Here is a 72,089-nt window from a genome sequence, read left to right on the forward strand (position 1 = left end):
ATTTTCTCACGTTTCCAGACACTGGAAATTCTGCGGAGTTGGGAGAGAATAAACACCAGTTTGGTTGGACCCTCTGTAAGGCCAGCAGCTGCCATTTTTCATTTGTCCTGGGGCTAAATGACATTTCAACAATCTATTCAAGCATAGTTATCCAAAAATAACACTTTATTAGGTTCATCTAAACACAGAGGAGCAGAAAGAGCAAGAGACTTCCAACACTGACCTCAACCCACGCTTGTGTCCACCACAGTGTCTGTGGCTTCAACTCTGTGTCCAGGTAAAGCTGGGAAGGCCCTAGTAATTTCTAAAAGGGGCATGTTTTTTTGGCATATGGACCCTCAGAGTTATTCTTTACTTTTGCAAAGAAATACGAGCTCTACCGCTTTTCTGGGAACAATTGACTCCCTTGGTCAGAATTTCTTTCACCCACTTTAGAAAGGAGACACAAGGGAAAAACTCACTTTCCTCTTGACTCTGTTTCAAGTAAAAGCAAAACCGGAACCCAAGGCTGGATGGATTGGAGCTCACCTCCCCTCAGGTGAAGGCACGTCGTGGAGCGTGGAGGGACCTTGGTGAACTGGACAGCAGTACCCTTCTAAACAGGAAGCGGTTGCTCACCTCCCACTGCTGTTATTCTGGCGTGAATCCTTTCTGACCCCATCTGGGTATTTTCCTACATTTGTAAGGACCTACAGGAAATACAGAGGATTGTGTACATGCGTTTTTGACTTGTTTCCACATTACACACAGTGTAATGCACTTTGGTTTGCATTGTTTTCTGTCTGGCCAGGTCCCGGGAATGCCAGGCACGTGATGGACATGAATGGCTGATCATTCCTGTCATTTGTCACTTTCCCAGCTCTGCCGTGTCTCTGAGAGGCCCGTGTCATAGGTGTCCTGTCCCATGTCCCAGGGTATGGGTGGGGATGGGCGACTCTGCAGAAGAGGAAGGTGGAGTTAGGGGGCTGGGAGGAGGAAAAGTGTGAAGCTGCCCCTGCACACGAATAGCCCCTCCCAGGCTCCTAGAAACTGGAAAAGGCAGAAAAACGGATTCTCGCCTGGAGACTCCAGCAGGACCTGGTCCGAGCTGTATCTTGATTTTAGGCCCATGAGACCGAGGTCTGACTCCTTTTCTCCGGAACCGTAAAATAACAATTGTGTGTTGTTTTAAGGAGGATGGTGTGTCAGAGGGTAGACCTGTTTGGGGTCACTAGGCTACTGTTGCCTTCTTGAGGGCAATTTTGGGAGGAAGGGTGAGCCCTGGAAAGAAAAAGGGACAATGAAAGTTACCACCAAACGCCCGCAAAGTCCTTGCTAGGCTCAGGGCAGTATTTTGGGTGTCTTTACTTGGCCCATTGTGGTTGCTCAATGCAAAGGGAAGAATGAAAGAAATCCCTTAAATGCTGCCGAGCTCTTTTCTCTGGAGATGTGTACAAATGGAGCTGCATGTTGCTGGTTCTGCTCTTGGATCCAAACACATGGGGATGTTTAAAATTGTTTCCACGTCCCAATAAAATAATGGCTGCTCAACATTGACTTTGTGGAGGGCTCTGCCCCAGGTGCCTCAGATATTTTATCTCATTCAATCCCCCAGGAGTCTTTGGTTTAATCATTTTATAGATGAGGGCACTGAGGCCGAGAGCGGGAACCTAAGTTCCCCGGGTCACAGAGCACTTTAGTGGTGAAGTCAGGATTTTTACCCAAGTTTCCCAAAGCCAGAACCCGAGACCTTCATCAGGCTCTCTTAAAGCTGACTGTCACACACAATGAGTTCCAAACGCCACCGCTTCCCTTTCCAGCCCAAATACAAGGATCAGAGAGTAGAAGGTTAAAGGCAGGGTCCGTGGTTTTCTGCATCATAAAGGATCCCAGTCTTAAGTATGCCATTAACAATTACGCTTGTGACATTTAAACATTTTAAGATCTTCCTCTGATTCCTAAAATGTGGTAAGAGATTAGTGTCTGGATTACTTGAAAGAGAACAACTGAACTGGACATTTCATCCACGGGGAACTTTCGGGGTGACCTTTAGGGTCACTCGTGAAAGTTTACAGCTCCCTCTCTGGGGCCTGTAGGAAACAAACGCCCTGAGTGTGCACGCCCTGGGCTCCTGGGAGCAATGTGCTAGAGACCCATGCATATTTATGTCAAGTAGCATATTAGAGTAAATGTCAGTTTTTGGTTTTTTTACCTGTTAACATGCAGAAAAGTAAATGACCCATAAAGGAAAAGAAATGATTTTCTCTATCACGAAAGCTTTTAAATTTGCAAACATTTTGATACCTAATAGAGCAGATCATAAAGTAAGTTTGGTGCATTTTCTTGACAAAGGTTTTACAAGGTTTTATAAGGGATTTGGTTGTTGTACAGTGTTCAATATTTTATTCCATTGCATTTTGAAACCTGCTTATTGGGTGATTCCTACTACATGGCACTGACATATCCATAAATATTTGGTGTGTGGGGGAGTAAAGACTGGACACTGATAGATTTCTGAACCCGTAATAACTATCATTGGGGTGTTGGGGATTATTACTTTAAAGAAGCCTGGAAGTTTTAGGGATTGAAGCTTTAACTCAAAGCTGAAGGCACAGTGCTTACTTACAGGACATTTATCTATTTTTCAGGTCTGCCCTGTACTAGTTTAAAATGATGCTAGCTGCAGACACAGATACACTCTCTTTTTTTTGAGGAAGATTAGCCCTGAGCTAACATCTGCTGCCAATCCTCCTCTTCTTACTGAGGAAGACTGGCCTTGAGCTAACATCTGTGCCCATCTTCCTCTACTTTTTATGTGGGACGCCTGCCACAGCGTGGCTTGACAAGCAGTGTGTAGGTCTGAGCCCAGGATCTGAGCCAGCAAACCCCAGGCCGCCATAGTGGAATGCATGAACTTAACCGTTGCACTGCCAGGCCAGCCCCCACAGATACACTCTTGCATCTCAGTGGCTTAACCCAGACAGAGTCCAGTTAGCTCTGAGGTTGTGGGGTATTCTGCTCCACACAGTCACTCAGGGACCCAGGTCCCTTTCATGGTAGGGCTCTGTCATCCCTAGGGCCTGAGGGTCCTCAGCTGGTTCTGTGCATCCTGCCAGCTGATGGGGAGAGAGGGGAGGAGGAGGATTGTGGGTGGAGGTTGTGGGCCAAGTCTGGAAGTAGCTCACATGGCTCTGCCACTCCCATTGGACAGAACCTAGTCATGTGACTTTGCCAAACTGCAAAGGATGCTGGGACATGCAGTACAGCTGTGTGCCCAGGGGGAAATGGAATCAAGTTTTTGAAACCATCCATCAGTTTATTACAGTTTGCAACTGTACATTTTTCTAGTAACTCCTGTTGTGATTCGATATCCCCAACACAGAACCCAGAAAACGATGTTGCCAGTTTCCCCGGCCCCGTGGAATGGGGGTGTGAACTGCGCTCTCCTCCACAGACACACCTGTGTGAGGTGTTGTCAAGGAAGCAGACAGAGGATACGGCTTCCAGCTGGTGGATGCCAACGATGGAAGCAGCAGCATGTTTCCGGGGTCATGGGTGGTGACGGCTTCCCCATGGTGACAGAGTCGTTGGGCTTCCCTTAGCAAGCCCGTCTTCTGGAGCAGTCCTGGGCGCTCTTCCTGGAAGCTCTTGCTGGAGTCTCTCTCCCTTGAGTCCAGCCATTCTTTGAGCCTCTCATATCCCTTAATAAACCCTTATTGCTTCCACAAGAGTCAATCTAGTTTCTGGCAACTACAAATGTTGTTTCTTAACCCATTTTGTTTTTGAGGAAAAAAAGGAAGAAAAGAATATACTTTCGAAGTTGAAACATGAAGGCTTTGGCCAGCAGAAATTATACTTAAACATTTTTTATTAGTTTATTTACTAATATTTAATGGTTGTGGGATTTCATCCAACATTTTGATATCTGCCTTTTCTTGAAAGCTAAAAGATTTGGATTTAAGAAAATGTAAAAGGACCTTATAAAGAATGCATATTCAGTAACCAATTTATTTCCCTGGAAAACACGCATCATATGCCCCAGTGTTCCCAGCCCTGGGCGAGGTGCGGAGATGCAGAGGGGGAGGTGGGAAGACGTTTTTTTTCTTTGCCTGAAATGGCCATCTACTGGGGATTTCATCTACTCAAGTTTTCATCGGACAGTAATACCAGTTCTGGAGGCTGACTGTGTGTGTGTGTGTGAGGGAGATTATTGCTGAGCTAACATCTGTGCCAATCTTCCTCTATTTTATGTGGGACACTGCCACAGCATGGCTTGACAAACGGTGCCAAGTCTGTGCCAGGGATCTGAACTTGTGAACCCCATTTTAAAATGAAAATGCAAACTTTGGGAAGAAAACTTGGATTAGAAAAAAATGATACGAGTCACTGCATTTTAAAAAACTGAAGTTAGGCATTCTCAACTTTACGGATTCAAATAATTCACTAAGGCTTGAATCTTGTCATGTTCAATAATATATTATAATATATAGGGGCTGGCTCCGTGGCTGAGTGGTTAAGTTCGCGCGCTCCGCTGCGGTGGCGCAGGGTTTGGATCCTGGGCGTGGACATGGCACCACTCGTCAGGCCACATTGAGGCGGCATCCCACATCCCACAACTAGAAGGACCTGCAACTAAGATATACAACTATGTACGGGCCGGGGGGGGGTTGTTTGGGGAGATAAAGCAGGAAAAAAAAAAAAGGTTGGCAACATTTGTTAGCTCAGATGCCAATCTTTAAAAAAGATTAAAAAATAATATATAGCCCATCTTACCCATCTTCTGCTCAGAGACAACCATTTTCAACCCTTTTAAACTATTTGTTCTTAGAATACCTTCTACCTCTTAATATATTTTGATTATATCCCTATATCTTGATCTTGATTTTTTCTTTTATAGATTTTGTCCTCCCCTCATAGCCTCTAATTCCTTCAAGTGGCTTTTTCTTATTCGCTTGCTTGTTTTGGTGTCTGTCATCTGGCTGGAAGGCTCCCTCAGGTGTATGATCCTTGTTTACGCCCATCAGGAGTAAGGGAAGTGACACTGAGCATGTGGTGGAGAATGTCCACTGCAGGCTGGGCTGGAGTCCTCTGGCTGGGCTATTTCCACAAACAACCCCTGATGCCACTACCTTTGCGCCTTTCCCCACGGGCTCGTCAGACTCCCCGACTCCTGGGAGGTGGATCTTAGGAGGTTCTGCCTAGAAGGCGGGGTCTGGCCATCATCTTTCTGGAGCCCAGATGGTGGGGACAGCTGTGTCTCATCCGGCTCCAGGACGCCCCTGGTGGAGTCGAGGGTATCACATCTTGGAGTGTACCTCAGCCCCCTCCATTTTCGTCGTTATGGGAAAGAAATCAGGGGTTCTGCCGGCATCGGGGGTGCTGCATGGAGCTCAAGAGGGGTTGATCTCCTCAGGCAAGGGTCTTGTTGTTAACCCTTGTCTGCCCAGCTGCTTCCAGAGGTGTCTGGTGCCAGGGTTCCCTGAACCTTGGAGGGGTTCTTCGGAATAAATTGGATTGCTCCTCAGCGTTTCCCGGTTGCAATATGATTTCGCTTAGCTTCCAAACTGTTTTATTTCTGTGGTCTCCTCTCTCTTTCTCTTTGTCTTTGTTGATTTATGTGTTAAAGATAAAATCGATTCTCAGTGATTGTAGCAGTGACTTGGGAAAGAGCGCAAATAACTCAGCGAGTCAACCTCCCACCTTTATCAAATCCTGATTCACCGATTTGGTGAAATATCTTGTCTGAACAAATGAAGCTGGCGTAAACGGCATACGAGAGCAGTGTGCATTTCAAACTTTTCATCCGTATCAATTCAACTCAAAGTCATTTTCAGACTCAGAATAATTGTCAATCTTGACTGTTATGATATCTCATTCTCAACTTTGTGTCTTTTCATCAGAAAAAAAGGAACAAAGACATAAGTATTAGTTCCATAGGTTCTTTGTTTAATTTAATTTTTTTATTTGTTGGTCAGACTTAATGCAAGCCAAGATTTCGAAGACAAAAAAAGCAAAGAGCAAGCATAAAAGTAAAGATATGTTTTTTCTTCTACCTTGACTTGCTACATGCACGTTTCCTGTGCCTCCCTTTTGCCAAAAATAAAGACTCGTCTCAGTCAAGGAACACACACAGCACAGGTCCTGCAGGCTAGGGAAACTGAGGCAAAAGACCACTCATAATGTGCATTTTCCATCTAAAAGGTATATTCATTCAATGGACCTTTTTGGCCAAATAACGATGGTTAATCCCTAGATCTAAGCACGCTAGCACCACGTGCTGATTAACTATCCAGAGACAAATAAGTAACATTTACTTTTTTCTGGACAGAATCAATCTAACAGAAATAGCCTTGGCCAGTGAATAAATGGGTCCTTTATTTCAAAGATTCAACTGATTGCTGTGTATCTCAATCCCCTTTGCACTCTTCCCTTAACAAATATGTTAAGCACACTCCCAGTGATCCACCTCATAGAAAATGATACTTCTGCAAAATGACGGATTTTTGATATGTTTTACACCAAATGAGTTCATAATTTATTGGAAAAATCGAAAAGAAATATCAGAGGAAAGATTTCATTTCCTTCCTTCCTTCCCTTCTTGTTTTCAGTGGTTGTGAGAAAGAGAAGAGAAGAGAAAGAGAGACACAAAACCAAGAGGGAAAATTACACTTTAAACAGGATGAATTCACCCTGGTGGATTACAAACCAGCGTCTTCTTGCAACTTGCATTCGCTGTTTGCATCTTTTAAAGTCGTACATTGTTTCGCTCCATCGACTTTCTGCTTTCTCTAAAGCTGTAATCTTACTTTGATTTTCCCAAAAGTTGCCCTTTGTACTTTCTTGGAAACTCAGATTTTATCTTAATTTTACAGTGACTGCTATCGTGTTCCCTAAAAAAAGAAAGAAAAAAAAGGGAGTTGGGAGAGAGACCAGAAGACCATGCAGATGAAATCTCACACAGAGATTAATTGCCAACACTCCGGAGGATTCCAGTAAAGTGTGGGGTGAGCAATCCACAGAACGTAAAGGAAACTCAAGTTAGTGGTGTTTGCAATATGCAAACACCTGGGTGTTTGTAAATATCCTCACTCTGGGATGGTGAATTGGAAACAACCATCTGAATGTTTGGCTAAATTTTTCATTTTTTAGGCGAAGTTTTAAGACTGCTATATAGGAACTCTTAGCTTTGTTCCTCATTCTTCTGGTGTTTAATAGCAGCAAGGCATGATACAATAAATTCAACGATATTTTCAAAATTGCACATTACCAGACAACAAAATCCACAGTGTGTCATGAGTCAATATACAAGTGGTGTCATTATATGCAGCTAGCACAAGTACACAAAAACATTGTCGTGTGTTAAAAGTATTCATTCCGAGAATGTGAACAGTTGAAATACACCACAGTTTCTGTAATCCTACATTGGCATTTCACTATTAAAAAAAATTTGGCCTGCCAGGTGAAAAAATGGAATCATATGGGCCCCCATCAACCTTTTTTCTTTTGAGGAAGATTAGCCCTGAGCTAACATCTGCTGCCAGTCCTCCTCTTTTTGCTGAGGAAGACTGGCCCTGAGCTAACATCTGTGCCCGTCTTCCTCTACTTTATATGTGGGACGCCTACCACAGCAAGGCTTGCTAAGCGGTGCCACGTCCACACCCAGGATTTGAACCAGTGAACCTCGGGCCACCGAAGTGGAATGAGCAAACTTAACTGCTATGCCACTGGGCTGGCCCCACCCCCCATCAACCTTTGATGGACTGATTTGATAAGATGGCTGCCGACAGTGTGATGGGATGATGGTGAGGGGAGTTCCGTGCTGAAAAGTGGGGTGAAACTGGTCGTGTTCAGTGTTTGTTCATGCATATATAATGCTGTATTTGTAATCACAAACCGGCACAGGAGAGGCCACAAACAGAAGCCTGGAGCAGCCAGCAGCCTCATCTTCTCTTGAGCAGCACCTTTCTTCTCCAGCGGGGAGGAAGGACAGCCTCCCTCTCCACCAGTTAGAGATGACGATGGCAAAGGAGAGTGCCTCTCTGCGCAGGTGCGTGAGCAGCACAGAGCACGGATAGCCAGTTGGCGGGGAGCAGAGTGGTCACGGCCTCTACCCAATGCTGCAGCCCTAATCTGAGGACACAGCCCCCTGAGGCCCAGGTGAAGACAGAGCTGCAGAGAGACGATGCCAGAGACACCCTCCAGGCACCTGCTCACAGACACAGCTCACAGCAACCCTCAGCCTTGGCAGTCAGTGCTATCCCAGCCTCACATTTATTCCATGGAACACTGTAATATCTGTCACTTCAAGAATTAATACATTTAGTGAGATCCATTTTAATTAGAGAGAGGGCTGTGCCTCCCATCTTGATGCTATTTCAAAACACCTGTAAATAAAACTTGGGTCACAGTAGATCTCACAGATGGTTCAAAATTGGACTGTTGAGTGGTGACATCACTTTTATGTGTTTTAAAATTACATTATTTCCTAGTAAAGAATAAATTAGCCAGAGTATATAACAGCTTCTAAATATGAAACAGTATGGGATGTAGTCATTGAAAAGTGAAAACATTTTTTTCTAAAATTCTATGAATCTTGAATCCTGAGTAACAGTGTTTCTCTAAACAAAATGTCACAAGTCAGGGATCTGTTTTCTAAAGCGGAATATTAGTTTTAGGGTCAAATATTTTCTAATGAAATGTGGGTTACATCCTCTGAGGCTTAAATAAATGTTTTCCTTTGACAGTCATATATTTGGAAGATGTTTCCACTTCCCTTCAAGGATGCTAAATGTCCTGTCCCAGAATGGCACGTGGGAACCCCCGCCAACATGACACACACCCCGATGTTACGGCTCGTCGCCCGTTTCCCGGATGAGTTAGAAAGGAAGGATGGATGCTGGCATCTCATTTATTCTCAAGAGACACACAAAAAAACTTACAAACTTGTATATTTCCCAGAGCTTCCAATTTACCTGCTTGTATATACAAAATAAATTTATAGATTTTACTCAAACGTTATTTCTTTATGTTACATTGCCACCAAGCACACAGAACGCAAGCTAATATTTTTGCTGAAATAAGCAATGTGGATTCTCCCTGCAGCTTTCTGTGACTTCATCACACATTTCAGTTATTTCTCCACACTCTACCCTCCATCCCCAATAGAGTATTTTTAATTCTTTTGCCACATTCCAAGTGCTGTCAGCAATTCTGTACCGCTGGAAAACAGTACCCAGAAATTAGCATGACCAAAACCTGTAATCAAAGAAAAAAATACTTACTTTGTCTTCTAACTTTTCCTTTTGACAGAAACAAGCACCTTGCCACATTTTAACTAATATTAATTATGAATAATGGGTTATTTGCAAGAAAGCAATACAAAAGTAGGTTCCGGCCTTTTATCTAGGTTAGAGTGAATCCACGGCCGATGTGACGTAGACCAGTTTTTAGAAGTCTCTTATTTGTCGGTGCTCCTGGTGACAAGTGGCTTATTAGACCAAGTAGTATAAAAGGTAATGAAATAGACTGTCTCTTTATGAAATATTAGTACCTATTAGATCTGATGACTCTAAGTGTAAATGTGAAAGCTCTTTTGTGAATAAGCTCACAGAGTATTGTAGATGGTGTGCTCATGCTCTCATGCCAAGGAGCATCACGAACTCCTAATTAGGGGATCCCCTGAGGAGGATTAAAGCCAAATTTAGGATAGTTGTGCCATTAAGGGAAATAAAAGGAGAATAAAATTGGAGAAGAGCGCCCAGGAGGCTTCCACAGTATTCATAACGCTTTAACCAAATTCTGCCCCATGCACCCGGCGTTGGCTATATTGTTCTTTATTCTTGTAACATTGTTATGTGAGGATTCTACCTGGATCAAGAAAACAATGGGAGGCAAGTACTCTGCTTTCCAAAGTGAAGTACTGACCATCATGTATAAATTAAATCTTTTTTTCTTTTTGTTTTTTGAGGAAGATTAGCCCTGAGCTAACATCTGTTGCCAATCCTCCTCTTTTTGCTGAGGAAGACTGGCCCTGAGCTCACATCTGTGCCCATCTTCCTTTATACTTTACATGTGTGATGCCTGCCACCTATGGCTTGGCAAGCGGTGTATAGGTCCGCACCCAGGATCTGAACCGGCAAATCCCGGGCCGCTGAAGTGGAACATGCGAACTCAACCCCCAGGCAGAACCCTAAAGTAAGTCTTGAGGCTATGAGAAGGTTAAAGTTGAGTTCTGAAAGTTGGGCATAAGAGAAGGCAGTGCTTTGGAGAGTTTTCTGTGTTCTGCAGGACAAGAAGTTGGCTCTGAGGGCCAATATGACCTTCTCACAGCTCTGCTCAACTTTGCTAACTTGGAAATGTCTTGAGTGAAATTTCAGGTGGAGAGTTGGGGAATGATGGAAACGTTGCTGGATTTTGATGAGAGTAAGAAGTAAGAAGAAAGTAAGAAGACCACCTGGGGATTCAGATATGTAAGATGGTGGGGGTGGTGGCTTCTAGGATGTGAGGATTATAGGAGGAGCTACGCAAACATAAATTCACTGAGATTTTGCGAATATCTCCGGGAAGTCGCTGGACATCCCAGAGACTGTGGAGAAGGAAAAACAACTTTTTTTAATGTCAAAGGGCTGCATGAACACAGGCACCATTTGCATTGTGCATGTACTATGATTTTATTTGTACACGTAAAAATTTACCTACTAGACTGTGCATTCCACGTGAGCAGGGTGATTCTATATTTGCACTGTTGCATTGCTAGCTCCTTGCACACTGCCTGGATGGAGGGAGAGAGCAGGAAAGTGATGTTACTAAAGTCCAGGCTCACCCAGTGGAGCTGGAACCACCCAACGCCTGTGAAGGGGAGAAGGAGCTTGGGGAAGAGTCAGCCACTGCTGAAAACCTGACCTCAGGAAGAGAGCAAAGGGGAGAAATAGCTGGATGCCTTCTTCCTCCCATCTTCCAGTCCACCACCAGTCCATCAGTGCCTCCCACTGGCTAAACTGAGTCTTTATTGAAATGTAATTCACATACTATGAAATTCACCCCTTTAAAGTATACAACCTGATTCAATGGCTGTTAATATATTCACAGAGATGTGCAATCATCACCAAAACCTAATTTTAGAACATTTTCATCACCCCCCAATGAGGAACTGTACCCATTAGAGTCCTGGCCTCCACTCAACTCTGGGCAACCACCCATCTACTTTCTATTCCTATGGAATTGGCTATTCTGGATATTTCATATAAATGGAAACACACAGCACGTGGTCTTTTATGCTTGGTTTCTTTCACTTAACTTAATGTTTGCAAGGTCGGTCCATGTTGTAGCACGGAGCTACTGGACTTCATCCCTTTTAATGGCTGAATAATATTTCATGGTATGAGCAGTCCACATTTTGTTTATCCATTCATTAGTTCATGGACATTTGTTTTGTTTCCATTCAAATGCTAATTTCTAATTTTATATTTCTCTACAATCCATTTTAACAATATAGAAGGAAATGGAATGTCCCAGGTATAGCATTTTCAATAAAACATCTTAAAATACATTTTGAAATCATACAAATGTTAACATTGGAGGAGATTTTAAATGTTTTCCAGGACAGATTTATTGTGTTTTCAAATATATCACATTTTATACATGGGGATAACTTAAACATGGAAATAAAATTATTAGTTATGGGGGGAAAATTGTTTGAAACATGTCATTTAGCTTAAACCAAATATCTGAATTTGAATAAACTGAATTTCTGGAAGCAGAAGGTAAAAAGTCCTAGAATAAATTGCCAATTTAGCCCCTAAATATGCTAATTATAAGAAAATAATAATTCCCTGATTGTTTGTCTAATGGATCTTCTAACTTGAGAATGGAATCCTTGCAGAGCCAAAGAGACAGAACTTTTAGTAAAAATAATATTATAAGCTATTTGAATAATCCCAAATTTGGATTTATACTGTTTAAATTGGTGATTTTTTGTATTTTAGGTTAACCATCGTTGGCTAAGAAAGTCTTTTGTTTTTTTTCTTCTTCCTTAAGGGTCAGAGTCAAGGCCCAAGTCTTCGAACATGGCATCTCTTGTCCTGAAAATGAAAGTTGCTTTGGGTATTCACTGTCCATTCATGCTGTTTTCTTGGCCCTGTAGCCCGACGTTCATTACTGGCCAGAAATGTTTGGGGATTCCTTTTATGAAGCACCAGCTGCAACAGGCGCCGTCAACTCACCATCGGGGGTCGCCTGGGTGTCATTCTGAGTGACCCTCTCCACCTCCGTCTCTAAACGTTTCCTTAAGTGTGGGACTGTCCGGGAACGCCTGTTACTCTGAATAATCAAATCCTATTAGAAATCTCAGGTACACCATTATCTTTTCAAATTCCCAGAATGCCCTGTTTTAAATGCTATCAACAACTCCTGAAATAGCTTCTGAGGCTTATTTTTCAGCCAGCGTGTGGACTTTTCTTCCATTGTTCATCCTGCTGGACATACAAGTGCCTCACAGCCCAGGGAGATGCTAACCTTAGTCATTCCCGAAATCTCTTCTGCTCACCCTTTGTAAAAAGGTGAGCGACTCACAGCCCGTGGAAATTCTAATCACAAGCCCCAAGCTGCCAAGACAATAGGGACGGGAGACACAGCTATTGTTGCTTCACTTCTTGTTGCTGGATCACTTTCCCGAACTATCCGCATGGCTACCACCAGGCCATATGCTTCAACTCGAAAACAAGGCCATCTAGGGAAACAGCTAAGTGCCGCTCAACCCAATTATGGAGAAGGCTTTCTTCAAACTGCGAGAGAAGAAGAGGAAGTGAAAGCAGGAGGAATGATGCATCACAGGACAAAGGAGCAGCTGCAAGCATTCTGGGCTCGGGCTTCCACGGGACTCTCCTGTCAACTCTGCTTTCTTAAATGACCAGGAAAGCTGCTTTAGGGGGAAAAAAGTGTTTTCTTCAAATAAGCCTGTGCTCCTATATGATTCATAATACCTTTTATTTTGATTATTAATGCAAAATTTCATTTGTTTTCCTTATCATTCATCATTGCTCTCTAAACGCAGATAAATGATTTTTAAAAATAAGAGGTAATATCTAGAGTAACATAATGCCGTTTCAATGAGCATGAAATCATTCTTGTTCATAAAAACATTTGTAACCAGGTAACTGAATTGCTCATCTGTCACCTGTAGGCGATGCAGTCCTATTTATGTCTTTTGTCCCAGCTCATTATTTATAACACTCTTCTTTCCGTCTCAGAAATGTCCCAGTGTGAGTAATAAATTATTTCACCATCCTAATTATAAGCTTCTTTCAGGGCCTTTGCATTCTTGCTGTTTTAATGTATCATTTGATCTAAGATGCTTTTCAGAATCCTGTCATCTGGGGAGAATGGGAGGTGGGCCCCCTGACCCTGTGCACGCGGCTTTAAGCTTGGTGAGTGGGAGGAAGCAGGGTGAGGCCGGGGCGTTGGGCCACATTCTTCAGGTGTGGGTTACACATGGGGTTAAATGCTGGGGTGCTTCAGGCTGACCAGGCCAGCAGCCTTACAGTTCTGGAAAGGTGCGACATATAGTTACATAAAAGGGGCAGGCTTCACCAATAGATCTTTCCTTATTTTTTAAAAGAAAATAAACAACAATGCAACATAAGTGAATATTTTTGTTCTTTGAAACTCAGCCATGCCATTTTCTCCAGCTGCAGAGTAATTGATACCTTTGAGGATTCAGTGTTGTCTGCTACCTGCCTTGCCCAGGGAGAAGGAGAGCGGCTGGGCATTACAGGTGAAGCCCATTTAGGATCAGTCAAGCTTCTCCCTGAAAGCCCAGTGCCCTCCAACTTGACCGTCCTCCCTTCAGGGAGCCCAAGAGAACCTTGGATTCGCTGACCTGGCTCTGCATGTCCCGAGGGTCTGGAGGGGCCCTGCGGTGGCACCATCCCCCGGGCAGTTTGCATCAGATTCACTTCCCTTCAGGCCTCGGAGGACCATGCATTGAGGTTCTGCTCACAAGTGCTGGCAGCTGCAACAGGGCTGACTTCTGGCGGTGCAACTGCTGAGTAACGTTGATGGGGAAGTGAGGGAAGAGATTCTGAAGGTAGACCAGCCTATCTGCTTCAATTTTGTCCCCTCTCATCTATTCCATAGTGATCCCAGAAAGTGTCAATGAAATCCTGAGGCTCCCAGTGTAAGAGCCTCTCACAGCAGCCCTGGTAACACCCTCGCTCCGCCTTTCCATCCTCATGCCCGCCCTCTGCCTCTGGTCCACTGAGTCTCCACCCTGGCCTTTCTTCTTTTCCTTAAATGTCCCAGGCTCTTACCTAACTCAGAGCCCCCCACAGGCTGTTCCCTCTGCTTGGAGCACCCTTCAAGCCCCTCCTTCACCCCCACTTCCTTCGCTGGCTAAACCCTGATTCATCTCAGCTTCAGAGTCCCTTCCTCAGTGACTGGGAATCAGGCAGGGAAAGGGTTATTGAGAATCTGATCAATAGCTGGCATGGTCTGTCAAATATTTTCCAGATAAGGAGAAACTAAGTGCTCTGTTTTTCAGAAGTTGATGTCCCCATTTGTGCAGATGTTGCCATCTTGCAGTGGAACCTGCACGGTTGCAGCAAGACCCCTGCAGGTTGCCCCAGCTCCAAGCGTCCAAAAGTTACCGTGGCCCTGTTACATAATGGCACGTGCCTTGAACTTGTGTGATGTCACGTTACATTGAACTCATTACATGATGGCCTGTCTACCTGCCTCACGTGAGCCCTAATTGAGCACAACTGTCACACAGTTGTAACATATCGTCTGCACTCTCATGTGTGGGGTCGCTGCCAACACTGGGCTCGGAGAGATGCTGCTTTGGGAGCTATCCCGTGTTCTCCATCGATGTGCCGGCAATAAACCTTTTCTTCACCTACTTTGGCCTTGGTTATGCTTTTCGGCTCCACACTCACCAAGAGGAGAACCCCTTGGGTTCAGTTACAATGCCTTTTCCAACCATTCAAACCCTTAAAAGTGATCCAGATGAATAAACAGCGCAGAGGATTTTTAGAGCAATGAAAATTCTCTGTGTGATACCATAAAGATGGATAGATGTCATTCTACACTTGTCCAAACCCATAGAAGGCACAACACGAGAGTGGACCTAATGTAAACTATGGGCTTTGCATGACAATGACGTGTCCACGTAGGTTCATCAATCGTAACAAATGTCCAGTCTGGCAGAAGGTGCTGTTAGTGGGGGACGCGCACGTGAGAGGACAGGAGATGTACGAGAACTCTCTGTACCTTTACTCAATTTTGCTGTGAACCTAAAACTGCTCTATAATATAAAGTCTATTTAAAAATTAAAAATAAAAAAAACAAACAAAAAACTGATCCAGTCTACTGTTCTCTCCTGGCACCAGAAATGACCTTTCCAGCACTTCTTTTACTCTGTATGTGTCTATTTACGCGTTTATTGGTTTAAGCTCTTCCTCTGTCGGATATGAGGGCTGGGATTACTCTGTCTTCTTCTCTTTTTCTTTACTTTTCACTTTTTTGGAGGGGTGTCATTTGTCATCACTCACCCAATGCTGAGCCCAGAGTAGGCACCCATCAAGGTAGGTTCCGGAGTGGCCACGAATTTCACCTTCCCTTATCCACATGGCTTTGCAGATGACTTTTCCCTTGCCCCTGTCAAAAGGGGGTCTATTTCCTCACATGGACTTGGCCTTGGGGATTGCTCTGGTCGGTGATAAATTAGTAAATATTGCCTAAACAGAGGATTGAAAAATACTTTCCCTCTGAAGCTTTTCCTCTCTTGCTCTGGAAACCCTGGGACTGCCACCCGTGAACAAGCCTGGGCTGGCTGGTGGATGCGGAACAGCCATGGTGTCCATCACCTCTGCTGAGAGCCAGCACCATCTGCCAGATGCACAGTGCAGCCACCAGACCCTGGTGACTGTCAACACCCAGTCAGCCCATCTCAGCTGAGGCCAGACCACATCTCCAATCTAGAGAGTCGTGAGTAAACAAATAGTCCTATTCAAAGCTTGTTTGCTTGCAGATAGTTTGTGATGCAGGAAAAGCTAACTGGCAAAGCCAATAAATCTTTGTGGAATGAATGAATGGATGAGTCTCAGAACTTAGAAAAAACTAGGCATCTGTAGATGTATATTTATTCATTTTTACACACACAAAGCCATGCAGATATTATACAGATTTACTCCCTTCTGGGGCACATTGAGGAAGTATAATTCTTCCTGTCTGCATTAGTTCAAGTCCTCCAGAGAAACACGTTCAATAGGAGATACATAGATATACATGTGGCGATTTATCATGAGGAATTGGCTCCCATGACGGTGGAGGCCCAGAAGCCCCGTGATCTGCCGCCTGCACGCGGGAGGCCCGGGAGAGCCATGGTGTAGTTCAAGTCCTGGTCCAAAGGCCTGAGACGCAGGGAGCCGACGGTGTCAACCCCAGCCCAGGGCAGGAGAAGACCGATGTCCCAGCTCAACCAGGCAGGCAGAGAGGGGACCAGCTCTCCCTTCTCCACCTTTGGTTCTGCTGAGGCCCTCAACAAATGGGATGACACCCACTCACGTTGGAGGGAGGGGCCAGTCTAGTTTATAAATCCACCAATTCGAATGCTCACCTCATCCAGAAACATCCTCAGGGACACACCCAGAAACAGCGTTTAATCCGGGCGCCCCAGAGCCCAGCCATGCTGACCCATAAATTCACCATCACAATGGGAACACTCACTCTGCCAGTGGTTTTCTATAGCTGCTGCCTTGCTAAAATTACCGGTACAGATATTTCCAACCGGAATCTGAAATACTGTCAACTGAAGGATCTGGAATTCGGAGGCGAAGAGACTGAGGCCAAGAAACGACTGGGGATGTCCTGATGTCAGGGCTCAGATGCAGAACCTGGAGTACAGTCAGGAGGCGCCAAGGGTTGGGGACCGTGTGACTTCCCCAAGGGCTGTGGGAGGCAAAGTTGGTCCAACTCACTCATGGAGACGCCTTTGCAGTGGAGTTAGTCTGACGGCCTTGAAGAACCCAAAGGGCAGGTGTGGTGCAGAGGGCAGTGGCTGGCCGGCAGCGGTGGTGGCGTTGTGCTTGTTCAGGCTCCTACCGTGAAGCTTGTGGAAGGTTCAGGTGCAGGATGAGGTGTCAGGAGATGGAATTGTGCATCCTCGGTGCCCACGGGACTGCGGGCAAAGCCACTCATTCCATTCCCCTCTTTCCTTGGCAACTTCTACAAAAGCCAACATGTTGAAGAGGTGTAGGTGCATCAGTATCATTAGAAGAGGAAAAACTTGTGAGAAAAAGAAGACAGATATTTACTCAAACAGAGAGGATTTCGTCAGTTTTTTGTGTGTCTTTAGTGTTACCAAGTCATTTAAGCTTTCGTTAACTTCTTGCATCCGCCTCCATCTCTTTCTTCTTTAGGAGTTTTACGTTTTATCTCCATTTTTCAGGAGAAAATATTCTGGTAACTCATGTCCTGGAAGAAGACAATTACACGAGCCTACAATATAAAATCATAAATTGTCCATACGCTTAATTTCCACTAGCAGGCTTCTTAGATTTGGATTTCGTCAATTAAAAAACATACCTTTTTTTTCCTGCTCATTAGGTTTCTAGTAGACAAAGTTTATGTTTTGTATTTTTTTTACGTGATGGTCAGTCCAATGCAGTCATGGGAGAAACACAGGAGAGGCTCAGGAAAGCCGAGGTTGTTAGACTCACAGGTTCAGAGCCGGGAGGCACAGCACGCCACACGGGGCCACTGGAAAGACAGCAGGGTGGCCAGGAAGCAGAACACAGGAGTGAGGAAGATTTAGGCCGTGACCTTCACTGGGCTTTCCCGGGGAAGGGCGAGGCAGACAGAGGAAACCCTTCAGGACTGGCAAATCTGAATAATTTGGATGGGCTTTGTGTCGTAAGAGTGGTCCCTGCCTGCCTGGCGCCTGGCGCTGGCATGAATTAGGCAGAGGGATGGCGCCTCCATGATACAGGGACCAGAGGGAGGAGGCCTGGCTCTGGATGGGTTAGTTTGCAGGTCGAAGGCATGCTCCTGCCTGGGCCCTTTAACAATTATCTCTAAGAACTGGCTAGCCCTGGAGAGGCAGTCTCTCCTCAGCCAGAAAGGTTTTCTAAGATGTCAATATATCATAATATACAGAAAATTAAAAATATTTACAGGACGGTTTACATTTCTTATTTAAAATTTTTATAATCAAAACAAAAGAGAAGACGGACAAAGCAAAGTCAAACTTGATAAATAACAGTACATAATCAGGTTTCTCTAAAACTATTATTAATTTAAATGAAAGAATGAAGGAAGGAAGAAATAAATATACTATACAAAAGCTCACAATTCCATGATATAATTGCAGCCAACTGCTCACCCAATACATCTCCTGCGCAAACAGAGAGAGATTTAGATATTTCTGTAAGACAATTTCTTTTTGGAGGGGGCAGGAAAGGTGCTTTGCATTCTCAGCTGTTAAGGATTGTACTGATGTCCCCTGAGCCCAGCCAGCCTGGCCCACATCTCTTCTACTCAGCATGAGGTCGTCTTAAATTGACCATCCGCAGGAGTCAGAAGGCACTCACTCTGGAAATGCCCACGCATTGTCCAGACTCGAAGCGGCTGGAGAGTCCATGGGCTAATGGATTATTGATCTCAATTGAGGAGATACATTTAGTGGGTACAGGTTTGGTCCGTGGAGGATTTTAAAGTGCCTTGTAAATCTGTGTTGGAGAGAAACACCACAGAGAACTGCAGGCTGAATAATGCTCCCTTGGGGCGGGGCTGAGCTCAGGCACAAAAGGTACAAACAGGCGGTTCCAGAGGCAAGTCTGTTAAAACGTGACCATCCCGTCAATTCCATCAGTAGTGAGCCAGAGAAACGGCCGACTCCTTTGTAACACTTTCCATGTTATATTTGGGCTGAAATTTCATGCTTTCGTATCTTGAAAATGTTATTTGAAATGGAATTTACTTACAAATAAAAGGCACTGTTGTTGGAAAAAAATAAACTCACATAATGCTATATGTTTAGGTTTATATGTATTTGAGAAAAGTCAAAAATATCAGTTGTTTTAGGCTCTTGGTGGTAGGATATTGGTGACTTTAAATTTTATTTGTTTTAGAAATGATCTGCATGTTGCGATTATTCTAAGGAAATATTTCACGTAATTTGATGTATCTATAAGAAAACGGGAACGAAGATTTTAAAAGACAAAATGTTATTAGTTTGGAAATGAGACTGCAGGCTGGTCTCGCATGGACATACTCTCCTATCTGCCTGCTTGTTATTGCAATTCTGTCTGATGGAAAAATGACGCTCTTCACTGCTGTGGTTATTTCATGTTAATTTATATTCACCCCGACTCAGACTCATACTCACTCTATGGAGACTGGCATAGACTTACATTTTTTTTCCCTTAAAATCACTGAAGGCATGAATCATTGGTAAGTGTCTTCATGATTTAGGGCATGTTTGTGGCAGAAATGCCTGAATGAGTATGATGGTCACATACTTATGAACCTAATCAGATTCAGCCATCAGTCTGCTCAGGATGCATTCGCATGGACTTGATTAACATTCATGTGGAATGAATGACCAGCCACGTCTGTTTACAGTACACTTGTCTGACACACAGATGTTGTATTTACAATATTACTTCTGCCACAATACATGAATTTTGCCCAGTTCTATTTTTTAGTATATAGTTGTTAAGTTGCCAAATTCACAATTGTGGCTATTTTTCCAATTTGAAATGAATGCCCAAAACTTTCTTAATGACCGTGAAATATGACTCGTCATTAAATGATCAGATTTCTTAAGACAGAGGAAAGTCAAAAGAGAAGACAATGAAATAACCATTTTTACGGTGAAGCAATTTCCTCCTCAGCCACTTTTGAAGGGTCTCAGATTTCCTAGGTCACCTTGAAAGAGTCCTATATCTGGACTTCAGACTCAAACTTTACCAAAAATAACCCTATTATTCAACTTGTAAAAAGCTACCTCTGTTTTTTTCTAACGAATTGATGTGCCTTTAGGATGGCCACGTCCAATAGAGTCCGAGAGCTCAGCCCTTCCGGCTGGATAAAATGAGGAAGATCAGCTTCTGAGAAAATAGGGGCAAATCCAAAAAAAATCTACAAAGCAGTTCTTCTTAACTGCAACGTGCTTTCTCCTTGAGAGCGAAGTCAATTTTGACTTAATTTACGTTTATTAAAAAAAGATATTTTTCTTCATCTTCCACTCTCCCACCTTAATTGCCAGAAAATTAGTGCTGAAAAGTCCTCAAACCTATTGACCTCCTGTGGCGTCACTGTTTAGTGCCTCTTCAGCAGCCACTCTCTCCCTTCTTCCTGCTGCCCATGCTCCCAGCCCCAGGAGATGATCAAGTCTAGTCTAAGCCGGTCATGACAACCTGGTACTCCTCTGTCTCTGATTGGTCTAGACGTAAGCGTGTGATCCATTTATGGCCAATGAGACAGGAGGGGAAGTATGCTTGGAGCACTGGGAAATATTTTTCTCCTTGGTAAATATAAAAATAATCACACAAGGTAAAGACCTTTTTGCCACATTCCTTTCTGCTTTGTGTGCTGTTTTGGTGGACGTGACAGCTGGATCTGAGGCAGCCATGTTGGGATCATGAGGAACTAAGTCTTGGGAAACAGGCAACGTGCCAAGGAATGCAGAATGAAAAAAAAAGAGAAAAGACTTCCAATTCCTTCCAAGTTACCCCTGGAAGTGCCCACTGTGGTAGGCAGAATAATTGCCACCAAGATGTACATGTCCTAATCTGCGGAGTCTGTGAATATGCTACATTACACGGCAAATTAAGGTTGTTGATTAGGCAGCCTTAAGGAAGATGGTCCTGGACTAACCAGGTGGAGCCAGTGTCACCACAGGGCCCTTAAATGCAGAAGAAGGAGGCAGAGAAGTCAGTCACAGTAATGCAGTGTGAGAAAGACTAGACTGGCCATTGCTGGCTTTGAAGATGGAGGCAGTGCCCATGAGCCAAGGAATTCAGGTAGCCTCTAGGAGCTGGAAAATGCAAGGAATTGGGTTCTCCTCTACCGCGTCCAGAAAGGAACGCAGCCCTACAGACATCTGGTTTCAGCCCCGTGAGACCCATTTCCAACTTCTGCCCCCGAACTGTAAGATAATAAATTTGGATTGCTGTAAGCCACTATGCATGTAGTAATTTCTTACAGCAGGAACAGAAAAGTAACATACCCACCTACAGACATTCAATTTGAGGACAAATGTCTATGTTTGAAGCCACTGCAGCTCAGCGTTCTGTTTATTACAGCTGAACACTGCCAGCAGGTACCTCCATGATCTTCCATTTGAGTTAATATTATCTTTAAGATCATTACCTTTGTTTCCAAGAGATCATTACTGGATCCCTGGATAATGCTGTGTTCTTCCAGTCGGGAAATGATGGACCTTTCTCATACACATTGTACTCTCACCAAAACCCCAGGTCCCTCTCCAAATGTGATTTAATCCCTGTGGGATACAAGGATCCATGAAAGAAAGATGAAAACCACTGATTTATGGTAAAAAACAGAGCAAGAATGTTAAGTCACATAGAGGTCACTTTTTTATAGTAGGTTTTGAAGAATTAATTCACGTGGGAAAAATTTATTACACAAAATTTTGTATCAAATTGATACTGTCCTAGCGACAAAAAAAATCTCAACAGAATTCCAAATTTGCTTTTTGAAACTGACAGTGCTATCAGGATGTTTTCAGGTATATTATGGTGCTTAGTTATTCCAAACTTTTAAAACTTAATGGATAAATTTAGCTCCTGTGGTCTGTATATTGAATTATATTAATATACATGTACATACATTATTTATCATATAGGTTACAATTAATGTCTCATTGGTCATTGAATCTTTACAAGAACTATTTCTCTCACCCATGAGAATTAGTCACCATGACAAGCTTTGTAAGTGGCTTTGCCAATTCCTTTGGTTAGTTTATACCCATTAATACCCTGACACCATACTGCTGTGTGTCACTCACTTAAACAGTTTTCCGGTAAATGTGGTATGTTCTCCAGGCCCACGGGCATCTATGAATGGAAGGGTTCTACGTATGCAGAATATGAAGCCATCCACCAATAAACACCTAATTAAACATAAATCCTTAGTAACACATTGGGATTCTAGGAGTGTGTCTTCTTACGACGTCTGGTGTGGTGACCACCCACACGGCAGCATTCCTTGAGCCTTGTTAATGGAGGCTCGTCCACAAGACAATTCCTCATCTTCAAGCTCCCTTCAAAGAATGCTTATTTCTCAGGAGCTTCCTGCCACGGCGGGTTCCAGTAGACTCCCTCCAATTTAGGACTCTACCCATAACTATCCTGTCTTGTGCCATAAAACCTCTCAGCAACTTGTCACCATCGAGGTGGAGTGGCTGCAGAGCAGTGACAGTTGAGAAGAGCCGTGGCTGGGGCTAACCCATTGGCAGAGGTGAGCACTGTGTGGAGGTGGACCCAGGTTTCCCGAGGGACCCAGATGTCCAGCCTCAGAGAGAGGTGCCTTCCCGGGAAGGCTGCCTCCCTGCCAGCTGCTGTGTGCCTATCTCACTGCCGTCCCCTTTCTAGGAGAGGTTTTGCCTGAGGCGTGTCCTCCCGGTGGAGAGTTGGGTGTTGTGCCAACTTCAGAGACTCTCCCTCTTCTTTCCTCTGCGGCTCCCTTCAGCCCTGCTCTGCTGATCCGAGTGCATCTGCGGCACTCGACACCCGTCTGAGGAGCTCACTCTCTGCCATGTGGTCACTCAAGGCCTCTCAGGAGAAGGTGAAGACAGGAAGCTGCCAGTTATAGGAAGTTCCTCTGACAAAAAGAAAGTCTGTTCTTGTCCATCTTCTTTCAATATTTCTCCATGTTGACATCCATCTACCTTAAGTATATGTGACAAGTAGGCACTTTAGTTAATTTCCAGCATCATCTAATGATTCAAAATGTCTTGTTTAAGATTGACCAAGCTGAAAAGATAGAGAAATTGGGATTAGGGGGTGGAGTGGGGGCTCAGCAATGCTGTTTTTGTTTGTTTTAAAATCTTCTTTAAAGTAGAACCCTTAGGGAGTTAGTGGCCAACAACCAGACGGGCTCACACTTCCATCTCCAGGAGATGTCCACACTGTTCCCATTCTCGGGGAAGCACGTGAACCTGTGGCCGTAATTCCCTGCAGCCTGTCCTGAGCTTTATGAAATCTGCTCCTCCTTGGCTCCACGTGCGAGAGCGAGGGACCTGTGGGCTGACTGCGTGACTCAGAAACAGAGCTGGCCTCTCCCAGCGCAGGGGTGCAGCCCCATGCTCACGTCCCAGCTTCCCTTGGGGAACAAAGCCCAGCAAACGCACACAGCAGTCTTTCTGCCTAAATTCAAATTAATGGCATGTTTTAGCATCCTTCCGCCTCTGTGAAAGCAGAGCGTCACTTTCCTGTTTGGAGCATCAGAGACAAAGGTGATTTTGAGCTCCTGGAGTGTGAGATTTTGAGTTTCTGTTAACACTGGTCTCCTCCCAAGCTGCATTCCTGTGCTCCTGCGAAGGCGCTTAGATTGATCCCTGGGAGGAAGGCAGGCGGGTCCTTAGAGTGACCATGTTGTGCAAACTGGTGGCACTGTTGTCAGCACCAGTGGAGAGTGTGAGGTTACGGCAGCCACCTTTGCTCTGCCCCATCAGATGGGCTGCCTTTGCACACGAGTGCGGAGGCTGCCATGCATGCAGCTGCCGTTTCGGGAGCATAAACCTGCCCAGGGTGGGAGTGCACCAAATGCAGTAGACAGGATGAGCTGACCAAGGGTCTTTAGGGCTCTAATTAAGAATGTTCTCAAGGTGGAGAAATTGCAAAAGCTGAATGCTGGAAACTAGGGAGCCGGAGGTTTCTTTACTTTTCCTTTATTTGCATTTGTTCAAGGGATTTTGTTCTCTCAGATAAAGCAGAGGCAGAGAAAATGGCTGTCAGGGAGATGCAAAAATAGAAGCTCAAAATAAAGCGATGGGGAAACGATCGATTTCTGCAGCATGGTGGCCAGGAATATCAAAGAGAAAGCCACGAAGGATGGGTGGGATGGTCTCTCCCATCTGACCCCGATCAGAAGGACAGTATCCGGGGGGTACTCAGTAGTCAATAAGGACAGGTGAAAAGCTGAGAGGTGCAGTGTTGGAACAGGTACGATGGTCTGTGCAATTCAAAGTGAGGAAAATGATTTCAGTGGCACTCCTAAGTGAGCTGAATCGATCATTGAGGTTTTACCACATTGGAAAATTATGTGGCACCGTTAACTAACGTTAAAGAGACCCCAGAAGCTCTACTCTTAGTTATCTACCCAAGGGAAATGAGCGCACGGGTCCATCAAAACATGGGCACAAAAATGTGTATAGCAGCTTTATTCATAATACTTAAAGACCAGTGATCATCTAAATGATCATTAACAGTTGAATGGATAAAAAAGATTGCGGTATATTTAGACAATAGAATACTATACTGGAATTAAAAAGAAACAGGAAAAATAATGGACTATTGATACACACGCAGCAACTCAAATCTCACAGAAATAATGGTGAGCCGAACAAGCCAGACTGAGGACCAGAATCTGAAGTCTCCTGTTTATAAGGGGCTTAAGAACAGGTCTAGTTAAGGAATGCTGATGAAGGTGAGAAGAGTGGCTTTCTTGGTGGGAGATCTGGAGTGTTTAAAGGGCAAGAGGGAGCCTCCTGGGATGGGGGGTGTGTGCGCGTGTGTGTAGGCATATATACATATGTATACGTGTATGTACCTACATACATATTCATGTATGTGTAGCTGTGCATATATACTTTTCATTCATATGTACACTTGAGATTTCACCATATTTATGTTATACATGTATATCCCAATAATATTTTTTAAATAGTGAGTTTTCTTTTAAATTAAAAAAAGAATTAATAATAATGATAACACACAACAGTACAGAATTATTGAACGTTTATTATGCCAGCCATTCTATATTCATTTGGTCATTATCTCCTTACAACAAACCTATAACGTAGTCATTTTTTTTTTTTTTAAAGATTGGCACCTGGGCTAACAACTGTTGCCAATCTTTTTTTTTTCCTTTTTTTTTTCTGCTTTATCTCCCCAAACCCCTCCTGTACATAGCTGTATATCTTAGTTGCAGGTCCTTCTAGTTTTGGGATGTGGGATGCCGCCTCAATGTGGCCTGATGAGCGGTGCCATGTCCGCGCCCAGGATCCGAACCCTGGGCCCCCGCAGCGGAGTGCGCAAACTTAACCACTCGGCCACGGAGCCGGCCCCTAATGTAGTCATTTTTAATCCTCATTTTATAATGAGGAAACCATGGCTCATTAAAGCTAATAAATAATTTACCCGAGGCCAGTCCACAGCTGACTGAGCAGCAACATCCACGCTTGAACCTGGACTTCCCGGTGAAAAGTCTGCGAAGGAAGGAGACGGAAAGCCGAGGGCTGGACAAGGAAGGCTGCGACCTGGAGGAGAGGAGGCTAAAAGGAATGGGCAGAGTCAGTCAACTGCAGCCCTGACTTTGCAAGCTCTCCCAGGGGCCTTAAGAATCCTGATGTAAGGTGAACACCCAGTCTGCCTGGGACAGTCTGGGGTTTAGCACCAAAAGTCCTGCGGAAAATGACCCCTCAGGATGTGAAAAATCCCAGATTTCAGTGATGAGTGAAAAAGGTTTGGGGGAAAGTACGAGACCTACATGGCACCCCCAAAGTAGAGGCCGAATCCTATTTTTAGTGTCAAGGGTCACAGTGGCGCTCCCTGACCTTTCCCCGGACCACTGCAGATGATGGCAAGCAGGATTCGGGGTTCCCTCTAGAGCATTCCCTGATGCAATCTGAGTGTGTGGAATTGTCGGCGCTAATGGTCGGCGCTGATCTGCCTGTGCATTAACTGCTGTGCTTTGTATAGAGACAGCACTAATTCACTTTTAGCATTGCAAATACTTTAGCAGAGTTCAGATAATAAAATCATAATGATTATGATAGCAACACCAGGCTGACCCAGACATGACTGAAAAATAATGTTAGAAAACTGTGTTATTTTAATGACAGGGACTCTTACAAATGGATTAGAGGTAAGTCCCCCAAACAGTGTCCTGTATGTTATGCAGAAAAATATTGGGGATTGGTCATGTTAGAGAAGGAGATTTGAATCCATATATGAAAATTGAATCTCACAAGGCCTAGATGAGACAGGCAAGTATTGTAAATCAATCAAGTTTTCTTTTCCCCGAAAGACACCAATGCTCAGTTGAAGACAGTGGCTACTGAATTAGCTTGAAGTACCACACAGAGGAATACACATCCTTATATGTTGACTGTCCATGATTACTCTAGAAACTGACAGAGTTCTAAATCTTAATTCAGAGGTTGAAACTAAAATGTCCTGTGGGGAAATGAAGGGGAAGATTTTGAGAAGAGAATATGGACCTCTTCCCTGTGGGGCTGACTGTCCCATCTCAGCGAGGATCAGCCTTTCTGCTGCATATCAAGGGACGTGGCCAACCACAAGAGCAAAGAAGGTCCCCATAGTTCTTAGGTACTTTGCTTTGAAAAATGGAGTTTCAAATTGTCTTTTGATTCCATGAAGATTTTACTGAAACTGTAGAAGATATAAAACCAAAGAGTATCTGTAACCTTTTAAATACAAACTAGAATTTGCTCATCTATCAACATGTTCGGCAGACCGTGCATATGTAAATTTTGGCAATTCCCTTCCTCTATAAACCTGCAAAGTAAATGAAAAGATCTTACTGCTAAAGATCCAGTACACACCTGTACACAACACTGCTAAAAGGAGTGCGCTTACCTGGAGTAGTAAAGAGGCACTCTGAAGGAAAGTGTCGTATTGGTCCATCTCTCAGTTTCTTTAAAACTGACTGAAACACTTAATGAGATTTTTGACTTTATAGAAGTGGAAGGAAATTGCCTTCCTAGCCATTCACCTACAAGATGGATATTACTTTCGTCAGCTGTAGAAAAGATGTTAAAATGTTGGGTTGTCACTAAGTCATAATTTCAAAGGGTGAGAGAAAACAAATGTCTTTCTCTAATTTGGAAATCCACAGAGGATGAGAACAGAGAAAAAGGTTATACTAAAACAGAAATCTTCCACTCCTCGGCATACACATCCAAGAGCAGTTAAAATGTGTGTCCAGACAAAAACTCATTCAAGACGTTCATAGTAGCGTTATGCCTAACAGCCAAGTGGAAACCATCTAAATGTCTATCAACTGGTGAATGGATAAGTGGGTGCTACACTCATACAATGGAATACTTACTATTTAGCAACAAAAAGGAAAAATCTATTGACATACTCAAGAACCTGGAGGAATCTCACCTGAATTACGTTAAGTGAAAAATGTTAATCTCAAAAGGATATGTACTGTATATTTCATTTAAATAACATTCGTGACATAACAGAGATGAGGACGAAGAAAATATTCTAAAATCAGATTGTGACAATGGCTGTAAAACTGTAAACGCTTCTAATTTTAAATTTACCAAAGATCACTGAATTAAATACTTAAAACAGGTGAATTTTATGGCATGTTAATTATACTTCAATAAAGTTTCTAAAAAAAACCCAGAAATCTATACGTTGTTTCTCTGAAACTGATGGTATTTGAAGAGGCCATAGAAGCCAGAAAAAGGTGAACTGACCAGCCTGAGTGGTTCAGTGTTCTGTGCAGGCTGCAACAAAAACTCATGCAGTGAAAGAACGACTCCTTTGGGGTGAAGAATGTTTCATAGCCACGCCCACAAAAAAAGTCCCCAGGAAGGGACAGCCAAGTTAAACAAGACTACCTGAATTTTCTTCACTAAGTCTCTAACTTATTTGGAATCCAGCCTCAGTTTCCCAAGTTCAGATTACCTCTGTGCTTCACAACGACTTCCCTGAGAAAGAGAGGGCGGACTTACAGTGCGTCCCCTGTGCTTGGCAGGGTTTATACACGCGGGACGCTGTAGGCAGGGACAGCCGGTGTGAGGGATTTCGCAGACACCAAGAACCTGACTGACAGACACTATCCGCACAAGCCTGCAGACAGGACGTGGTGGGGACTGTCGGAGAGCCGGAAACAAATTCCTCAAGGCCAAAATCATGCTGTTCCAGAAGTAAAATCTTAAGTTCCACGCACACACGTGTGTTGATACTGCATTAGCTCGAGGACATCACATTGGACGAACACCAGGAGTCGGTGGACGGGAGACTTGATCGGAGCGGTGCTGCTAGTCAAAGCGAACTTCCTGCTGGGCTGTACGCAGGGCCACCTCCACGTGAAAGGAGAGGATGTGCGACGGGCAGCAGACAGAGCAGAGAGCTGCTATCGGAAAAGGAAGCAGAAAGAGTAAAAGTATCCTATTGTTCCATGGGACAGAAAGAAACGTGCCTTTGCTATTTTTTTTTCCAAATATAAGTAGTATCTTTTTAATTAGTCCTATTGAATGTATATTCTCCTTTTAAAAAGTCTTACATTTAGATATCTTAAGAAACAATAACATAGTCTATGAAATTTAAATATCCAATGAAGAGTTTAAAAATGGTTAAAATAAATTGTGTCAGAGCAAAGAAAGAAACACTACAAAATATTATATTTTCTCACGTGTTATTTGCTTAATTAGTCCTAATATTAATTACTACTAATTGCCACTTTTTTGTTTTCTTTTTAGGAGGATTAGCCCTGAGCTAACATCCACCACCAATTCCCCTCTTTTTGCTGAGGAAGACTGGCCCTGAGCTAACATCCGTGCCCATCCTCCTCTACTTTATATGTGGGACCCCTACCACAGCATGGCTTGATAAGTGGTGTGTAAGTTTGCACCCAGGATCTGAACCGGCAAACCCTGGGCCACAGAATCAAAACATGAGAACTTAACCGCTGTGCCACTGGGCCAGCCCCTATCATTTTTATTTTTAACATACAACTTACAGATACCTATTTTATATTTAAGTTAAATTAATAACAAATGCGTGCATAATTATTTATTATGCTATGGTATTATATGTAGTATTGTAATGTAGTGTATTATATGTTATGTATTTTATTATAGCATTCTTGTATTAATTATTAATAATGATATTACACTGTTACATGTTTTGCAAATACCTTCACTCAGTTTACTGGTTTGCTTTGTAACTTTCGGTAGCTTCTGATGAACTTAGATTTTAAATTAGAGTGTAGTTCAATTTAGTCATCTTCTCATCATGCTTAGTGCTTATGGGGCTTTAATGTGTTTGTGACTTTCACATTTTAGCCCTTTACCCTTATGGGATGGATTTCTCTGTATCGTGTGAGGTAGGAATGCAACTATGTGTGAGTAATCCAAATTAAATTAACCGATTTTTCCTAGTATTCTTTTTGTCAGATGGGAAACAGATTAGAGATTGGAATTGTTCCCATGAGGGCAAAAACTTCAAGAAAACGTGTTTTATGCACCCACTCCTATACACACAACTCTATACTTTTTTTTTTTTTTTGAGGAAGACTAGCCCTGAGCTAACATCCGTGCCCATCTTCCTCTACTTTATATGTGGGACGCCTACCACAGCATGGCTTGACAAGCGGTGCCATGTCCGCACCTGGGATCCGAACCAGCGAACCCCGGGCCGCCAAAGTGGAACGTGTGAACTTAACCGCTGCGCCACTGGGCTGGCTCCATACACTTTTTAATCACAGATGATATTTGGTAAATATTGTACACATGACTTCCTACTATGTAAGTGCCATGGGGCCTTCAGAGTTTGTATAAGCAGATCCATTTTATGTGTTTGAAACGGGGTAAAAGATAATACCACAGATATTTATCCCCACCACCCCATGCAGCCGCAACTTACACACGTGTTTACACCAATCCTGGGTCCACAGAGTGGCACCAGCATCATCAGCCGTCCTTTCAGCAGTGGTCCCCAAACGCCACAGCCGTGAAGACCAGAAGAAAGTGTGGCTGCCTTGCTGGGTTTGACGACTGCGGCCAGGGTCCTCACACCGATAAATGAGGCACCTGGTGTGGGTACTGTCACGATGGAGCTTTGCAATAGCGCCAGAAAGAGTGCCTTCTATCCGTGAAGTTTTGCCAGCAAACATGTTTATTTGATGGAGGAAGAGCAGAAACAGGCAGAGGCTGCTAAAACCACAGGTTCACTGATGCAAAGCTTGTGGAATTACCTTTTTTCTTCATCTGACAGCTTGCTAATCAGCAGTCGATGATGGCTACAGCTGATACATTGTTCGTGAAATCTTGCTCTAAAATGAAATTGAAAGAAAATATTTCTGAACGTGACCATACTACATATGGTTCCCTGGAAATAACATCAGCCTCGCTCCCTGACGGGCCATGAGTGCCTTGTCCCATCTTAGTGTGTTTTAAAACAGCTCAGAAATGTCGCAGACATGTGGGAGCTGATTTCACACACTAACTGCTTTCCGGCATTCTCAAATACGTGGAATCTTTTAAAGGAAGCTTTTATTTAACTTTCAATTCTTTTTAATTATAAGCGTATGTAGGTTGTTTGTAGAAATCTTGAAAATATAGAAAAGTGTAAAATTGAAATAAAAAAAGAAAATCTCAACAATGAAGATAGCCACTGTTAAAATTTTGCTCTACTTACTTCTAGTTTTTGTGTCATAAATCAGCCCATATCAATGTGCATGCACTTTAAAAATTAACTCATATCTTATTTTAGTACTTTAAAAATGTCCTTATATTCTACTTTACAAACTCAAAATATTCTGAGCATATCCCTATGCCACTAAGCACACTATTTCAGAATTAAATCATTTGCATCAAAGTGGATATTGCCATTTTCATCTTACTGGATTTTTAAACAATTGTTTTTTAGTTACCCCTAATTGGTAACTGTAACAGTGATCCTGGAATTGTGACGCTCAGGATTCCATTCAAGTCTCATGGGACCTCAGAAATGCTTGAAAGCTCTGAAGTCACAGTTTCACACTTCTCTTCAATATGTGCCCAGCAAGAGGTAATTCACGTTTGCTCATAGAGCTTAACAATAGCCACAATAATAAGAGCAAGCATTTAATCCTGTCCTTGATGGGTGCTGGGCATTCTTCTACGTGCTTCATAGGAGTCAGCTCATCTCACCATCATCCCTAATAAAATCAAATGTCATCATGATCTCCATTCTGTGTGTCATCCAAGAAACAGATTAAATAATTTAAAGTCACAGAGGAAGCAGCAAAGGGAAGTAACAGACTAAAAGTAGAAAGCCAGGCAGTTAGGCTCTGAAAGAAACCCTTTTTAACAACCCTATTCATATCACCTCCATTGATAGAATGTGTGGCCTCTGGACCACAGGAAATCATAACTTGGGACGCATGCACAAGCCGCTTATAATTACCCATGGCAGACACATGCCATATTTGTGGGATATAATTGGGAGCAGGGCATTGACTTCTCCATCAAAATTCCTTAATGAATATTTTGAATTATTATCTAAAAAGTTGTAAAGAATAGTACCAACATAATACTTTTTCTTCTTCTGCTAGAGGTTGCCATCTCCTTGATGCATAGACTCTGATTAGTGAATTCCTTCTATTCGCCAGGCACTTTGCCAGGTGCCGAGTAAACACAGCAGTGAATAAAAGACCTGGCTCCTGCCCTCCGAGGGTGTATTTGGACCTGTACATGCATGTGTGTGTCTAATCAACTTAAGTTTATAAAAGAAAGAAAATGAATTCAATGGGATATTAAAAAGAGGGCCTCAAAGTAGATGATTTAGAATAGGGACTTGAGAGGAAGTTTCTATCTGTCAGCATTAGCACAGTTCACCACAATGCTTACTGGGAATGGGCTCCTTCAAGGCCCCAACATTGGGGAACACTGCCAAGCCTGCCACCTGGACCACGATTCCCCTCACTTCCTATGGGTCTGTGCAACCTCACCTTGAGCCTGGACCATCGATGAGGAAGCGAGGCTTCTTGGGGTCACTAAGGATCACGGGTCTGCACACAGTTTTGAGGCTCAGCAAATATATTTGGGAGGAGTCAATATCCAAAGACACCTTCCCAGCCTCCAGGATTAAAGTTTTGGGCTGTTTGAAGGCAGAATTTATCTTCTTTGCCATACGATGGCCAAAACAGCTGGAGAAACAATTGGGGTGAGGCCTTTCCAACTGTGTTAATGGAACACAAGTTGTCAGGATAAGATAGAAGACAAGACCAGATCAGGAAGGCCTGGAGCTTAATTGATTTGTCTTCTAGAAAAGAAAAGCAGTGGGCAGAGTGACTCACCCCCAGATATTGGGGGAACAGTCATTAAAAGCTTATTAGACTAGTAAATCCAGGCAACAGACCCAGAACAAGCTAAGAGAGAGGGTAAGCTGGTCCCCCACCAGCTCTGTCCAGATCCATTTCATTTTACTGTGCTGAAAATAATTAACGAAATACAACAGCTCAAAGTCCAAGAATTTCTGTGCTTGAAACCAGAGGTTGCTGTGTAGGGAAGGGAAACTTAAGTTCCTAGATTCTAGATTCTAGGACCTAAAGCTGAATAGAGAATTCTCCAAACCCGAGATCTATTCCCAATGAGCTGTTAGGATCTCAACTATCTGGGAATATGTGGCAGAGATGGGGAGTACCCTACATATACCACTGCGCTTCCTTCTATTTCCCAGCTTCACCCGCAGCTAACTTGGGGCTTGTGACTTGTTCTGGGAGGGCAGGTGACATACTTCACTTCTGGGAAGAGATACTGAAAAGTCGGTGTGCTTTCTCCCTCTCTCTCTCTTTTCCTTGCCGCAAGGCACTTGGAGGCCACTTGCTCCCGTAACGCAGGTACAGGAGAGAAGACAGGTGCCAGAACCAAGTCCATGTGCATGGGGAGCAAATCTTTAACATCTCAAGCTGCTGGGAATTCAGAGTGTGTGTGCTGGTTGGTGAGAAGCAGCCTGACTGTTCCAGAAAGCCTCTTCCCAGTGCCTTTTCCCAACTCAACTGCAGCAAATGCAGGAACGCCTATTTTTCAATCAACAGGATCCAGGAATAGAATTTCTGTGCTTCAGCCAGAGGCTACTGCAGAATGACAGAAATGTTAGTTACCAGACTCTAAAACCGTCTTTGTGTGTTCACAGAGGCGCGATTCCCAAATCTGACGGAGGGTTGGAGCTGTCTGGGCTCGTACTGATGAGTTATGTTCCCAAGGGCTAAGCAGATTCCATAAATCATAAGAAATTTTTACTGACTGTGCTGTGAACAGAGCTTGAGCCAAAAGTCTGACATTTCACACATCTTAAATTAAGAATAATGGGTCCTTCTTTGATCATTTACCCAATAGGTAGAATAAAATATCAGAGCTGAAAGGGCTTTTAAAAGTGATCGTAATGAATCTCTTCAGTTTAATCCAAACATTTATGAAGTTCTGCGGGCTGTGATGGACACTGAGGATTCAGGGATAAACCGAGTCCCCTTCCCCAAGGAGTTTATATTTTAGGTGAAAAGTGGTGTTTCAGGCTCCACTTTGGGAGAGGGACGGGGGTGGAGTTTGGGAAGAGTTTCAGCTAAAGATAAACAGTGAATTTCTACAAGGAAGGGTTGGGTTGTTAATATACAAGATATACTGTGCTGGAGAGGTTAGAACACTTGGACCTGGCCTCCTGAAATCACATGGGGGGTCAGAGATATTAACCAAGTATAGGAGGGAGAGTACAAGGAGACCGACAGGAGAGAGCTGGAGCCTTCACACAGACAGAGAAGTCCTGATGGAAGAACGTAGCTAAGACTTCAGGCAACTTATCAACAGCTGTTTAGTGATGAGGATCACAGCCTGGAAACGTGTGCGCCATCGTCAGGATTCATAAGCTAATTTCAGGATGAAGAGCACTGAGTTGTTCCCTGGGGGAAGCAAGATTGAAATCTGATCTTGTACGTTCCTCTGGCTTTGTTTTTATGCTTCAGTCTTATCTTTTCATCCTATGCAAGTAGCAAGATTGTAAATAAGAACATCTCTGATCATATACAGATGGCTCATTTCTCAAACATTGCACTTGAGTTTTGGAATGGAATGTCATAAGTTTCAAATCTTGGAACAGTTACAACGAGAGAAAATCATTGTAAGACAGATTATGTCCATATGGTTAAATATTAAATCTACCTTAAGATGGAGTTTTATGGGTTTTCAAATATGGTAAAGAATATAAACCCTTGGTTGATGTCTTTAATATATAAAGAACCCTAATAAATGAAAAAGGGAAAAACGAAGAATATGGATAGGAAATTTACCAAAGAAGAAATAGAATTGAAAAATAAATTCAACCTTTCCAATAACAAAACACATCGAATATTTCATTTGTACTCATAATATTTTAATTATATGTAAAATTGCATGCACAAAAAGATAATAGCCCAAAGTTGGGAAGAAGATTGTATTTAATACAAACTATATATTGCTACAAACTGTTGGCGAGATTGTCTATTAGTACAAACTTTTTGTAGAACATGTTTGCAATTTGCATTAAAAGCCTTAAATATGTATAACCTTTCATCCAGCTGTCTTATTTTGTGATGTTAACCTTAAAGTTTTAATCATATATTGAATATATTTCAGTTCAAATATAACTCATTTATATGTTGCTTAAAATAATGAAAATTGGGAACAAACTAAATGTCTAAAAATTATGGTTGGGTTAAATCCGTACAGTGTTTACACACTGGAAGTCATGAGGACAAGCCAGCCTACAGAATGTTCTCTTTGGCCCACTCAGTGATTTAAATAAAAGCTCAGTGATTTGCCAATATTTATAAACAAGCTTTTAAAATAAACTCTGGAATGTTGACTTGCCTTGAAAGAACAGAACATCTGTCAACGCTACTTTCTAACATGAAAAGTTGGCCATAGCTAAACATTAAATGCCCTTTTAGACTTTGTAAGCATTTCCACATTTGTTCCAGTACCCGCCACTCCTGATTAATCTGCACTTAGTTACTTCAATCATTTCCCTTACCTGTCTGGATCCTGTGAGTATTTGAGTTTATGGATCTTGGATTATATAACACATACTTCATCCATACATGTAATATTAGTCAGACTGAAAAATGATACCATTGAAATAGTTGCTAATAGAGAAAGATACACATGATATAAATATGTGTCAAGAACGTTACAAGTCATCATTTACATCATGATTATTTTCTTGGCTCCAAAATGCATTTTCGCAAACGACTAATGGCTAGAAAGATTTACACCAAAATCTTAACAGTGGTAGCCTCGGTATTGGACTAGCTGGCAGTTTTTATCTCCTTCCTTCTGCTTACCTGTATTTTCCAAATTTTCCACCATGCTCGTCTCTGCCCTCATCACCTCCCACCCCTCAGCTCTCACCTGCATCCCGTCATTGCTGCATGCCAGCCTCACCCTTCAGACATGCTCCTCTCAGAGCCTGGGCTCCTCCCTGGAGCGCTCTGCCCTAGATCTATTTCTGACTGGTCGTCTGCCTTGTTCCTGTCTTGGCCCCAAGGACATCACAAGCTGACTCCATAGAAGCCACAGTGAGACCTGGGGCTTGGGGACCTGTGCCTGGTCCTGATCCACCGATGACTTAGGAATTCACCCTGTGTGCTTCTATCATTTGATTTTAACTTGAATATAGTAAAAACTCAATAAAAGTCTGTAAGACTCAGAAACCTGAAATGTCTAACAAGATTATTCATTAAGAAGTAATTTTTTTAATAGAACATGTTGGGGGAGAGAAAGAGTGAGGATGAGAGAGAGAAAAAAATTATTGTTCTCATTATCCTTGATGTATCCATTGCTGTCACGTATTTTTGATTGTTAAAAATCTTTCTGCAGGGACTTCCCCCAGCCCTGCTGAGAAGATAGCACACGTGTCCCAGGTGTGTAAATGATTGCATCCTCTGCCTCTCTAGAAAGTCTCTGGCCTGGCATCTCGTTTCTAATTACAGGCACTGAGATTGGTCCTCCCTGGTTTTGGAAAACGCACCTTCGGTGGGTTCCCAACATGGGGCTTCCAGCCCTGAAAGAAACAAAACAATTTAATTCTCAAGTTTCCCCTTGTTTAGCTTATATTCTGATGAGCCCGTGGGCTGAAAAAATGGAGAGTATTTTTACCAACCCCACCCCAATCCGTATATGACTCTGAAAATGCAGTTACATTTAGGACAGTGAGAAAAAAAATACTAAAATAAAGGAACTTTACTCCTCTGTAGGGAAAACAGTTTAAAATACTGCAGCATCATTGTTTAACTGTAAGATTCCACTTTAATTCAAAACAATACCTCCTGCCCTGAAAATATATATATAAAATACTTATGCTAGAAAAGAAACAACTGGCACTTTTCTGCAAGGGCCCACTGGACGTGAAGACGTTATTTTGCAAGCTCTTTCTCCACCTTGGCTTTAGAAGCAGAGGCATCCTGGCTGGCACGCGTCTGAGGGAACGTGGCAGCTGCCTGCATGCTAATTCCTGCTCAGTTGCAAACAGGCTTGCCTTTGTTTTCTGCCTCACCAGCTGTCAGCAAAGACAGAAGAGAAGTAATTCCAGGAGGAATTCAAAGAGGGAAGATACTACTGTTTTATTCGAGGTTTGTGGAGCCTCTAGCCCAGAGGAGAGCAGAAGTTGGCCATGTGAGGGTGGCATTCCTTGGCCCAACGAAGACACCTTACTTTTGTCATTAGAAAAAGATAAAGAGGTCTAGGTTTATTCAGTGTGAGCTCTTTAGGCCAAGAGGCCAAAAATAGTGATTTTATGATTTTATCCCATGAGTCTCACTTATTCGAAATAAAGTTACCCACCCCGCCCCACACACATATCTTCTCTTGAAAAATCAAAATATTGAGATGCTGAGTCCACATTTCCATGTGGAAACATCTGCTGGAGCTGAGGAGTCTTACAGAAAAAGCATCTCATGGCCCTTGTTAAAGATGGTGAGGTAGACGTTATTGAGGACCGTCACGGCAGGTTAGGGACCACTGCGATGAGGTCCTGCGGTGGGGGAGCGACTGGGCTCCACTCGCAATGCAGCATGGGCAAGTGGGAGTTCACAGCCAAGGAGCAGGGGTCAGTGGATGGAAAATTACTAAGAGGAAACACCAGGGGTAGGGGCATGACACAAACAGATGTGAAATGGATGGAGGGCAGGGCAGGGCAGGGCAGTAAGTGGGAGCATGGATCTTGGGACCAGACATCCCTGGGTTCTAGTCCTGGGTTTACCCTCTCTCTTTTGCAGTTTTGGGTACCTATCTATTTCTGACCCTTGATTTCCTAATCTGTAAAATGGGTATGAGAATAAAGATGTTTAATTTTAAGGCTGTAATTAGTATAAGAGCTCAATGGAGGCTAGATATTTTTGGAAGTGATCTTATAACGTTAATGTAATGTGTTTTGTCCTAAGTGAAATGGGGACTGTTTAGGAAGCCAGAAAAAGTAGCCACCCTCTTTTTATCTTCATCTCAGAGAAAAGTTGGTCATTCAATAGCCAACCAACTTAGTTCACTTAAAGAAAATTGAATCTGGGACCGGCCCGGTGGCCGAGTGGTTAAGTTCGTGTGCTCTGCTTCAGTGGCTCAGGGTTCGCAGGTTCAGATCCTGGGCACAGACATGGCACCCCTCATCAAGCGTGCTGCGGGGGCGTCCCACATACAAAATAGAGGAAGACTGGTACAGACGTTGGCTCAGGGACAATCTTCCTCACCAAAAAAATAAAGAGAGAAGGAAAATTGAATCTGAAACTCTGAATCATTCTATGAAATTTTCAGAAAATCTATTGAGAATGCTAGGTAAACTCAAGGAAGTGTCTGGCTTTGCTGTTTTGTTTTTTGATTCCCTAACTCTGCATCACCTGCTGTAAGTGTGGCAGCTGTGTTGTCAAGGAGAAAGTGCCATTCTTTTAAGCCTCCCTATCTGCAGGCCTTGTTCTGTAATGACTGTCATCACAGAGGAGGCCTCCTCCTGCAGTGGATGAGGACGAGCGTCTGGGGACAGGGTCTGATCCTCTTAATCTAGCCATGAGTCAGTTCTACTCTTGGAGGTTTTAGTTCTATAAGTCAACTTAAAAAGCAAATTCCCCTGCTAGTTTGTCCAAAAAACAAGTCTATTCACAGACAGCTAAAAGAACTGCAATTCAGGATGTGCATGCTATGGAAACCAAAGGCAAATCCCACAAAGAAGGGGAGCTGCTTTTATAGAGAAAAAGGGGGAGGGGGGGTTCTAAAGGAAAGCCCATTGGGGGAAAGTAGCAGTTCAGGGCAGCAACGGCTTCTCATTGGCTGAGCTGCGGTGTTTCTCACTGGCTGAGCTGCGGTGTTTCTCATTGGCTGAGCTGCGGTGTTTCTCATTGGCTGAGCTGCGGGGTTTCTCATTGGCTGAGCTGCGGGGTTTCTCATTGGCTGAGCTGCAGGGTTTCTCATTGGCTGAGCTGTGGTGTTTCTCATTGGCTGGGCTGTTGCTGGGTGGGGAGAGAAATCATCCTTCAGTAGTGAAGTAGTTTTACTTTCTGTCCAAGATGCAAACTGGTCTCTTCCATTTGGTGTGATTGAGGATATGTGCTAGGGTGTGAGAACTCCCCCTACAGGCCTTCCTGATTCCAATTTAGTTAAGGTTTCTTTTATCAATTTCCACATATCCACTGGTTGTAGAAACAGGTTTGTGTGGAGTTTCCAAAAATTTGCATCACAAAGAGCATCAATTCTTACAGAAATCCTCATAGAACCCACCACTAAGCCCACCTATGAATGGCAAAGAGCATGAGAAGAGGGCAGCCCACCAGGCAGGTGTGGTGCACATCCCTGGGGAGGTCCAGGCAGGGCATCCAGGGCACCAAGCAGGGACCAGCAGAGAGTGGTCAGTCTTCTTTCTGGGTGAGACAGGAACAGTAGAAGGAGCTGGCCTTGGTCGTGGACAACAGGACAGACCAAGATCCAGAAGCAAACAGCTGACCAGCTCTGCAGTGGAACCCCAAACACAGGGAAGACAATCCACAAAGGAGCAGCTTCCTTACGAGGAGCACAGAGAGCCTGAATCCTTCCTTCATTCCCAAGCTGCTGGGTCACCAGACATTTACTTTGACCAGCACCCTTCCCAGAATGTTGGAACAAAACTTCAGGTAAATGGTGAAAGGATTCAAGGGAAAAAAATTCTGCCCACCATGTTTATGGTGTAATATACACTGGGCAGGTCTTTCCTTATTCAAAGATGAATCAACTAGGAAAAAAATTTTTCTTAAATGGGATCATGAAAAAGTTTCAGTAACATAATAAAATGGAAAAATTACAGCCTTGAGACTCAAAAGGAGATATTTTAATAAAGATTTATTAAAGGAAAAAATGTTTCCTTTGGTCTAAAATATCTTAGCCCTGACTTTGTGCCCACAAACAGGGCTGGTCCAGTGGGCAGAAGTGAGAGAGTTATAATTCTTTTCACTGAGACAGCTGAGTAGATTAGATGAGATTATAGTAAATATAGTCCTTGGCCCTTGTCTACTTTAGGAACTGGAGGAACAAAGGAGAGGAGCCTGGGAAAAAGTTAAAAAGCTGAAAACAGCAAATTGAGTGACAGTCCTTAATTCCTCTGGTTTCCCCCATATAAAGCAAAGGGTTGCCATAGATGGGATCATTCACTCTCTAGCCCACAAGCTCCCCTTCACTTTCCCAACTCTGCTCAGCTGGCCTCTCTTTCACCAGCAAATGTTCTGCCTTGAAGTTTTCGTAAATTCTAGAAACCGATTCTTCTAAATGCTCGGGGTGCTGTATGCCATGGAGCTAGGAGAAGGGAGGGGGAGGGAGGCGGTCTGCTCACTAAATTAGCAGATCTAAGAAAACACAGGAGGCAGAAATGAAGCCAGAGATGCCCAGCATGTCGGCAGTGATTCTTGTTTAGAAATTGAATCAGAAAAGTTCTCCGGGACAGAATTTTTGCCACCAGGAGGCTTTTTTCCCCTCTCTCTCTGAAATTGTGCCTCTTATTCCAGAGATGGGATGGGATTTTTCCTTGATGTTCCTAAGGCTGAAGGGGATTCTGTGCCTTAGAATTGAGTACTGCCATTAATGCCAGCAGCAAAGACCGATTTGTCACTAATGCCCCCATAAATATTTAACATCCGGAAGTCAGAGCCTGTGGCTGCCAAGCCGGCTCTTAGAGATTTTCCCTGTTTTGTCATCATTGTGAAAATTAGATAAACATCTTAAATGAACTATAGCATTAGACCTACCCTAAATATAAATAATTCACATTAAAATCAATGGATTCCAGAGGTTAATTTCCAATGACTAAGTTGGCTTCTTCCAGCCACCCCATTTTCTCCTTTTCTCTTTCTCTGCTCCCTTCTGGGGCTGGCACCATGCTCCACCATAATCAGCAAATGTTCTTCGCATTTACTTCCCTCTTGAGGTGTGCAACCTCATCTAAGCCCTTAGTCAGGCCATCCAACGAGGCGTTTCTGAGGAGGGGACAGCTTACCTGAGTCCTGCACTCTCTCTCTGTCAGGCCAGTTTCTCTGGACTTGGGTGGGCAGAGGAGGCCAGGGAGGCTGCATGGGGTGAGTAGAGGGGAAGAGGGTGAGAAGTGAAAAGTTGAAGCAAGAGCCAGTCACATGGGGGCTGGTTGGGAGGAGGGAGGGGTCTGGATTTCATTCTAAGCAATATGGAAGAAATTGTAGGATTTTAAGTAGAAGAGCGAGATGATTTGATTTATGCTTTAAATTGATCACTTGGCCTGCCCTGTGGGGAATGGATTGTGGGAATATACAGAGAAATAGATATGTAGATATGGATATAAATATCTCTCTTTATCTCTCTCTCCAAAGATAGAAATATACAAGTGTGCTGACATATGGACGTTCGAGACTGGGCTGAATTCAAGTGGTGATGGCTGTTTCTCTCCAAGCTCAGCTTCTACTGCTCTTCTGGGGCAGCTGACACCAGGGAACCAGCACAGCGGAGCTGACTTTAAGCTCTAATATCCCAGTAATATGAGTACACAGATCAGCTCAGTAAGATTTAAGGTCGGATCTCCACACAAGAATTCTGGGACACACTTTTCATTCTTCAGCATCAATTTCACTGCCAGCCTAGCTCCTCCCTCAGAGGTGAAGGAAATGTCCAGAAGCTAATTTTTGAAGAGTTGAACTACACTGTTACTAGCCTCACAACAAAATATCACCTGAAAAGATATTTAATATGGCTATAAAATTTTGGGGGGGTTGCTCATCATTTGAGGCCATAATAGGATTTCTAAAGTGGAAGTTCAAAGAAACTTTTATAGATGGACTGATATAGATTTAGATTCAGATGTAGAATAAAGGCAGATGAGTATGTAGATATAGAGGATAGAAATACATAAATATGGACGTAGATATAGTTCTAGAATAAAGATGTAGATAGAAAATGCATACGTATATATGAATAATGTAGACATAGAAGAAGGTAGATAGATAGATAGATAGATGGAGGTGTTGATACAGATATGGAATAGGCAGAAATGTAGAGAGTAGATGTAATTTTCCTTCTCATTAGTCTGGCCTTTCTTCTGTCACTTTATCTGCCCCAATAAGAGCAGCGTCAGAGTAGTGGATCTTGAAAATAAACTACATAAAACTAGGAAAATGTTGAAGTCTCAGTGACATCACCAATTGCCAAAATATTCTCAATGGAAAAAAAAAAACCCTCAAAATAGAAAGCTGTGTTTGGCATTAAATTAGCTACATAAATCAGCCTGAGAGATTCAGAAACCTCGTTGCCCAATCTGGGAAAGATGCTCCACACAGATTGTTGGTTGCTGCTGGTCTCAAGTCGTTTTCCTGGGTCACCTTCCCAATCTCAGCAATTGATTTCTCTACCAGAAGGGCATGTCACTTTACTCATGCTGCCACTTGTAGGGAGCTCTTCTCCTGGCCCGGGAGCCCCTTGGACTCTGTCTTCAGAGACGGGAGCCTGCAGCCCTTACAAGATGGGCCATTTGAGCGGTGCTGGCGCTTTGCCCCAAATTCTCTTGCGAACATTTTTCTCTGTGTTCTAGCTGTGGGCTGCCACCCGCTTGAATAGCTTAGAGGGTCTGCAGAGAATGTACGTATTTCTAACAGGTGCTCAGATGTCCAGCCCTGAGGCTGCGTGTATTCAAGCCGCAGAACTGTGTGTTCATGAAGCCCAGTCGTACTTATTTGATATAGATCCGGGCTTGCTGGAAAAACGATTCATAAGTAATCAGTCATCTCAATTCGCCTCATGCGAGCATCCTCTGGGTGACTTCAGAAGGTTCAAAATTGTAGAAATTAGGCAATGCGCTTTGACAGGGAGCCGCGACTTAGGCAAGTCATCAGAAGATCCAAAAGAAGAAGAAAGTGCTACTAGAATTGATAGAAAAGAAGCATAAACAGGGAATTTCTTCTGGAGCAAGCTCCATACTCTGGAGAGAAGGAATAACTAAGGATGAAATATCACTGGGAGAAAATCTAAATATTTGTTTTAGACAAAATTTACATGAGTATTTCTATTTATTTTTTTACTAGTAATTTGACGGAATTAGGGACATCATTATTGATATTTTTTCATCCATTTTCCTAATTTGGACACTGAAACTTAGAGAGACAAGCCCTTGCTCAAAGCTTCGCAAACAGTAAGGGGCGGAGAAGAAATCTCACAGACACGCTGATCTCCAGGCCCGGGTCTCGGCTTCCGCACATGCCGTGGGGCCTTTGACCAGCGTTCACTGTGACAATGGATCCCGGGCCCTCAAGCAAAGTAAAGATATGGTGTCTCCTCTCCAGGGTCTCACAGGCAGTTGAGGGTAGGAGAGACCCAGAAAACACGTGTCAAACGATGCTGAAGCGCGTTTCCAACCAGGGCTTTATGAGCACACGGCAAGAATGTCTTCGTCATCGGGGACTTAGGAAATGAAGATACACAGAAAGAAATGAGTCTAAGATAACCTTTTTTCTTTGTTCCAAACCCAGAAATACTTCAAAAGGCTTTGCTATCTCTGTCAATAGACATTACCTCCCAACTCTTCGGGGCCTTGGATGCTGGTGAAGCCCTGATTGTGTAATGAGATGGGGCTGTTGTAAATTACTCTCTGTCATTAATAAGCACTAATTCTTTGCCATTTATATCTGCATTTCAAATAGTAAATGCTTTTTAAAGTAGTATTTTATTCTATTTCTCGAATATGGCTGTTACACTCTCCTTATTTTTACTTTTTAGGTAAATGCAGTAAACTGACAGATTATCAGCTCTAACAAATTATTTTCCGTATCTGGTATCTAGTAGATGATTAATAAATGTCTGTTGAAGAAATTTATTCATCAAGTATTGGTGGTGCACCCCCTACGTCTAGGCAGTCTTCTAAATGTAAAAGCATTTCACCATCTCTACAGAGACATAGCCTTTTCCAGGTGTCACATAGTTGGGATCACACAGTATGTGGCCTTTTCGGATTGGCTCCTTTCACTTAGTGATATGCGTTTAAGGTTCCTCCATGCCGTTTCATGGACTAACAGCTCATTTATTTTTAGCACTGAATAGTCCATTGTCTGGATGTACTGTAGAGTATTCATCCATCCACCTGAAGGACATCTTGGTGGCTTCCAAATTTTGTCAATTATGAATAAAGCTACTAGAAACATCCATGTGCAGGTTTTTGTGTGGACATAAGTCTTCACTTCCTTTGGGTAAATATCAAGGAGCACAGTTGCTGGATTGTTGGGTAAGACTATATTTAGTCTTGTAAGAAACTGCCGAACTGTCTTCCAAAGTGGTTGTACCATTCTGCATTCCCACCAGGAATGAATGAGAGTTCCTGCTGCTCCACATACTTGCCAGCTTTCAGTGTTGCCCATGTTTTGGATTTTGGCCATTCTGACAGGTGTGTAGTGGCATCTCATAGTTGTTTTAACTTGCATTTCCTTGATGACATATGATGTAGAGTGTCTTTTTATATGCTTATTTTCCATCTGTGTGTTGTCTTTGGTGAGGAGTCTGATAAGGTGTTTGGCCCACTTTTTAATTGGGTTGTTTGTTTTCTTATTGTTGAGTTTTAAAAGTTCTTTGTATATTTTGCATAAAAATCCTTTATCAGGATTACAGGTCTTCTGCAAATATTTTCTCCCAATTTGTGGCTTGTCTTATCATTTTCCTGACATTGTCTTTCATTGCCTTTCACAGAGCAGAAGTTTTTAATTTTAATGGAATCCAGCTACCAATTATTTCTTTCATGGATCATATCTTTGGCATTGTATCTAAAAAGTTATCCACATACCCAAGGTTATCTAGGTTTTCTCCTATGTTATCTTCTAGAAGTTTTATTGTTTTGTGTTTTACATTTAGGTCTATGATCCATTTTGAATTCATTTTTGTGAAGGATGTAAGATCTGTGTGTAGATTCATTTTTGTGTGTGTGGTTGTTCATTTGTTTCAGCATCATTTGTTGAAGAGACTATCTTTGCTCCATTGTATTGCTTTTGCTTTTTTGTCAGAGATTGATTGACATATTCATGTACATCTATTTCTGGAATTTCTGTTCTGTTCCGTTGATCTATTTGCGTATGCTTTCACCAATACCACCCTGTATTGATTATTATAGCTTTATAGTAAGTCTTGAAGTCGGGTTGTGTCAGTCATCTAAATTCGTTCTTCTTCTTTGATATTGTGGTGACTATTCTGGGTCTTTTTCCTCAGAATATAACCTTCAGAAATCATTTTGTCCATATCCACAAAATAACTTTCTGGGATTTTGATTGGAATTGCACTGAATCTATGGATCAAATTGGGAAGAACTGACATCTTGTGACTATTGAGTCTTCCTATCCATGAATGTGGACTATCTCTTCATTTATTTAGTTCTCCTTTGATTTCATTCGTTAGAGTTTTGTAGTTTTCCTCCTATAAATCTTGTATACATTTAGTTAGATTTATATCAAATTATTTCATTTTTGTGTGTGCTAATGTAAATGGTATTTTGTTTTTGATTTCAAATTCTGCTTGTTCATTGCCAGTATATAATAAAGCGATTGGCTTTTGTATATTTACCTTATATCCTGCCACTTTGCTGTAGTCACTTATTCATTTATTTTTAATAGTACTCCTCAAAATGGGATTTTTTTTTGATGATAAAGCAATTATCTCTATGGAATTAGTCTTTCTTCTGCGGTAAAGTGAACTCAGATGGGCCAGAAAAGAAATCACAGTGCTGTATTGGAAGAGAGGGTGAAAGTGTTTCTGTTTCTCCAGTTATCCTGGAAGACAAGATACCCAATTGATTCTCATCCCCATGATAAAAACATCATGTCCTCGCATGCATCTGAGGAGCCAGCCACCTTCAAACCAATGTTCTCCACTCCCTTCAGGCTTGTGATGGTTAATTTTACATGTCAACTTGACTGGGCCACAGGGTGCACAGACATTGGGTCAAATCCTATTCTGTGTGTGTCTGTTGAGGTGTTTCTGAATGAGATTAACATGTGACTCTGTAGATAACGCAGGTTGCTCTCCTTAATGTTGGTGAGCTACGCCCAATCAGTTGAAGACCTGAACAGAACCAAAAGGCTGACCCTCCCCTGAATAAGATAGAATTCTCCTTGCTTGACTGTCTTCAAACTAGGAAATCAGCTTTTCTCCTGCCTTCAGACTCTAACTGAAACATTGGCTCTTCCTGGGTCTCAAGCCTGCCTGCTCTCCAACTGGGACTTTCACCATCGGCTCTTCTGGGTCTTCAGCTTGCCAACTCACCCTGTAGATATTGGGATTATATGTCTGTTCACATCCTATTTGTATTGTTTCTCTAGAGAACCCTGACTGACACAGGACTCCTCCTCACTCACAGAGCTTGGGTTTTATCCAGGCTTTGGACCACAGGACTGTAGATCTTCTTTCATGTGATGCTAAATATATATATATATATATATATACACATTCATGATATATACATAATAGATATATGGGAAAGGCGAACTACTCAGGTCAACACTAGTAAGGTATACAGAAATAGGGGCTCTTATAAACCGCCTGGGAGCATGAAAGTGTGCACTCCTCCCCAGGAAAAGTGTTAAATGTAGGCTGAAACTCTTAAAACGTTTGCAAAAACTTTGGTTCAGCAATTCTATTCTAGACAATTATTCTAAAAAATAATTGGGCAGTCAGAAATGGTATGTCAATGGATGTTCATCTCAGTGATGATTGCATTGACATCCATCTTTATGGAAGAATATAATTGAAAGCATGAAATTGATGTTGTAGAAAAATACTGTTGTAGAAAAAATACTTAATGACATGGAAATATTTGTGATCTACTGTTAAATTTTTAAAAGTCATACTACAATGCAGCATGTATAGTTTTATTTAAAAGTATTTATTTTTATAAAGACTGCAAGGCTATATGTGAAAATGCAACTTTGATGGGGAAGGGACTGGTAGGATGGTAAGTGTTTTATTTTATTTTACTTCTGTTTATGTTTTCAACAGTGGATGAGATTCTGTTTATTCAGACAAAGTGTGTGACTTTTTTTATAAAGGAAGTATTGGAAGACTATAAGTACTGTGCCTTCATTATCTAGATCAGCATCATTCATCAAGTAGCTTTGCAAGCTGAGAATTTCATGTTTCTCCCGTTTTCCATAACAGGGCCTCCATCCCAAGCTAATTCTCTTGAGAGAAATAATCATGATTCTCGAATCATCATGATTTCGGTACACATTGATTATATCTCATAGTGTGTTATAGCTATGGGTAAAGATAATTTTACTTTAACCAATATTTGACTAAAAATATAAAGTGCAATTAGATTGGTTTACCATTGTAGATATGTCATTGCAAATGAAATGCTTTGAAAACTATAATTTTCTGGCTAACAGGAGAAGAAAAAGATATTAGACGATGGAATCTTGGAGAACATTCTGAGATAATTTATGTTTGTTTGTCATCGAATTTGGGTACCGCAACTGGATTCATGGTGCCTTCTTACAGCCAACTTTATCCCAAAGCAAACCAAAATCAACATTTTGGTTTGTAGTCTTCAGCAACAGAGAGTATGTATTAAAATGTCCATTGGGTTGGCTTCTTCAATGGAAGGTATTTGAAACTAATTACTTTAGGGTTAGAATGAGATTAACTAGTCTAACGAATTTATCCACATTTATCAGTACCACTTCCAAATTCTTGTGCTGTTTGGTGTAGCTGGTTGAGGCTTTATTAAATTCAAACTCTAGCTATTAAATCAAGGCTTGGGGGCTCCCAGTGCCTGGCCAGTAGAGAAAGCAAGTGTCACCTACCACTTTTGGGGTTGTTGTAGAAGTATGAGAGTCTACGGTCTACAGCAGGGGGAAGGGAAGGGGAGAAGGAGAGAGGGTGAGTTCGGAGATCCTGTAGGGGCACCTGCCCTCTGAGCCCCAGGCCCAGGGCCATCAAAACTCATCCACCTGTACTTAAAATGGGTGCATCTTATTGCATGTAAATTACACTCCTTAAAGTCGAGGAAAAACAGGACATGGAGAAAACAAAGATTGTTTTCTTGGCAAGCACTAAAGTAAACAAGCTCCAGTGACACAAAACTTTTCTATGCTGGGGATCATTCTTTCCAATTTTCTGTGAATGCATAAGACGGTCATTTTGAACGTCATTTTGTCCAAAAACCTAGAACTGTACACTGTTGCCCAAATGTACTTACTAATTTTGGAACCTAACGGCTGCTTCCCTTTTTCCTTGGAGACGCACATTATTTACTTCCTCTCAAGCGCAGCAGGGTCAAAGAAAAAGAAGATCATCTTTCCTCCAGTCCCAAGCAGCAAGAAGGAGGAGGCAGGAAAATCAATATCTGTAATGATAGCTCTTCTCCACCCAGAGAAAATAGGTTGGGGGGGGTCATTATTCATCTCTGCTGGTGAAAATTGGATTATAAGTATTGGGGAAGCAGAAAGCAAATTTTGAGAGCAAACTGTGTCCCTCCCTTCCTGGCTGAACACCCTGCTGAGGGATTTTTAATTGCATATGCCACCATTTCAAGATATTCGGCACGATTCCAAGATCATGCTGGGTCTGTGGTTACTAGACTATTATTCTTTTTTAAAAAATCAATTATTAAAATTACAGTATCTCATCTTCCCCACACAGAGGTGTCTTCAGATGGAAGAGCGAAGAAAAGCCTGGAGTTAAAAATAAAAAGGCCTGTTTGTCAGTGCAGCTTGGCCACCAGTTAAAAATGCAGAGCCCATAGGGATGCATTATTTTTATTTTGTTTTGGTGTTGTTTTTGTTTGCTGTTTTTAGATCAAGGGTCAGCAAAATTTTTCTGTAAATGGCCAGATCCTAAATATTTTTGGCTTTGTGGGTCCAGAAGGCAAAATCAAGAATATTAGGGAAGTGTTTATATATCCATTTAAAATGTAGAAAGCATTTTAGCGCATGGGATTTACAAAACCAGTGGTGACCTGCAGCCATAGTCGCTGACTGTTTTAGATGGTCTGCAAGCCCTGCCCCCTCCCTGACCGCAGACATGTATGATACCTGTTCAGGACTGCCCACAGCTGGTCTCACTGGACCACACCCAGTTGCCTGTGGTTTTCTCCCTGTGCACCTGCTGTATTAGTCTTCTCTTGGTGCTGTAACAAATCATCACACACCTAGTAGCTCAAAACAACACAAATTTATGATTTTACAGTTCTGGAGATCAGAAATCTGAAAGGGCATTTTGTGGCTGAAATCAAGGTGTCGGCAGTGCTGGTTTCTTCCCAAGGCCTCAGGGGAGAGTCTGGTTCTTGCCTTTCCCAGTTTCTAGAGGTGCCCACATTCCTTGGCTGGCAGCCCCTTCCTCCATCTCCAAAACCAGAACTGCAGCATCCTCACGTCTCTCTGTGATGCTGCCCTCTCTTCTGTCCCCTCTTTCGGCTTTAAGTTCCCTTATGATTATTACATCTGGCCACCCAGATAATCCAGAATAACCTTCCTACTTTTGGGTCAGCCAGTTCTCACTTTTAATTCCATCTGCAGCCCTTATTCTCTTTACCGAGTGACCTAAAATAGTCGAAGGTTCCGGAGATTAGGATCTGGATGTCTTTGGGGGTGGGGACCCTCATTCTGCCTCCCACACCTCGCGGTAAGTTGTTTTTCTGATTAAAACAAATGTTGCAGTGGGCAGCTCTTCTTTTTTTTTTTACAAAAAGCAACACTTCAAATGAGAAACACTACATATGTCAGCTACATGTTTTTCCCGACTCTTAGGGGAATATAACCTATGGATAAAGTGTTTGTGGATGTAGGCTGACCTTGTGGACTGTTCTGCTTACAAAGAAGATACTTAGTAACTCATTCTCCTGCCTGTCTGCCCCCCAAAAGCTGCCCACACTCATAAACACGCCCACTCACTCCTCCTTCTATCTCGAGCTATTTAAATAAAAGATAATTTATGGTGCCTCTTTTTGGTCCTGACTATATTTAAATTACAGCAATACATAATCAGGGCCCAGTTTCTGCCTTCCTGTCCCTGTGGAACAGGCTGCTATGTTGCAGCCCATAGGTTCAGAGCCCAGAGCAAAGACCAGCTGCGATAAAGATGCTGGCAGCAGACTAGTGAAAATAAAATGCCAAAAGTCTTACATTAGGATCTGGGTACAGTTTTAGCACATTCCAATGCTACTGTCATATAGCATGTACTGTGCTTAATCGGGCTGATCTGCACCCATCTTGTAAGTTCCTATAAAATGTCTCTGTGCTGCAGAGGCTTGGCCAGAGAGAGGAGGTACCTGCTTGGAACCCGACCTTTCCTAGTTGAATCTAGTTCACGGCAACTGCCTCCTGCGACTGGGACACTATTTTTCTGTGTGTGTGAGGAAGATTTGCCCTGAGCTAACAACCTCTGCCAACCCTCCTCTTTTTTTGTTTGAAGAAGACTGTCCCTGAGCTAATATCCATGCCCATCTTCCTCTACTTTGCACGTGGGATGCTGCCACAGCATGGCTTGATAAGCTGTGTGTAAGTCCACACCCAGGATCCAAACCCGTGAACCCTGGGCTGCCAAAGCAAAGTGCACGAAACTTTAACCACTCGGCCATGGGGCCTTCCCCAGGACTCTATTGTTAATTTGAATGTGTCCTAAAATCTGCTGCCTCCTCATGTTGGAGTAAGTCACAGCTCTTCATAACTAGCGGAGCCCCCGTGGTTTCGTTGAGTCTCACTGTGTCCTGGCCCAGCGATTATTCACAGCCCAAACTGAAGCCTGCACTCATGCTCTGCTAAACAAGATGCCTTCCAGGTGGTGAAGCCACGCTGGCAGTGACAGAGACCCCACAGTGACAGAGAACCCACGCTGGAGAAGAGGTGTGTCACGTCTTAACACCCAGCGTCAGCAAGGTAAGATGGAGACAAGAGAGCAGGCATCTTGGCACATGCCATCTTCGTATCCAGTGTTCCTCAAACTTGGCAGTTCACTACGTTAGGACATACGACGTTAACCTCCCAGTGATCGATGCCTAGATCCTCCTTTCTGGAGCATGAAGGAATGAGTGCGTTATAGAGTTATATTTGCACAGGATGTCTGTGAATTAAAAACAGTAAAGTCAGGAGCCCAGCAGATAAATCTACATGCACATGATGGGGAGAATGGAACTTTCCAGCACACCTTCTGCCCGCTGGAATGATGTACAAGCGGCCTGCAGAGCCCTTCACTCTATTCAGCAAGTCTAGTCCTCAAGTCAAAACGTTTGACAAAGATCCATAAAGCTGTTTACCTTTAAGACATCTTGTAAAAGAAACAGAGCTTGTTGGTGACTCCTGTAATACCTGGGACTTGAGTGGTCCAAAAGATGGCATCAAATTGAATTAGACTGAGAACCGACTCCAAAAGAAATGGCCCATTTCCCGATTAGGTGGCATTTCTGATTACATCTCATTTTCACTCACTATTTTTTATTCCTATCCCGAGCGGGGAACAGTACTGAATACCAGCAGAGCAGTCTGTGGGAGGTTCGCATGGGCAAACCTTGGAGACAACGGACAAGGAAACTCTCAAATGCTGAGGGCAATTGTTCTGGGTGTTTCCACAGACTTGGATGAAGCTAGATTAGGAACACGAGGATGTGGATTCTGAAACACTCCAGTCATTTCACTTCTATAAAATAATGGCTGCCGAATTAGAGTGGGGATAGGATGGGAAAGTTTTCCAGATAGGAAAACTTAAATACAGCATTTTGCTTCTTAAATAGACTGTGGCTTTTTTTGTCTTCGCATTCTCGCTGAGTACACACACGTGGCTGCTACCACTTTGATGGCAGAAAGGGGACCTTGTGTCTTCATTATTTCACAGAGCTCAGTCCCGGAGTTACCTTGCTGTCAACCAACAACATTTTAAACTTTCTCTGCTTTATTTTTGAAACTGCCGCTGTGCTTTTTAAGTGTCCTTATTTGGAAATCAAACAGCAAATGTCTCTGTATGTTTTATGCCTATTTCTAGGAGAAAAATACAATGCACAAAGACAGTTATACGGAACTGCCTTGTGATGTTGGCTGTGCTAGAGAGGAATTCAATATAAGATGAATCACTCTTGAATGCCACCTGCGGGTCATTTGCTCACTCACTCATTCATTCATTCATTCATTTATCACAATACTTATTATAACCCTGGCTCCTTTCTAGTCACTGGAGATACAGCTGTGCATGTGACAGTTATGAGGACACTGCTCTTATGGAACTCACATCATAATGCAGAAATTCAGAGGATGGAACAAAGAAACAGATAACTAAGTGGTTTTCCAACTGTAATAAATGCTGTGGAGATAATAAGCAGGTCAGGTGGATGGAGAGAGACTACAAGGAGGGTGTTCAGGCTCTAGTATTATGGTGAAGAGAGAAGGCCTCTCCTAGGAGGTGACATGAGGAAACCATCACCGAGAAGATAAAAAAGAGCCAAACCGTGTGCAGAAATACCTAAGCAGAGAGCAGCCGATCAAAGGTCCTGGGGTAGGAATGGGCAAGGGTTGTCTCAGGAACAGAAGATAGCCTTGAGCTGGTGTGGTGCAGTGATTACTTATCGCCTGGTTAAGTATCCAAAAAAATGACTGCTAAGGCAGTCTTAGAGACAACTTAACTCCGAAACAGCCAAAGCACACGCTCTGACTGTGGAGATGCATTTGGTTTGCGTACATTTCTTCTCCAACGAGCTTTCTCTGGATTACCAAGGGGATACATGGCTCTTCTCCTGAGCTGCTGGTGGCTTAACACAGTTTGTGGAAATAGCATAGGCTCTGTCTCAAATCATTTTTCTACCAAGAGCGACCCGTGTGCAAACTGTCTACTCAGTGGTAGTCATAACAGAACTGGAATTATTTTGTGAAAGATATGAGCCACTTGCAATTTTATATAAAATTGTCTTTCTATTAGCATCAGAGGTAATGAGATGAAAGTCAAGCCCAGCATTAGCCTAGCGGTTCTATAAATTAAGAAGTTGTTACTGCCCTCGTTCCTGCCCCAGGGGGTGTAGTTCTCACCTTTGTTGCTGTTCACGATCACTTTCATTCTTTCAAAAGCTGATTTCATTTCTTCCAGTCAAATGCTCTCATTTTCCACTAAGCTGCTAACATATTCAGCTCCTAAACCAAGCTAAGCCTGGTTTTGTCTGGGCAATTGAGTTACACAGCTCGTGTTCTGCAACAAAACCAGCCCTGTCAGAAGAGGCAGCTGTGGAAACTGAGATGGAGATGTCCCTAGTAACGGGATCTGCTTTACGGCGGGGCGGAGTTGACTGAAAGTCTGGCATGCTCATCTCTAACAAAAACGAAATCCACCCAGGATATATTCACGGTTTTAAGGCAATCTTTGATAATTGGAAGAATTTGAATGCTTCCTGGCTAGTTGGTGATAAAAAAGAATTGTTGTTAACTATCTTAAGATGCAAAACTAATGTTTTGATTATTTAAAAATCGTTCTTTTGAAGATAGACACTGAATTATTTGTGGATGATATGGACAACAATCAATAAATCGAAGGGATTTTCAAAGCTTGCAAAAAATCTGGTCACATTGTGCTTTCACATTTTTTCCCCCTCAGATGAGATTGATGGTCTAACTATTTTGATATTTGGAGCTCAAACAATATGTCAATGTTACAGCCATACAGCAATTTTGTGTGACGACATGATTCTGTGGCATGTGAAATGTTGAGTAACACTGACAGTGTAATTTACATGCATTTATGATGGAGGAGCTCATTATGGGTCCGATTTTCATCTCTGTCATTAGCCAGGCTCATCTGTTTCTCTGATGGAAGTTTCTTTGACTTATCATCAGCCCTTAAAAGAAAGATGCTTGGGAGTGTAGATCAGTGCTGAGAACCGGGCTGCAGATAGTCCTGGTGGTGGGAGACGCGTGCACAGTTAGACCAAGGAGTTCTCAACGGCACCCAGAATCATTTGATTTTATACTCTTCTCTTCCAAACTTAGACCTTCCATCCCTCATGTTCTTTATCTGTAAATTGTCTCTAGCTTCTCTCTCATTCTGAGCAACATCTCCTGAAGGGCAAGGAGAGCTTGTCTCTCCCTTTCCACTTTTTCTGTTTGACCATGAAATGGGAGCTTCCCGTCCCTCTGTTGTGCTGGCAAGATCCGCTCCCTCCACGCCACCACACCCTTGCTCATCCCTGTGTGAGGGCGAAGAGTGTGTCCAGCTGGGGAGATGGCAGCGTGCTGATATCCATTCGGCCATCTTTCCTTATCGACTGGAGTGAATACGTGAAAGGCTGTCGTCCCTGGCCACTCACTTAGCAGCCTCCTGGGCTCTCTGTACCTGAGCAGGTGGGAAGTGTCTCTGGTCCTCCATGAACGTGACCCCAAAGGACTAGCTTTCAGGATGCAGTATTAAGAAGCCAATTTTACCTCTGATAAAACTGTGTTTACCAACACATTGGCAGCTATGGAGATGATATTTTTGATAGAAATCTGACTTAAAAAAATTGTTTTAAATTACTTTCAAATTTGGAGGGGATTACCATCCAGTGGGGTTACCATCACCTTTGGATAATTCAGTGATAAATGACAGTATTATAATCAGGTTGGAGAAAGGACTAACAAGCGTGCCTTGAGGCCTGTGCCTCCATTCAGGCGCTGCATCTTGCTGGAGGACAGGGGTTCTGTCTTATTCGTTCTTCTGTTCAAATCACCTAGTACTTAAGAGCAGGTCTCAATTTTTGGCACTGGAAATGTATTTGTTTGTAATGGGTTTAGCAGCAAGTAAGAGACCCAGAATAATTGTTGCTTAAACAAAAGAGAATTTTATTTGTCTCTCCCATCAAAGTCCTGTGGTGAGCAGCCTGGGGCTGTTATGGTGGTTCTGCTCCAGGGAGGCCACGGGAATCCAGGCTCCTTTCCGCTTCCTGCTTAGCTGTGCATGGCCTCCGTTGCCATGGTGTCCTCATAGGTGACAGTGTCAGCTCCAGCAATCACCTCTGAGATATAGTGTACAAGGACGAGGAAGGGACAAGCAAAATAAGCGAGTAAATGTCATGTGACAGCTTTGTCCTAGAAGCTGCCACATGACACTTCTACTTTACCCCATTGTCTCCAATTTGGTCACCTGGCTAGAGGTGATTGGAAGGGAGGGGGATAATATATTCTTTGTATTGATGTAGTTGATCTATAGCTGTCAAGTTAAATCACAAGTTCTATTACCATGAGAGAACCCATGTCAAGGGTAACGAAGTCTCTCACTGAGGAAGTGTGGTTGCCTGTGAAAAGTGATCACATGTTCTCAACCCGAAGGCAGTGGATCACAAGGCATTGCATCACCTGGAGCCATGCTGGTGCATGATGGGAAACTCTTGACGTCACAGAAACTTGAGGTTACCACGTGCTGGGCCGGAGGGTGGAGAGGGCACTTGACTGGGAGCAGGCATCTTGGAGGTCTTGAGCATGAGGTCTCTGCCCTGAGCCTGGCTGGAGCTTGATTCCTAGTCTCTAAAAGTGGTGAGATGGTCTAGACCAATGGGATTATCAGGTTTGCCCAAATGTGACGGCCATTACAAGGTCACAGGAGATAACATGCAGAACGCAGATAACATGCTTTCTAATGGTGAAGGGTGTGTTTTTTACTTTCGTGCCATAATAATAGTCCCGTCTTCACGGGCCACCATGGGAATTCAATAAACTTCTAAGGCTTTAAGTGCCGAGCACACTGCCCGGCATAGAGGAAGATCCTAGGGAGCAAGAGTCAGTTTTTAAGGAGAAGTTAGATGGACGGTTTCACCTCCACATTCGACATCCCCTTGGGAACATGAGGGGAGGGCATGTCTTCCTGATCAGAGAGACAACTGTCATGATCAGATCAGAGAGAGATCTGTCATGAGGGATTAGGGGATAAATAGAAAAAGTCAAAAAGTCAAAATGGTTTCTGGCTCCCCCACTGCGTTCCGCTCACCTCCCCACACAGCAGGCTGCCAGGTCCCCCCCACCGATGTCGACAAGCTTGGTTGATGTTCTGTGATGACTTCCTCACCTCGTACCACACTGTCGAGGGCAGACACCATTAAAGATGAGCTCCTTTGTTTTAAACTCAGCACTGTGAAAGCCATTTTCAAGTAAAAGTAAATAACGGAATTTCCATGACCAGGGAGAATTTGTCTTCTGCTTGCCATCTTGTCAAAAGTCTGTGCTCACAAATATTCATTTTTCTGAAAGTTTGCTTTTTTGAATTTTGACCCCATTCACAAAACTCATTCAAGTGGCAAAGCACCAAGAAACCACAGTAGTATTTGCGGAAAAGTGAAATAAAGATTCATGATATTAACAGAAAATAGCCAAGTTAGTGTTCTGTGCTCAGTTAGATGCAATTAGAGACTGGTTCTTACGTGGGCTAAGTTTAACAAATAATGTATCGAGAAAAATTGTGTCTATTAACCTGAATTTTTTTTCTGTATTATGGATGGTCCTTTCTCTCTTGTGTTTAAATATATAATAATGACACCTGCTTGTTATACTGTGTTGTATTACGAGGAATAAACGAAATCCTTTTAAAGCAGCATTTAACACGATGCTCAGCATACAATTTTGAGTAATTGTCGAATAGTGGCATACATTTTTTTGGGAAACATTGTAGTATTGTAATGGAGTCTCCCAAATGCTGGCCTCTCCATGGGGGTTGACCTATATAAAAATTTACGTAGTCTGCTGTATCTATTTCAGATAAATTTCTCATTACTCCATGTTGCGCTGGGCCAGAAGCCTCCTGTTGCCTGGTCCCCGGAAGTGGCCAGTCTCTATAGCTGGACGGCGGGCTGGGGCAGCTTCCATACCATTAAGCAGCAGCAGCTAAAGCAGGGGCTGCCCAAACCAATCTCCCCTCCCCTCGTGTCAGAGGGGAGAAATACCTGAGTGAACCAGGCCAGGTGAGCACCACAGCCAACTGGAACACCTGCCCCGTAAAGGTGTGTGGTCACCTGTGTGGAAGAGCTTATTCTAACTGTCTAAGGCACCTGGCCACCGGGAATAGTTTTAAAGGAATCCTCCTCTCTTTTACGTCTCCTAACCTTCTTGATTCTAGTAAAATAATAATGACAGCAGCTACCAAACATTGAAGATTTACCATCTGCCGGCTGTTGTGCATAGCCCCAAGCATAGTGCTGAAACGCTGTCTAGTGTTCTGCAAAAAGGCTGTGACGTACTTTACAGAGAAAATACGTGTTCGCCAAGATTCGTTCAGGTGTGAGTGACAGTGCTGTTGACTGTGAGCTCAGTGCTAATGAAACAGGTATTACATAAGATATCTTTAAACAGAAACACACAACAAGGTTATGTATCGATTTATTCATGAAAATAGAACCAGAGATTGCAGAAATTTAGCCCTCTACTTTCCCTAGGAACGATGGTTCAGTATTCACTAATTCAGTGTCTGCAGTACTAGGCAGAAAAGAGCTGCCGCGAATAGCGAGAATCAACTTTGCATCTACCTGAACTCCGTTTTCTAACTACCCTGCTAGTTATATCCATGTCTTTGCTTACTGTTCCATCTTCTCTCCTTTCCCACTGTCTTCACTGAGTGAGCGATGGTGAGATTTTATCTGTAGAGGATTCCATTGATTTATGGCACAGCATCTGCGCCCTTTCTTGGGGTGATGCCATCTTGATGGATTTGAGAGACCTCCCTACTCTGGTAAGATGAACTCAACTGGGACTGACTGTCCATCACAATTCTTCACTTTCCTGTAGACAAGCAGTGGGTGTCAGAACCAAGCCAGGCCAATCTGGACCATGAGTCTTGAGTTATAAAGGCTGGGAAGCAGGTGGGGCTCATTCACTGAGTTATTTCTGTTTTACAGGCCTGGGGCTGCTCTTTCGGTCCCTCTCCTTTCTAAAACCTGTTCTTTTCTATTCAACTCTGGTACGACGATAACCCTTATGTCTTTCATAAAGCCGCTCCCCACTTTTTGTTATGTTTGCCAAAATTAGCTTTTGTTGCTTTTACCAAAGCTTCAGCTCAACTTCCATCTCCGTGAAATTTTTCTGTCATCCCACAACCTTTTCATAGATTCCACTGTCTCTCATTTTAATCTCTGTTCGACTCTGGGCACTCATCTTTCACAGAAACACATAACACTTTATTACTAACTTTTATTTACAAATCTCTCTCCTAATAAACTCATTAAATTGCGATGAATGAGGTAATGAGCCCTTAGCAAATTAAGTTGCTTGGTAAGGCGACGATTTGGAGGAGCTGAGAGGAGGAATCTGAGTCTGTGAGAATAACCCTTCTTGTGTTCTCGAGCTTGCGCTAAACAAGGCATCAAGGCATAGCAGAGACAGGACTGGAAGGAAATGCAGATGCACAGAAAACTGGAGGGTGATTTTAGAGCCGCCGGTGAATTTTCATCTTTCTGTGCAGTCTATAAAAATGTCACATCAAAGTATGGCTAGAAAGACATCCTTGTCAAGACCGAGGCTTTCAGCACAATCAGGACTGAGAGGGGAAAATATTAAAATGCCACCACTCGTAAAGATGGGGTTTTCCAGTCCTGCAAAAAATGTTTCCACAAATGCCACGGGAAATGCCCCATTTAATCTCCACTCTAGTCTACGTTTTTAAATAAATTTTGTTTTTTAGGAGAGTTTTAGGTTTATGGAAAAATTGTGCAGAAAGTACAGCAAGTTTCCACAGACTCCTTCAGCCTAGATCATTTCCTGTTATTAACACCTTGTGTGGGTGTGGTGCACTTGCTAAGATTGATGAACCAATATTGATACATTGTTATTAACTAAAGTCCATAGTTTACATTAGGGTTCACTCTTTGTGTTGCATATTTCTATCGGTTTTGAGAAATGCGTAATGCCCTGTAGCTGCTATTATAGTGTCATAGTGTCATACAGAATAGTTCCATTCCCTGAAACATCCTCAGTGCTCCACCTCTTCACCCCCGGCCCCTCAACCCCTGGCAACCATAGACCTTTGCACTGTCTCCATAGTCTTACTTTCTCCAGAATAACATAGACTGGAATCATTCAGTGTGAAGCCTTTTCAGATGGGCTTCTTCCACCTAGCAACATGCATTTAAGTTCCCTCCATGCCTTTCTGTAGCTCTATAGCACATTTCTTCTCATCTCTATTCTAGTCTCCATGCATTTTTTCAAGTTTTATTGAAAACTAATTGACATACATCACTGTATAAGGCTTACAGCATGATGGTTTGATTCACATATGTTGTGAAATGATTCTATATACTTTTTAAAATTGAAAACCTGGCTTTTTCTTGTCAGCTATTTGCTGAGGAACACCCTTCCCTGAGTCTCTTTCAGGTCACTGGCATTAAATAAATGAGTTGGAACTAACATTTTATTTGATTTATTTATGGAAATCAACATTTTAAAAGATGTGTAAAATACCATTTACAATTAATAATAGAAACATATTATTATTTATGGTCAATTCCATGTAGCTAATTGACTCTCAGTTACTGTTTCTGTTTATTTTGCTGTGCTTGTGTCTCAGTAGACAAAACACGGTTGCAGTTTAATCATGATTCGACCAATGGAGTTGCCTCTCTGTCTGCTCGTCCCATGAAGTTTATTGTCCCTACATCTGCTATGGGATCTACTTTTAAGTTATTTTTCCCCCTCCTGTGACTTGTGTTCATTAGATTGAAACCTCTTTCAGCATCAGCACCGCTCATTCCAATCGTGCTGTCTTCGTTGTTTTTTGGAATAGTTGCAAGGATTGGAACGATTACTTAGTTTTAAATTAGTTAATGATGGTTGTATCTACAAGAAGCTCACAGAATTCTTGCAGATCAGCTCTTGCAAGCTGGCATGATCCAGCTTTCAGCGCGCCACTCTTACCAACCTTGTCTCGCTGCCTTTATTTTGAAATATGGGAAAGGTTAGGTGTAAAATGGCTGTGGCATCTTTTATCACCTCCATGAATTTGTAAAGGTGTTTGTGTAATCCTCTTTGATTACACACAAGTCACTCCTGCTCCTGCCTGGTTTTGCATTGTCTGGATAAAAGAAAGTTAGACACTGCACACTAATTATTCATTAATAAGGGCGGATTAGTTGTGGGAAAAGGGGCTCTTCCAATGGGTTCATTGAAAGTATCACTGGGCGGTTGGAGAACTCAGCAAATGGCTTTGAACAAACACTTCTCATGGAGAATGGTGATTAATGAAAAATGGTGATTAATGAAAAGTAACTCGTATAATACATTCCACCACTGGCATTGTGACTGGAAAAACCAGTAGCTGAGAAGTCCTCATTTCAGCTTTTGGAAGTGAAACTGCTATTTCCTGAAGCCAAATTGTCTCAGGTCAAATCCTAGATATGCTGCTTATTTGCTTTGTGACTTGAGGCAAATGGCTACGGTTGTGCCTTGGTTTCCAAGTGTATACAATGGGTATGGCATCAATAGTTCCCATGCACTTACAGCAGCATGGGATAAAGGAAGCAATGTATCAGTGCCAGCTGTAATTATCATCACATGTAGAACGTATCAATCAAGATCCAAGAAGGAGCCATACATCGTCACACTCAAATGAGTAATCAGAGAATTATCAATGTGCGGGAACTCCTTAGACAGGCTCTGGCAGGATTAAGGGAACCAAGAATGCATGATAAAGTACCCAAGAATCAGCAAAAGTGGGAAGCAGTTACTACTCCTAAACTGAAGGATCAGAGGAAAACATGATTCCCAGAACACAAGGAAACACCCATCAGGAGTGTGGCCTGTGGCAGAGGAAGGCAGACGCCTCTAAACTACACCTGGTGTGCAGTTGGATGTGACATCATTTGGGGTCTCTTCTATGCACTCTTGTCCAAGGAGGAGCTCAGAGATGTGTCCTTTTCTATCATGTGGCTTCACCATCTCACAATCCTTTGTTTCTATCCTGCACACAGAAGAGAAAGAAGGAAAGCATAGAGAATGAGCCGGGCTGCTTTGGAAGCCTGAAAGTGACATGTAAGGCTTCGGCTCCTATTTTATTGGCCAGAACTTAGTCATATGGATCATCAAGAGCCTTGGGAGCCATGGAATAGCGTCTTCCTGTGCTCAGGAAAAACAATGAGTTTGGTGAACATTTGACATTGTCACTGCAATATGGCTTATCTTACGGAAACAGATTTTGATATGTCCCAAATAAAAAAAAAAGGTGACATTCGCACTCTGAAAAACTCCAAGATTGAGTATGAGTAATATTCTTGAGGAATGAATGGCCTTAGGTTAAACAGTAAAATTGTCGTCTGATCAAAGGCAGTGGCTGTATTTCCTATTTTCTCTTTTGCTTAAGGACCTCGGTCATGGTCACATAAAACACACTCTTCGTGCTGCTGTTGGTGGATTTGACACTGTGATGAAGTGTCACCAAAAGAAATGAGCTGAAAGAAGAACCTAGACTAGTTCCTTAGATGCTAAATTCAACAACGGATGGATCTCAGTTTAGCAGAGAATTTCAGAAATTTCAAAACTGGAAAGGAGTTAGAAGTATCACTTTTGTCCATGGTAACCATGTCCAGGATTACTACAAAAACAACTACATAGAAACAAAATACTGAATTGCCTATGAGACTGATGGATCAAAACAGACACCCAGTTTGGGGATTATTCATGTCTCGTCTTCCTCGGAATTTGTAGTGTTTTGACCAAGATGCACACATGTACATTTCAGTTACCATAAAATATGGACCAAAGGCAGGATGGAGAAGGCGTGCTTTCACTTGCTGTGTACATTTAATCTGCTATCCTCCTGGGGCTTTATACCACAGTTCATTAGTTCTTACGATAGTTACATAGTAGACTCTTGAGAAACATGCTACATTAATTCAGTGCCAACACTAGAAACTTTTCAAGTGGAGGTGCCAATGGGACAATTAAACTTGGCAATTTCAGATCAACCAACTCAGTACCAGAATTTTGTAACGTGTGACAACATCGATTGCTCTTGGTAGTTTGCCTGAGTCTTCTCATTTTTAAAATAAGAATAATGCATCTACCTTTCAGGATTATTTTAAAGATTTAATGAAATAGTTCATGTGAATAGTTGGGCACAAAATAAGCATTCAACACATTTTACTCACTATTCTTTTGGTTTATTCCTATTATTCTTAAAGGTAGGGAAAGTAGGATACCAGCTATTGCTTGGCTACTGTTGTGCAGATCAGAAACCCTTGAAACACTTTTAAAAATACATTAGTTTTAATTTTTCAAAAATGAAGCATTCACCCATGGAGTTTCACTTTGGGCAGAGTTATAATATTTATAATATTTTTTGAATCTCTAAACTGTGTTTTTATAGCAGCATATTTATGAAAAGACTGTGTTTTTTCAATTTTACCCTGTTGCCATAGTAATTCTTCTGAAAAATTAAGCAATAGATGAGGGCTCCATTGTGTCCCGAGGTCTGTTGAGAGAGATAAATGAGATTGGGAGGTGACTGAGCACAAGCGCTGTTTAATATGCATGCAACCAACGCCGTTCACAGCTAGATAATGAAAGAAAAATACCAAGTAAACATGCTTAAAGCTCCCTGCTCTGCGTTCCTGCCTTTCCAAGCTTCTCCTATGTGTGCGTGTGCATACGTGTGTGTATGTATGCATATGTGTGCACACACACGTGTACATAGATACGTACACACACAAATTGTCACATGAAGTGTAGGGTATACTCCAGTTCTACAGAAACACAATTGAGATGAATAGTTATGAAAGGATTTTTCACTCGTGTTCAAAGGCAGAAGGATGCAGTCATGGGTTTGAATAGAAAAGAATGCCTTGGTTTTGGAGACTTTACATTAAGCACAGAGTTATCACAGAAAGCAAAGTACTCTCGAATATGGCATCAAAGAGCATGTTGGAAAGTGATAGAATGACTATTGGACAGGGTGGTGATTTAGGCTGGTGCAAGGGAAAGCCATTCACTTTTGAACTGGCCACGTTTAAATCTAGGGTCATTAATTTTCCAACTCTAAGTGAAAACAGAGTGAAATTGGAGCCTATTGAAATTCACCACTGGGAAGTGGAGGCAGAGTGTGACAATGTTAGCAATGCATTTTGCCTCCGAAGCTAGTTGTAAAATTTCTTCTTTCCTCCTTAGCACAGCTCAGGTGCTATGGGAAGCAGTCCTAGGCCAATGGAGCACACCCAGAGCAGAAGTTCTACTTCAGCCAGATCAGGCCTGCCAAGAAACTGCGTTTCACAGGCCTTGGTAAGACATGTTCCCGGTAGGCTGTAAGAGCACTGGGCAGAGCCAGTTGTTTCTTAGCTTCCCAAAGAGCTGGAAGCAAGGTGCTTTGGGGCCTCTCTGCCCCTTTGCAAACAAGGCAGCTCTTTGGGCCTGGCAGCTCTAGGCCAATGTAGCACACCCAGAGCAGAAGTTCTACTTCAGCCACATCAGGCCTGCCAAGAAACTGCGTTTCACAGGCCTTGGTAAGAGATCTTCCCGGTAGGCTAGTGGCAACGTGGCAGCCTTCACAGATCCCAGGACACAAGTAAAGGAAATTTGCATCAGTATTTTAGCAAAATAAATGGAGACAACCACAATATTTTACTCAATTGTATCTTTTCTGGCTAATCTCAATATAAATGATTTATTTTCCTTTTTTGATCTCTCCCAATGTGAAACATGGATTCTGGGCACCAGGGAAGGGCTGGAGACTTGGTATCTGAAATAATATATTTTCACTCTTAGCTAAAGTGACTTAAATCTGTTCTTTTTGCCTCATTACCCTCCTCTTCAAACTCCATGGAAATTCACATGCATCATAGAGTTCCTGTGTTCTAGAAAGACTCTAAGTGAAAACAGAGTGAAATTGGAGCCTATTGAAATTCACCACTGGGAAGTGGAGGCAGAGTGTGACAATGTTAGCGATGCATTTTGCCTCCGAAGCTAGTTGTAAAATTTCTTCTTTCCTCCTTAGCACAGCTCAGGTGCTATGGGAAGCAGTCACTGCCAGAGCGTCTGAATTTCAGATACATTTCAAGTGGAGCGTCAAATGCTGCAGGAACAGGGAGTGCTGAATTCACCGCCCCTGAATTACTCCCATTACCTGCTCAGGATAGTTCGAGAATATCCTGAGGTGCCAGAAATGATCCTGAACGGCGAGTTAGGAGATGGGCTGAGGGAGCTTCTAGCCAGGTCAGTTCACCTTGTTAGATCTCAGTTTATTTATAGAAGAAATGAGAGATCTCTAAGGCCCTGTTCCATTCTGAAACTATATTATAAACTATATTATATTATTAAGTTTTAAAAGCAAAAAAGGTAAATTGCCTCATGTAACTGAAAAATCTAGGTGTAACACAGGCTTCAGGCCATATTAGATTCCAGGGGTGAGGGGCAGTGAAAACATCGTCATCAGATCTTCCTTCTATGGAGTGTCTTCAAATTTATGAAGTTCCTTCAAATTGCAAGCAAAGATATCTGCAGGGAATTCCAAACTTCATCGCTGTAACTTATGACCCAAAAGGAAAAAAGTGTGTTTAAAAAATAATAATCTTAAACTAAAAGAGTCCTATGCATTGGGTTATGACCCATTATTGATGTCTTTATACCTTATGAAAACTACAATGTGTTGCTAAGCGAAACTATAAATATAGTGATATAGAGATATATCATGGTCAGAGATCAGAAAACTCAATATTGTTAAAATGCCAATTTCCCCAGAATTGATCTATAGCTTCAGTGAAATCCAATCACAGTGCTGGCAGGCTTTTTTGACAATCTGAATGTGGTGGCAGAATTTAAGGTTCTCCCAGGATGGTCTCTTCCACGTATTCATGCCCACGTGTAGCCCTCTCTCCTTGAGTCTGGCTTCGCAGTACCTGCTCTTAAGCACGAAGAGCAGTTGCTCAAACAGGTACGCACATCCTCAGGCCATTTTTTGAACTAAGGAGCTGTACACAATGTCAATGAATATGTAATGTACTTGAGTAAAACAGGTGACTATGAAACTATGCATCTGGGAGATGTATATAGAATTAAGAATTATGAACTTACAAGCTCGCTGGGACCAGAGAGGTAAAAGTAAGTCTTCCAGACAAAAAGGGGTAAGGACTACAGGGGCTGGAGATTCCACTGCCATATAAATGCAGACCCTGTCCCTTTTCTTCTCATGTTTGTTGCTATGCAGATGTGTAGTCCCAGAGTTGCCAGATATTACAGTTTTGTGAAAATTAATAAAAGAAATGGTAACTAAACTGGAATCAGGAAGGCCTGCAGGGGGAGCTATCATGCCTCATCACACATGGTCAACTACACCAGACAGGAAGAGGGATGCTTGCATCTTGGACATGAAGTAGAACTTCTTTACTACTGAAGGAGGATTTCTCTCCCTGCCTGGCAACAGCCCAGCCAATGAGAAACACCAAAGCCTAGCCAATGAGAAACATTGAAGCTCAGCCAATGAGAAACACCACAGCTCAGCCAATAAGAAATGGCACAGCTCAGCCAATGAGAAATGCCACAGCTCAGCCAATGAGAAGCTGTTGCCTCTCTGAACTGTTACTTTCCCCTCATGGAATTTCCTTTAGAACAGCCCCTCCCTCTCTTCCTTTTCCCTATAAAAGCAACTCCCCTGCTTGTTCTCTGGATTTGTCTATGGTTTGGCAGAGCATGCACGTCCTGATCCCCAATTCTTTTAGCTATTCCCAGCTAAACTTATTTTGAGAACAAAATAACAGGCAAATTTGCCTTTTAAGTGGACAGTTTTTCCGAGAGCTATCAGAGATCTGCAATAGACTGTGAAATCTCCTAAGTTTCAAATTCTGACAATCAGCTCTATTTTGTTATTAACATTGCACAGTTTAATCCTGAAAGAGCAAAACAGATGAGAAATAGGCCCTTAGAGAAGTGGCCGCCTGCAGAGATTAGTTTAAAACCTCCAGATTTGGTTTCTGCTTTGGGGTTTGAGCTGCCTGGAATTGTTTCAGACGAGTGGTCAGTGCGCTGTGAGCACAGTAGGGTGGGCCGAGTGGCTGGCTGTTGGTTCCGAGTGTTTTTGGCAATCCTCCTCAGGGACAAGCTCCTGCTACTTAAGACATGGACGTCATGTCTGAGATCAGAAGCATGGAAGAATGAACTCGCATAATTGATCATGAGGCACAGGGCTCAAAGCCTCCTGGTGTATTAAGGGCATTATCAGTCCAAGATGATGGATGTCTTTCCTCCCAACACTAATGTCTCAGCTCTGTGAGGAATTTAAACCACTGCTTTGAATTACAAATTTAATAAGAAAACCAATGATAGGGGAAAAGTAAGTTTAAGTCAGTATACAACTTTCTCCCAAGTTAGACTCAAGGCCATGCTTCGTTGTTAATGGGAGCAGGATGCTGTTCCCATTAAATAAATTAGATTTGCATATGCAAATGAGGCCCTCAAGTCTAATGCTGCTAGTATATGAGGCTACTGATCTCAGCCTGTCACCATTTCACATTTCATGTGCTCCTTGTAATCCTAAATAGAATCATTGATGTGTGTTTAGTAACACAACGAGAACAAAATCAAGTTTGACTTGAAAATCGATTGATTTTTTCTTATAGATGAAATAAGGCAACTTAATGTTTTTTTAACTAAAGAACTATTGTTCTCTTCCAGTTCCAATTAAATGTCCAAGGAAGAGAAATGATTCTGTGTCTTAGTGGAAGACTGAGTCATATTGAGGGTCAGAGTCTTTTCAGCAGATGAAAACTATCAATAAATTCACACATTAAAAAAATAGTGCATTTTGTTTATTTTTCAAAGTAAACTGCATGCTTTTTCTTTGATGTGGAACAGGGATTTTTGTTGTGGTGTTGTTATGGTGGTGGTTTTGTTTTGTTTAAGCAAATCAGTCATTAGATTTTACGCTTCAAGAAGGCAGGCACCAAAACTGTTTTATAAACCAATGTCAAATGCAAATTACCCTGCAGAATGGTGGGTTTGCAGTTAGTTTCCAAACACACATGTAGCCACTTCACTTGAGTCCTGAGTCCAAGAATCACGAATGCCTGAATGTCTTGGCATTCAAAAAAGAAGTTGATCTGTACTGGGATGATCATGAATTTAGAGATCTCAGAAATTTAGAAAACATAAATATTATGGACACATGTTCCTCCTCCACCCAAATTTTGGATAAGCCACATTTCCCATTTGCGCTTCCTTACTTTTGTTAGATCAAACTCTGTTTCTCAGCGAGGAGGAGTGTGGCTCTGCTACAGCACAAACTGATGTTAGGTGGTGCCGGGCACAGCCTAAAATAACATTAAATCACTTAGAGAGAAGTTATTTCTATTTTCATCTCTTCAGTCCTGGTTCCATCGAGGACAGTCTATTTGGTGCTGACAGCGTTTTACATTTTCTAATTTCCTCATTTAGCAAAGAGACACCCAGGCTTGGGATCTTTTCTGTGGAAGAGTCTCACAAGAATTTTACGTTGTTAAATTATTTTATTGTATTTTATGGTTATCTTCTGTGTCAATCTGAATTCAGTCAGAGAAGCAGAACTAAAATGAACGTTATAGATTTAGGAATTTATTGTAGGAATAAGACACAACGCCAGTGTTCCCGTCAGAGCAGGTTTTGCTCCCCTCATCCCCCAGGGAACATTGGAAACGTCTGGAGGCATTTTTGGTGATGCTGCTGGCATCCAGCACCTAGTGGGTAGAGCCAGGGATGCTGCTAAACATCCTACCTTGTCCAGGACGACAACCAGGGAGGAGAGTTATCTGGCCCCAAGTGTCAATAGTGCCGATGCTGAAAAATCCTGCTTTACACAATTGTGAGAGAAGCTGGTAAAGTGTAGACACCTCTGCAGAGGGTGGTGACTCTGCAATAGGGGTGAGACTGGGGCCGCCGTTGCTCATCAGGGCGAGAGGCTGAGACAGGAGCTGGAAGCAGAGTGCGGAGAGAAAACTCTGAAGCCGCCGGCACCTGTGGGTCCGTGTCTCACCGAGTCCAGCCGTGACGCCCTTCAGAGCATCGTAGCTGCTGTGTCAGCTCTGCTGTCCACAGGCCCCGCAAATCGCCCCTTGATTGGTTTAACCTTGTTCCACAGAGAAAGGAGTTCCGTGCAATGAACCTCTGGCCTTGCCAGCTTAGCGACACAGTAAGAGGCCCACATACGTTATACTCATGGCGAGATAAGCTAGTTTTCCTTTGACAGTGGAATGTACAGTTCTCTTTGCAAACAAATGAATCCAGTTAAACAAAGGAGTATGTTTAAAGGCAGATACTAAGAAAACAAAGACGTGGTACTCAAAAAATGACAAACATCTGGAAGTGAGGCATAATTAACATGCTTGTGAAACATTAAAATTAACTCTAACCACCCTCTTCTTTAATTTCACATTCAGTTTCTCTGAGGCAGATGCTCCAAAGGTGCCTGAGCAATAACCATTCAGCCTGTATGTCCTAGTAACAGTACTGTGACACGTCAGGGTGGCCATAGGCCGAGGTAAAAGTAAACACTGCTTTTCACAATCTTTCTTCCAGACAGAAATGGCCGGTTGACTAGTTTTGGGCAATGAGATGTAAGTGGAAGCTGTTGGGTAGGACTTCCAGAAGAGCTCCTTAAAAGAGTGCCGATTCAGGTGGAATTTATCCTTTCATAGTTTTCCCATTTCTTGGGATGTTGATGCAATGACTGGTGCTACAGAAGCCTCTTGCCACAATGAGACAACTTTGAGGATGAAACCAGGTGACAACGACGGCAAAGCAGAAAGGGAGAATGAAGCTGAAAAGTGATGGCACTACGGTTCCTCTGCACTGCCTCTGGGCTCCCCACCGCAGAATTCGATGTCAGGAGAGGGGAAACAAAAATGGCCTGCTTTGTGGCAGCCTCTCCTGTCCTGTGTCATTAGTGTGCAGGAAACTCTAACTCCCACACTTTCTATCTTCCAAAAATGTGAACCTTAAATTTCAGTTTCCGAATGTAAAGCCAGCATAATCTGTTTACCAGTGCCGAATTTCCATTTTTTCACTTCACCTCCTAACTCTCCATTTCCAGAAAATAATATTGGTCACTTTTATTTTCTCTTTTTCTTTCGCAGTTCAGTGAGAAATACTACTTATTTACAGAAAAACCCGGACAGCTTCCCTGCGATAATCTGATTGCTGAAGCCCCTAAAGTCCCTCAACTTCACAAGAACCTCAACCCCAAACCTAAATCTGTTGTTATTTGATGAAAACCACACTAGTGGTCTTATATGTCACTAAGCATCTGGACCAGAGGTTCTATCCTGGGGCCACTTTGTCCCCTTGGGAAAATGTGGCAATGTGAAGACACTTCTGGTTGTGACTCCTTGGGACAGAGTGATGGAGCTGCTACTGGATGGTAGCGCGTAGAGGCCAGGGACGCTGACACACATCCTACAGTTCCCAGGCCAGCCCCCAACGAAAATCACCTGGCTCCATGTCCATAGTGTCCATGCTGGGAAACCCTGATTTAGACAAAATGTTTTAAAAGTCAAGGAGGTTTTTCACTTGAAGGAGAGGTGACCATGTAAGAGCTGGGAACCAACTCCCTTTCAGTGAGGTGAAAACTACTTTTCTGAGGAATATTCGTGCTGAGCTAACATCTGCTGCCAATCTTCCTCTTTTTGTACATGAGCCGCCCCCACAGCATGGCCACTGGCAGACGAGTGGTGTGGGTCCATACCAGGGAACTGAACCCCGGGCCGCCAAAGTGGCGTGTGCCAACCTTATCCACTAGGCCACCAGGGCTGGCCCAAAAACTATTTTTCAAACATGTTCTTGTCAGTGATCATTGCTGCTCCAAGCCACAGCATTGCTACCTGGGTCCCGAGAGACTAAGACCAAATGCCTCCTTCTTACCAGAGAGACACTTGGGTGCTCCTGTCTGCAAGGAGTTTGAATTCCCAGCACCTTCTCAGCCTCGGGGATTAGCAGTGGGTGACAGGACCACATGAACTTTTAATCAAACCCTCCAAATTACAGTGTAGAAGGTGTTGAGCCTGGATTTTCAAGTTCAGACTGGATAACAGGGAGGGCTCCATAATTGACAGCTCACACCAATGGCTCTAAATCGCAAATCAATGTTCTTTGTCCTCTGCTTCCATAAATTACTGTACTAAGGAGAAGAAAACATGTACATGACCCCTGGGAAATTTTGCAAAAATCTGATTCAACTCCGAAGAAACAAAACCTTGGGATCACTGAGACCAGATATTTTCAGAAAATGAAAACTTAAACATGATTAAATCTTATAAGAAAGTCTGTATATTCTTGTCCAAATATTAATATTTTTTTCAACCATGAGATAGTTTTGTAGAAGAAAGTCAGTTTGCAGAAGTGATAGGCAACTATTAATTTTATATATATATATCTCCTCTGAATTTTCTATTAGAGTGAAACACTGAAAGAAAAATTCTGACTGTCTTCTCTATCATAGTTTAATTTGACATTCACAAATATTTTGGCCATATTCTCCAACAGACCTACTGCAGGGGGCGTGCCCACCATGGTGAGCATCCACGGATGTATGCACAGAAGCCACACAGGGAAAAGCTTGACTACACCTGATCTGAGCTCCAAAGGACTCCTTGTAATTCTCCAGGAACACGAGAGGATCAGAGGCCTGTAGGACCTGCTCTGTGACCATCTCCCCTGTGAAGCTGTCATGAGACACGGCCTCCCGGGTTCTTAGGAGAGACAAGGCTTTTTGCTTCACCTCTCTCAGAATAGACTGTAAAAGCATTAGGCATGCTCTAGAAAGGAGTCCTCAGGAGCAGGTTGGCAGTCACCTGGCCCCTTGAGGGGTCATCCTTTCTGGTGTATGGGACGAGGACCATAGGGAGCTAGCACCTTGAGCTGTCCTTTCTGTCTCTATCTATGTGAGTAATACACTGTCTGAATCTCAAAGCAGCTTGTGTGTCTTCATCATGTGAATCCATCTGGCCTTGACCTTGGCCTTGCCTTGATGGGATGCTGGGCCTCTCATGCCCACAAGGAGGAAGAGCCCACCTAGGATATTGGGGTTTGGATATCCCACCAACAAGGGAAAGAGAACAGGATGCAGACCTGAAATAGCTCATACTTATGGTAACTCAAATGCCAGTAGGTTCCAGGGCAGGCAACGCAAGGAGGGAAATGGGACTAGTGTACATAAATAGGGAAAGGGGATACTATGTTCAACTAAAAATGCCACACTCCTTCCAAAAGGGGTCTGGACCGAGCTCCAGACAACTGTTGTCATGGAAAAATATGAGCCTGAAATTGCTGTTTCTTTTGATAATTCTATCAGCATATCATGCACATTGGACTCCATCTGGTCAACCAAGGATAGTCCTTCTGTTTTCACCTACAAAACCAAGTTCAGTTCCTAGTTCCTCTACTTTCAGACTCTTGTTTTTTGGCACACAACTTTTGTTTTCTATATATGAGGGTTAATTCCAGCTTTTATAAGTTTAGGTGGTTTCAAATATCAAAAAAAAAAAAAAAAAAAGGGAAATAACAGGAACCTCACCTCAAACTACCTTAAGCAACAAGGAAATTGCTCTTTTCACGTTACGTAAGTCCTGCGTACAACAGGCAACCGGTTACATAGTCAGTGGATTCAGGGCCTCAGTGGTGTCATGGAACATACACTGTCAGAGGTAAAGGAAACCTTTAGAACAATTCTTTTCATGCTCTGCACTTGGAAAGGCAATGACTGAACACAGAGAAGTTGTCGACTCATCAGGACATAGAGCTTGGCAGAGAGGCCAGGTCAGGGAAAAGCGTAATATTTCCCCAGACACTCTAAACGCATTGATACCTATTAAACAGATCGACTTACATCTTCAATAAGTTCTCAAGAAGCAAAGTCCAGGCCCAGAGAGCTTCACTCATCGAATGCTACTGAATATTGCAGAAGAATTAACACTAATTCTTCACAAAATCTTCCAAAGACTTTGAAGAGGAAGGAACACTTTCCAGCTCATTCTTTGAGGCACAACCCTGCAAACACCTCGCCAGAAAAGAAAACTACAGAGCAATATCACATGAACATAGACACAAAAATCCCCAGCAGAATGCTAGGAAACTAATAAAGCGACATATGGAAAAGAATGTACATCATGGCCAAATGGGATTGATCGCAGCAATAAAAAGCTATTTAACATGTGAAACCAATTAGTAGAGAACATGATTATCAACAGAATAGAGGTCAATGACCACATGATCATTTCAATAGACTCAAAAAACATTTTGTGAAACTTAATATCCTGCCATGATAAAAATCTTGACAAAATAAGAATATAAGAGAGTTTCTCGACCTGAAAATATCATCTACAGACGTTCCAGTTAACATCAAACTTGATGGTAATGTACCGAATGTTTCCTCCTTATGTCATGAAAGACACAGATGTCTGCTCTTACATCTTCTTTTCAGCTTTGCACTGGAGGTTTTAGCCAAGGCAATTAGGCAAGAAAATGAAATGTAAAGTATCCAGATTGAAAAGGAAGGAGTGAAACTATGCTATTTGCAGATGGCATGATCTTGTATTTAGAAAATGTTAAGAAATTCATTTTAAAAAACTTCTTAGAACTAATAAAGGAGTTCAGTAATGCAACAAACTTGCAGGAGACAAGATGAACGTTCAAAAAATCAAATGTATTTTTATACACTTGGAATGAATAATACAAAAATTAAATTAAGCAAACAATTCAATTTGCAATAGCTTCCAAAAGAATAA

The 72,089-nt window shown here is 42.7% G+C and overlaps 2 long non-coding RNA genes across 5 annotated transcripts in view; one reads left to right on the forward strand and one right to left on the reverse strand.

Moving 5' to 3' along the window:
• The window catches only part of LOC138925355 (uncharacterized), a 9,342-nt gene extending 350 nt beyond the window's left edge, over window positions 1-8,992 (forward strand). Inside the window, exons 2-5 of one of the 4 annotated variants that reach the window (XR_011441387.1) lie at window positions 19-277; window positions 6,852-6,983; window positions 7,882-8,026; window positions 8,724-8,992. This is a non-coding gene — a long non-coding RNA (uncharacterized lncRNA). Of the gene's footprint in view, window positions 1-18; window positions 278-484; window positions 716-6,851; window positions 6,984-7,881; window positions 8,027-8,723 lie in introns of those variants that run through there. The other 3 variants (XR_011441386.1, XR_011441389.1, XR_011441388.1) reach the window with 3 other exon arrangements.
• Window positions 8,993-24,944: 15,952 nt separating this feature from the next.
• Window positions 24,945-52,647, reverse strand: LOC138925356 (uncharacterized). Its single transcript, XR_011441391.1, has 3 exons — window positions 52,447-52,647; window positions 29,850-30,258; window positions 24,945-28,338 (listed from the first exon to the last, which is right to left on the reverse strand). It is a non-coding gene; the product is annotated as an uncharacterized lncRNA (long non-coding RNA).
• Between the last annotated feature and the right edge of the window lie 19,442 nt (window positions 52,648-72,089).

The sequence above is a fragment of the Equus caballus genome, chromosome 8 (genome assembly GCF_041296265.1).
Source record: "Equus caballus isolate H_3958 breed thoroughbred chromosome 8, TB-T2T, whole genome shotgun sequence".
In the NCBI taxonomy this organism is placed as follows: domain Eukaryota; kingdom Metazoa; phylum Chordata; class Mammalia; order Perissodactyla; family Equidae; genus Equus; species Equus caballus.